At 46.7% G+C, this 70,408-nt stretch overlaps 2 protein-coding genes across 3 annotated transcripts; both read left to right on the plus strand.

The window, feature by feature from the left end:
- The first annotated feature begins 4,436 nt into the window (after positions 1–4,436).
- Positions 4,437–15,426, plus strand: CDK16 (cyclin dependent kinase 16). Of its 2 annotated transcripts, none has more exons than XM_084789625.1 (16): positions 4,437–4,800; positions 9,759–9,966; positions 10,473–10,606; positions 10,707–10,832; positions 10,926–10,982; positions 11,082–11,196; positions 11,981–12,075; positions 12,172–12,234; positions 12,477–12,600; positions 12,791–12,911; positions 12,991–13,088; positions 13,161–13,266; positions 13,348–13,390; positions 13,528–13,618; positions 14,986–15,063; positions 15,147–15,426. In XM_084789625.1, exons 1-16 carry the CDS (start codon positions 4,447–4,449, stop codon positions 15,182–15,184), a joined length of 1,851 nt encoding a protein of 616 aa, XP_084645751.1. In that variant the 5' UTR covers positions 4,437–4,446; the 3' UTR covers positions 15,185–15,426. The 2 variants fall into 2 exon arrangements, with proteins under 2 accessions (XP_084645751.1, XP_084645752.1); XM_084789626.1 differs by lacking the exon at positions 4,437–4,800 and adding an exon at positions 4,913–5,258.
- Positions 15,427–18,523: 3,097 nt separating this feature from the next.
- Positions 18,524–37,290, plus strand: USP11 (ubiquitin specific peptidase 11). Its single transcript, XM_084789624.1, has 22 exons — positions 18,524–18,619; positions 18,998–19,181; positions 26,191–26,300; positions 27,123–27,253; positions 27,417–27,534; positions 27,928–28,073; positions 28,216–28,277; positions 28,398–28,497; positions 28,896–29,069; positions 29,166–29,324; positions 29,644–29,868; positions 29,989–30,072; positions 30,175–30,269; positions 32,940–33,146; positions 34,618–34,667; positions 34,862–35,212; positions 35,297–35,367; positions 35,632–35,744; positions 36,041–36,190; positions 36,278–36,393; positions 36,576–36,664; positions 36,748–37,290. The coding sequence occupies exons 1-22, from the start codon at positions 18,592–18,594 to the stop codon at positions 36,880–36,882; spliced, it is 2,898 nt and encodes a 965-aa protein (XP_084645750.1). The 5' UTR covers positions 18,524–18,591; the 3' UTR covers positions 36,883–37,290.
- The last annotated feature ends 33,118 nt before the right edge of the window (positions 37,291–70,408 follow it).

The raw sequence follows: 70,408 nt of genomic DNA on the forward strand, positions 1-70,408 counted from the left end.
GTTTTCCTTTATTGATTTCTGTCTCCAACCTAACCAGAAACCAGTTTCTCTGTTGTATTCAGAAGCAGAACCCTTCTTCACTTAAGTAGAGTTCTTCGTCTTGTCCCCAAACTTGGCTTAATTCCCATCACAGCCTGTCTCCCCATCTACTTCCTGAGCCAGCCCCTGGCCCTAGGCACAGTGTATGCTATTGCTGCCTGTCTGTCTATACTTTTTTTTTTCTTGGCCTGATCTATTGGAGTGACCTAATTTCTTAGAGTTAGTTCCCTTTTAGTCCCCCATCATGCCACTGTGGCTAACAGAGGCACTTTGCCTCTGGTGTCTCATGGTGGTCTCATGTTTAGAGTGAGCAGAGAGGTTTTCCCACTATCAGCACTTTATTGCTGTTACTTCTCCAGAAGACCCCAGGTATCTACCCATTGTCGTACTTCATTACAGGCAAGCACTGTGTACACTCCTCTTTGTACTGGTTTTCTACTATCTGAGTTCTTTCATGAGTATCCTGCATACTTTGTTCTCCATCTCTTCATTATAGTTGATTATCAGTTCCTTCATCACCAGTACTCCTGGCTTCCCTTGGTACTTTACTTGTATGTGACACCCTTGTCCATCAAAACCAGCTTCTCAAGCTAGACATGGTCCATGACTGTAATGCCAGCACTCTGTAGGAGAATCAGAAGTTCAAGGCCAGCCTGGACTATATGAGACCGTTTTAAAACCAAGATTTAAAGCAGAAAAGTCAGTCATCCCATGGTTCTGGCCCTATCTTAAATCACTGCCATGCATACCATTAAACTGTTGTGTGTGTGCACCATTATAAAAACCGGACTGATAAGAAACGGCTCAGCAAGGCAGGATTGGGTCACCTTTGGGCCCCCTGTATTCAGCACACCCAAGAGATAGAACATGAATGTCTCTTGTCTTGGAACTATTTGCCATCCAATTATTCAACAGTTTGTTTAGTGCTGACTGCCAGGTGCTATTATAGGTATTTGGTACATACTAGTGGATAAAACCTCAATGTCCTAAGGAGTTAAAAGTTGAAGGGCTTGGCCTGGAGAGATGGCTCAGCGGTTAAGAGCGCCGTCTGCTCTTGCAGAGGTCCTGAGTTCAATTCCTAGCAACCACATGGTGGCTCATAACCATCTATCATGAGATCTGGTTCCCTCTTCTGGTGTGCAGGTGTACATGCAGGTAGAACACTGTATATGTAATAAATAAATCTTTTTTAAAAAAAAGTTTAAGGGCTAGAGAGATGCTCTTCCAGAGGACCTGAGTTTAGCTTCCAGCACCCAAATGCCCTCTCACAACTATAACACTGGTTCCAGGGGATCCAATGCTTGCTTCTGGTCTGGACACCAGGCACACACATGGCCCACAGACATACCTGCAGGCAAAACACCCATACACAAATATTTTTGGTTTTTCAAGACAGTTTTTCTGTAAACCAGGCTGGCCTGAAACTCACAAGAGATCCTCCTGCCTCTCTACCTCCCTGAGTGCTGGGATTACAGGCCTGCGCCACCACACCCAGATCCACAAATTTTTAAAAACTAATCTTACATGCTTGCCTAGCATGCACCAAGGTATGGCTTCAATCCCAGTTCTGCTAAAGCTGAGTGTGGTGGTACACACTTATCATCCGAGCACTAATCGGGTAGTTGGAAGAGAATCAGATGTTTGGGCCAGAGTGGCCTATGTAAAATCTTGTCTCAAACCAAGCTGGCCTGATAAAATGGCTCAGCAGGTAACTACCAAGCCTGACCCATGTGGTGGAAAGAAGAGCCAATTCCTGCAAGTTGTCCTCTGACCTTCGCTTGTGTGCCATGACAAGCACAAACACATAATTTTTAATGTATTATATTCATTTAATGGGGGGGGGCATCCCATCATGTGGATCCAAAGGTTGAAACTCAGGCAGCTCATTTGGAAGCCTTTACCTGCTGAGCCATTCTTAGCCTTATCATTTTCCTTTTTTTTTTTTTTTTTAGACAGGCTCTCTATCCCTGGCTGTCCTGTAATATGTAGGCCAGACTGGCCTCAAGGTCACAGAGCTCCTCCTGTCTCTGCCTCTGGAGAGTGCAAGTATCAAAGGAGTACACCACCATGCTTGGTCTCCTGTACAGTTTTAAAAGTTTTTAAAAAGTGTGTCTGTGTGTGTGTGTGTGAGAGAATATGCCTTGAAGAAGCTAGAAGAGGATATCCTCACCATGCAAAATTATGATGAGCTAAGGTCCTTAGTTTCATATTTTACTTATACTCTTGGTCACAGTGATAACTATAGAGAATAACACTGATGAGACAAGCAAGTAAAAAAAAAAAAAAGAGCCGGGCGTGGTGGTGCACACTTTTAATCCCAGCACTCAGGAGGCAGAGGCTGGTGGATCCCTGTGAGTTTGAGGCCAGCCTGGTCTACAAAATGAGTCCAGACAGCCAAGGCTACACAAAGAAACCCTGTCTTGAAAAAAACAAAAAATAAAAATAAAATGAAGCAGGAGTGGTGGCACTTGGGAAGGCAAAGGCAGGTGGATCTCTGTGAGTTTGAGGCCAGCCTGGTGTACAAAGTTGAGTCAAGGCTACAAGTGCTGGAGATGTAGCTTGGTTGGTAGAATGCAGATAAAACTAGGGGTGGTGGCATATGGCTGTTATCCTAGCACTTGGTTCATAGAGGCAGGAAAGGCTACAAAGAGAAACACTGTCTCAAAAAACCAGAGAGGGAGGGAGGGAGAGGGGGGAGAGAGAGAGAGTGCAGGATAGCCAGGAGTGTCACATAGAGAAACCCTATCTCAAAAAAGAAACATTTGTGTCCATTTGTGTTTATCCACTTCAATTAATGTAATTATGTTTCACAAGAATGACATCCCCTTGGGGCTGGAGAGGTGGGTCAGAGGTTAAGAGCACTGACCCAAAAAAAAAAAAAAAAGACATCCACTGGAGCTGGAGATACTGGCAGTTGTGAACCACTTGGTGTAGGTGCTGGGAACCATACTCTGGGGGTCCTCTAGAGGAGCAGCAAGTGCTTTCAACCACTGAGCCATTTCTCCAGCCACAGCCCCATTAATTTATTTTTTAAGTGTAGTATAAAGTTTAAAAAAAAAAAAGATCAATGAGCCTGGTGCGTTGCAAGTGGGCTGGAGATGTAGCTTGGTTGGTAGAATGCAGATAAAACTAGGGGTGGTGGCATATGGCTGTTATCCTAGCACTTGGTTCATAGAGGCAGGAAGGATCCAGACCGCAAGGTCGTTCTTGACTACATAGTGAATTCAAGACCAAATTGGGCTACAAAAGACCCTGTCTGAAAACAATAACAACAAAATGTTGACGAAGACCGGTTATTAGCTCAGCAGCGAAGCACACACAAGGTTGGGAACGGACTTTAACATTGCAAATAAACATCTAAAATTTAAGAAACACGCTTTCAAAAGACAAAAAGCCAAACGGGGATCTGGACTACGGAGACTGAAAGAAGAGTGTAGATGTGGGGCAAGTGCATTCCGGGCAAAGGGAACAGCAAGTGTGAGGTCTCAGAGGCTCAACTGTGCCTGCTATAGTCTCTTGTTGTGAGAGGAAGGGTAGGAGATTAAGTCAGTTCAGTGATAGACCACATGTCTACCCTTGCAACGAGGACTTTCATGGCTGAGGAAGACCTTGCCAACAATGAACCTTGCTTCAAAATCCTAACTGAGAAGCAAGGGAGGAGAGAAGGCAGGAAGGGCGACCAAAGGAAGCCCAGAAGAGACAAGGAAATTCCTGGGTCCAGTCTAAGGAAGTCTCAGGCCCGATATTTGGGATAGGTATGGGGTATCGTGTCATTTTCTAGAGAGGAATAATTTTAAGTATGTCTGGCAATCTTGGCCATGTAACAGAGCCTAAGAAGTAAAGAGGGGTGTCTGTAGTGGACAAGATGAGGTAACTGAAAGGTCTCAAGAAAGCCCAATAAGGGGCGCGCGCACACGAATGTTAGGGTGAGGCAGCAAGAAGGCTCCACCCAAGCCAAATTCCAAACATGCGCTGTAAGCGGAGCCTGCCCCCTCTTAAAGGTCCGCCTTTCTTCTCAGCCTAGGTTCCACCTCATCAGGAAGATGCAGGAGAATGTGGGAATAGTTAAGGGAGGGACTCGGGTGATTGAGCGCTCTTTGGACCAATTATCTTACGGGATATTCAGAGCTCTCCTGAGAGGCGCCCAGAACAAAAAGGCGATCCCGAAAACCAATAAAAAGCTGTGCAGAGGAAGAGGCAAGCCGAAGGGAAAGCTAGATCATGCCTCTTCGGCTTCGCCACGCCCTTCATTCTTGCTCGGCCTTGCCACAGGGAGCAAGGCCGATTGGCTGAGAGACAATTTTTAAAAGGGCGGGGCTACGTGCGTTTTACTGTGGGGACGAACTAGTGGTGGAGGGAGGGTGGCAGGGCGGGGCTAGGTTGTCCTATCTAAGGTGGGAAAGGCCAATGATAATCCAGGCCACCTCTCCTAGAAAGTCATCTCGAGCCTTTAAATTCTTGCTTCCCGAGGCGCCACAAAGGACTAGAAGTGCTTGGCTCACCTCTTCTTTTCCTCCTTGCAAAAGTCCCGTTTGCCACCATGGGGATGTAGCAAGTGAGACTGTAGGGAAAGCAGGTGGTGACTGGCTACCGACTGCTACTCACCTCGATGCTAGGAGAATTCTGGCAAGATTAAAAGTATTAGCCCACCTTTACATCCCCCTGGCGCCGCACCAGGGCCAACACCACATTTCCTGCTGGGCACGCAATGGCCGCATTCCCTCCCGCTGCAGACAGCTCTTTTGGTGGACGCAGTCCGAGGTGAGTCTCCTCCTTCCTGCTTCAACCCCCCCTTTTCCCCCCACTAAGCGCGTGCGTACGCATGCGTGGAGCGCGGCGCGCGCGGCTGTTGGGCCGCTGGCTGAGAGGCCCTGGGATCCGCTGGGTCTCCGCGAGCAGACCGCTCCGAGTCGCGAGGCGTCGTGAACACCCGGATTCCAGCGGGCGCTTGCGAGCACGGGGGCATCGCCCGCAGCTGCCGAGCTCATGGCCGGCTGAGCGGGACGCCGCCGCCGCCTCAGCCGCCGCCGCCGCCGCCGCCGCCTCTTCCTCCTCAGCCGGCGGCGGCCCGGGCCCAGCAGCCATGGCCGAAGACTACTGGGACGGGCGCCTGCGGCGAACTGGAGGAAAAGGAGGTCGCGCGGCCTCATCCCGGGCCGCCGCCCCAGGCGCCGCCGCGTCGGCCCCGCGGCTCTGAGGTTACTCGCGCGCCCCCTCCGGTGAGCGTGTCCTCGATACTTAGGGTGGGGGCTGCTCTTCCTCAGAGAACTAACCCGACCCTAGGCGGTGCTGGGACCAGAGTTAGGGGTTCTGGGCTGCTTTCCTGTCAGGTGCCCCCTCCCCCTCCTCCCACCTCAGGTTTCCCAGAATGCACCGGGGGGGGGGTCATTTGGGGCCTCCCTGACCTTGGCCCCGCCCTGGGCCCCTGTCCTAGGAGCCTAGGGTGGGAAGTGCAGTGGATGCTCACGGGGAGAAGGGTGACTAAAGGACTAGAGCGATGGGGATGGATGGGTGAAAGTCTCAAGGTTGTTAAAGGGGTATTTGGTTTTTTTTTTTTTTTTTTAAAGCCTTAGGACCCTGTAAAGATTCCAGGCCCAGTGTGTGCTTAAGGAAGGGTTTGCAGGGCCGTAAGGGACGTGGTGGTGTATAACAGGGGGTTGCCGTGTTATGATAATGGAGGTTAAGGTTCAGAGAGGCCCACTGGAGAAAGCGGGGGGGGGGGGGGGGGGAGGGTAGAAGTACCAGAAGGTGTGCCAATAGAATCAGGGTTCTGAGGCCCAGTGTGTGGTGAGAGGTTGAGGATGGTGTTAATACTGTGTTTGCCCACGAGGTTGGGGGTGGCCACTTCTGGGGGTAGTTAAAAGACTCAAGATGGAGTGTATAGTGGGTAAGGGAGGGTCAGAGTGGTGAGGGTATGTACTTTGTAATAAAGGGAGTGTGTGAGGGCAGTGCTGTTGAAGGACCTGAGGGTGTGTGTGTGTGTGTGTGTGTGTGTGTGTGTGTGTGTGTGTAAGGCCTGCCCTACTGGGTATCAGACACGTGCATTCATGTGTATGGGAAAGTGTCAGTAAAGGAAGCACAAAGAGTGTAGCACACTTAAGTGTCAAGGTGAGGCGTGAGTGAGTGCCCATAAAGACAGAATATGAGTTTCCAGAAGGTATGGGCAATGCTCTATATGAAGTTTTGGAGCAATAGGTTCTCAACTTGTGGAGTGAGGCGCCTTTGAGGTCAAATATTAGACATTGTGCATTTACATTACAGTTCATAACGGTGGCACAAATGTGGTTATGAAGTAGCAACGAAAATAATTTTATGGTTGCGGGGGAGGGGTGTCACTACAACATGAGGGACTGCATTAAAGGGTCCAGCATTAGGATGGTTGCCACTTTGCTAGACTACTGTGGGGTTAAGAGCATGAAGCAAAAATATGCTGATGAACATCAACCCACTGTGTTCTTTCTGTCCATGGCCCACTGAAGTGTGTTGATTTGGGGCTTGTTACAGGGGTAGAGTTGGGGGTGGGGTGGGGTGGGGGGGTGGGAATCTAGTGTGTAATGGAAGGATCCGAGCTATGAAGGAAATCAATTGTGATCCAAAAGGATAATAATGGGGGCGCGGTTTGAGGCAGAGAGAGGGTAGGAATAGGTAAAGGTGTGAGTGCGCCAAAGTGAATTGGAGCCGTGAAGAACTGAAGTGTGTGTTAATGGGGGTCAGGGGGAAATGGTGCTGTGTGCATTAATGAGGGCCAGTCTGATGTGTTTGTCCCTGCAGAATAAGGCTAAGCTAAGGGTTCAGGGTGTATTAATAGGGAGTCAGGACTGGGTGAGGCCCAGTGTGTGTTAGTCGGGGTCAAGACAGAGTGAAGATTCAGCCTGTGCTGAGGGACGGGACAATAGAATGGAAGTACAAGACAAGTGTATGCTAACCCGTGGTCACGATTGCCAAGGTAAGGGCTAGAGAGTTGGTTCATCTGTGAAGAGCATATGCTCCTCCTCCAGAGGACTTGAGTTTAGATCCCAGCACGCACATCAAAGAGGCTCACAACTGTGAAGGGGCCTAAATGTGAGCAAAACTGGTTAGGGACTGTACAAGGTTCACTGTGTACTGATGAGATTCAGAGCAATGGGAAGGTCCAGAAAATGCTAATTTGGGTCAGCTGTAGAGCACCCTAGTGAATGTCAATGAGGATCAGATCAGAATCCAGAGGAGACACTGTTTTGGGCGGGGGGCGGGGGGGGGGAGGGAGGGCAGTGCTACAGAGAAGGAACAAGCATCTAGGCTAGGCAGGGCCTTAGAATATGGCGGTGGCAGGAGTTGCTTAAAAGAGCAAATGTATGCCAACAGAGTTGAGGGCAGGGTTTTGAGTACTGAAGAAAGAGGTAAAAAGAGAAAGCGTGCATGTTAGTAGGAGTTAATAATGTAGTGAGGGTCTCTTTGAGAGTCCAGTGTATGCTTGTAGAGGCCAGGACAGAATGGAGTTTGTGGGAGTGCTAGAGTGTGGCAACTGTGTGCTCAGCAGTAGTTAAAGTTAGCGCTGAGTGTTCTTGGTGTGAGAGAAGCCGGACTTATGAGTGTGTCTTTGAGGGGCGCCAAGAAGGACAAACGGCATGTGGAGTTCTATCTCCTGAGTCTTGCTCTTTCAATTATTCTGAAGTCTGTAAGCTCAGAAAACTGAAATTTCAGCATTTAAGTTTTGCTGCTCACAAATGTTTAAGTGTATCTGTTTCTAGGGGTCTGCTCCCCTCAAAGTGTTGTATAATAAATACCCTATCTTTTTTTTTAAAAAAAATCTCCCATAAGATGAATTCTGGAAAATCTCCAGTCATTGAGGGCTCCAGCTAGGGGTAATAAATTAATTCATGGCTCCCTCTCGATCATTTTTCTAGCCTCTTCCCTTGTCCCTTGACACCACATACAAAACAGCTAGATATGACTGCCATGTGGGGACAAAAGGAAGTCTTTGGGAGCTGTCCACTTTCAAGGCCTTAGGTCCAGTGTTCAGTCCCCAAGGTCAGGATTTTATGGTATCGCCCTGGGTTCTCTGTGGGTGGATGCTACTCTTATCTATCTGAGATTTCTTCTGCTTGCCTGGCTCTGCCTCCTCCTCTTCTAGAGATGGCAGGCAGAAGTGGGAGTGGGAACTGCTGGGGTAAGCACTTTGTTTCAAGGTAAGAGATGACCCATTTCTCTTGACTCCGTTCCCTGGCCTTATCCTCAACCCCCTAGCTAGCTCTACCTCCCTTGGGCCCTGGGCCATCTCAATCCCTGCTGTGAGTACAGATGGTTCCTGGGCCAGGTCTTTTCCCTCGCCTTGCTGGCCCAGAGCCCAGGAGGAAGCAGGAAAATGCCGGCCTAAACCTTTTTTGGTGGCCCCATTCCCACTAGCAGCCCATCTAGGTCATCTTGCTGTCAATTCTAGCATCCCTGGATGTCTTCTTTGGGGTAGTCTGTAAGTGTCTGGGACTTAACCTCAATAAAGGTCCTAGGCTCTCAAGTCTTTAATGGCTGCCTCTGTATGTACTTTTTGAGCATCTACTCTTTATCAGTCACTATTCTGGGTCCTTCGGATATAGCTGTAGTCTAAACATAACAGAAATGTACCCTCGTGAAGTAGATCCTCTCTCTAGTTGTGGCAGTGAGGAAAAAGACAGTAACAAGAAAAGAAACCAATAAGTAGATGGTATTATTTCTGAGGTGGCGATAAGAACCGGGGGACATATTAGAAAGGTGAGGGAGCTCAAGATGGCAGAGTCTTTAACTAAGGTTACTTGTGGAAGCCTCATGAAAAGGGCTGGAGAAGATGGAGGGTAAGATGTTTTACAATCTGGGAAACAACCAGTGTACAGATCCTGAGGTAGAAACTTGGGTGTGGTGCAGAGCAGCAACTAGGAATGATCAAGGAGGTGAGTCCAGAGGTAATAGGGACAAATGACGTATATCAGGCATATGGGCCACAGTGAGCACTGCTGTGTTTACTTGGGATGATGAGGAAGATGTGGTATATTCTCTAGGAGAAAGAAATGTGATCTGGCTTTGTAAAAACCTGGGTTTGGACCCTATGGGTCCCAACCCTATGGAACCTATCTAGCCACTCTGAGGGTAGCTGCTGTGTACTAAGACACCACCCCCCTCAACTCCATCCAGTGGTTAGGCCTCAGCAGCCCCCCCATCTGGATACAGAAGTGGGGTGATCCATTAGTCACCATGACAGTGGTTGTTGGGGTAAGGCGTAAGAGAGTACCTGTGGGCCATAGGGAACATTCTGCCTGGCAGTTGGGGGCAATGTGGGGCTGGTGTCAGCGGAACATGCCATTCTATGGCCGTACCCAGGACTTTGTCACTAGTCCTTCAGTTCTGAATGAACCCCTTGTCCCCACTGTGGCTGTGGCTATCACTGCTACTGTACCTGAGGATAGCTGCTGTGGAGTCCTATGCTCACACAGAGAGACTATTGCCTTAGAGACCAACAACCTAATGAATGGACCTTTAACCTCAGCCAGCCACCCAAGTCTTACTACCCAGGTAGGTGACTTAGGGCTGGTCCAACAATGACAAAGGGCCCTATCTCTGCCAGATTTCCAAGGATCTGTAGTGGTTGAGTGGACACTGATATGTTCATGTTGGTACCCCTCTCTGAGTCGTTGGGGTCTTTCAGGGACCCCTGGGTGTTCAAGCAGATGCTGATGTGGTCCCCATTTCTATTAATGTCCGCTCTTCAGATCGCCATGGATCGGATGAAAAAGATCAAACGGCAGCTGTCAATGACACTCCGAGGGGGCCGAGGCATAGAAAAGACCAATGGTGCCCCTGAGCAGATAGGCTTGGATGAGAGTGGTGGTGGTGGTGGCAGTGACCTTGGAGAGGTCCCCACTCGTGTTGCCCCAGGGGAGCTTCGCTCTGGTCGGGGCCCACTAAGTTCTGCACCAGGTGGGTTCACTTTGGTCATTCTCTCTCTCCTGTCCTAGCCCCCAAAAGCTGCCTCCCAGTGCGTTCCTTAGACTCTTGTTTCTGGTTTCCTTCTACCCCCTTCCCTGTCATTTCCAACACACTTTGTCTGTACCTCCTTCCTAGACTATATTCAGGCCCCAGGGGGGCGGAAGGGTACCTTGCCTGTTTAGCTGCTCCAAGGCTCTCTTTGCCTTTTCCCTACACTCTGTGGTAGCCCTCTTAGTCTCATTGGGTCTGCCTTCTCGGGGCTCTGGGCAATGGCTGTCACCACTAGCCTTCTGACCCAGGGGCAGCTGCCATCTCAGTTCATCTCTGATGGAGTACTCTACTAGGTGACCACACCCACTCCATATCTGTCCTAGCCCACCTGGATTTCCCAGTCTGCTCTAGGGGCCACGTCCACACATTACACACATAGATATGATGAAGGAATATAATGTGTTCTTGACTCCGGTGGCCTGGCCTTTCCCTCTCCCCACCACCAGAGATTGTGCACGAGGACATGAAGATGGGGTCTGATGGGGAGAGTGACCAGGCTTCAGCCACATCCTCAGATGAGGTGCAGTCTCCAGTGAGAGTGCGCATGCGCAACCACCCCCCACGCAAGATCTCCACTGAGGTGCCTGATCCCTGTCCCAGTGATGGAAGAGTTGGAGACTGGGCTTGCGTTTGGGGAGGTGGAGCTTATAATCCTGCTTCTCCTTCATCTTGGCTGCTAGGACATCAACAAGCGCCTGTCGCTACCAGCTGACATCCGGTTGCCTGAGGGCTACCTTGAGAAGCTGACCCTCAATAGCCCAATCTTTGATAAGCCTCTTAGCCGGCGCCTCCGCCGTGTCAGCCTGGTAAGCGTCTCTTTGTCGCATCTCTACCACCCATCCCACTCTTCCAGCGCCCTTCTCCAACCCTGCTTCAACATGCCCCTCCTTACCCCACAGTCTGAGATTGGCTTTGGAAAACTGGAGACCTACATCAAGCTGGACAAGCTGGGTGAGGTAAGACAGTTAAAAGAACCATGGTAAAGATGGGGGTCAGTGTGAACTCCATGCACCCTCATAGTAGTACCTCTGCTATTGTACTTATTCACGTTCCAGGGTACCTATGCCACCGTCTACAAGGGCAAAAGCAAGCTCACAGACAACCTTGTGGCGCTCAAGGAGATCAGGCTGGAACACGAAGAAGGGGCACCCTGTACTGCTATCCGGGAAGGTACAGACCCCATCCTAGACTTTCTTGATTCCATGGCACACTTACAGTCTTCTCTAGTGAGTGAGGACAGAGACTGGGCTTTCTCAGACCTTCTTTCCTCACTTGTACAACATTGTAGCCTTCATGAGAAGGCCTACCATCTAAATACCCAGGTAATAGTCAAGGGAATTAAGAATCTAAATGTAGCCGGGTGGTGGTGGCACATGCTTTTAATCCCAGCACTCGGGAGGCAGAGGCAGGCGGATCGCTGTGAGTTGGAGGCCAGCCTGGTCTACAAAGCGGTCCAAGACAGCCAAGGCTACACAGAAACCCTGTCTCGAAAAACCAAAAAAAAAAAAAAAAAAAAAAAAAGAATCTGAATGTATCAGGGAAGGTGAATTAATTGCAAATTATGGTGTTTGCTTCCATTTTTCAAAGTGTTCATAAAAATCACGAGTAGATTCAAAGTACCCAGAAAATGAGTACAAATTCCAGCCTGTGGGCATAAATTTGGAACAAGGCAAAAACAGATTGTGATAATAGAGTGAGTGTCACAAGGGATTAGAACTACAGTCCCGTGCTCTTGCTTGATACACTTGCCTAAGCTTTATCTCCTACATGTGGACCATGGAGACACACTTAAGGTCTTAGCATAATGTAAATCAGAGCTAGATGCTTTGAAGCATTACCCTAAACTATACAGGGAAATAAGGAAGCCCCTAAGCTCGTGTCTGTCTGGTCTTTATTCTCATCTTTATTCTGAGAATGGGGCCCTCACTCTTGTTCTGTTCCATGCTTTCTACAGTGTCCCTGCTCAAGGACCTCAAGCATGCCAACATCGTGACACTACATGACATTATCCACACAGAGAAGTCCCTCACCCTTGTCTTTGAATATTTGGTAAGGTTGGATAGCAGTTGGAACCAGGGAGCTAGGGAAATGGCCAGGAGCCCTAATATGTGACTCTTATTCCTGTACTACCTCTTTTGTCCTCAGGACAAGGACCTGAAACAGTACCTGGATGACTGTGGGAATGTCATCAACATGTACAATGTGAAAGTGGGTGTGGGACAGAAAGCAGGGGTAGGAGGGGGCCCCCACTCACTGTGCAACTCTCCTAGACACAGCCTTTCCCTGTATACTGTTTTGGCTGGGAGCTGTTGGGGGGCATTGGGAGCCTGTCACCTTTTGTGTGATAAGACATTAGGCCCAGTGTCTGGGAGGGAGCATTGCTTGCCTGCTGCCAGGGAATGCGCTGGTGGATATATTTTGACTTCTGCCTGCCATTCCTTGGTCTCCAGTTGTTCCTGTTCCAGTTGCTCCGTGGCCTGGCCTACTGCCACAGGCAGAAGGTGCTACACCGAGACCTCAAGCCCCAGAACCTACTCATCAACGAGAGGGGAGAGCTCAAACTGGCAGACTTCGGTACCACCAGCCTCCCTTCTCCCCTCAGCTTTATTCTCCAAGTAACCCACCTCCCTATGACCACCCAGTCTCGTCCCTTTCAGCCTCTCTGGACTTTGACTGTGGCCGCCATTCTTAGTCCCAGTTGTACCCTATTCCAGGCTTTGCCAACAACCTCCTCATTCCAACTGCTCTCCTGTTTGTCTCCCAGGCCTGGCTCGTGCCAAGTCAATTCCTACTAAAACATACTCCAATGAAGTGGTAACACTGTGGTACCGGCCCCCTGACATCCTTCTCGGATCCACAGACTACTCTACCCAAATTGACATGTGGTAAGGAAAGGTAGAAGTGAAGAAGAGGGTGACTACCTAGCCAACTGCTGCTTATACTTACGGTGCCTTTCCTGCCTAGGGGTGTGGGCTGCATCTTCTATGAGATGGCCACAGGCCGGCCCCTCTTCCCGGGCTCCACAGTAGAGGAACAGCTGCACTTCATCTTCCGTATTTTGGGTGAGAAGGAAGTATGTGCCTAAGGAGCTGTGGGGATTTGAGATGTTTGGAGTAACTTGTCTTTCTTACTAGGAACCCCAACTGAGGAGACATGGCCAGGCATCCTGTCCAATGAGGAGTTTAGAACATACAACTACCCCAAGTACCGAGCCGAGGCCCTTCTGAGCCATGCACCCCGGTGAGGCTGGTTGGTAGGTGGGCGGTAGGGACCAGGATGTCTGAACTCAATATAAAGCACATCCCCTTATCTTTGTCTTAGACTGGATAGTGATGGAGCTGACCTCCTCACCAAGCTGCTGCAGGTGAGACCATCTTCAGAGGCCAAGTGTAACGGGTGGGGTTCCAGGTGTAGGAAAATGGGACCTCCCTCAAGGAAAGGCTCTGAGGAGGGCAGGTAAAAAGACCAGTATATCAATACACTCTCTTCTTCCCAACTCAGTTTGAGGGTCGCAATCGGATCTCTGCTGAGGATGCCATGAAACATCCATTCTTCCTCAGCCTGGGGGAACGGATCCACAAACTTCCTGACAGTGAGTGGAGCTGGGAATGGGCTCAAGTTGGGGCTATGTGGAGGAGAGCCATTGGAACGTAGAGTGTTGGTTTGTGCCATCTCTAAGGAGGGAACAGCCTCATGCGCATGTGGCAGCTTGTATCTATTAGGGAGAAATTTTGTTTTTATCTTAGATTCCTTTCAGTTTTTACAGAAATTTCATACAGTGCATATAGATGCAATAGCTGAAAAAAATGTACACTATAGTTTTTGCAAACTACCCATTTAACTTTCAGACAATTCAAAACCCAATGGTAGATAGAAGTTTCCCTATAGCTTCCTTATACTATCGTCAGCACTCCAGGCCCATTCCTGAAATAAAAACCAGGAGCTTTGGATTGGGGGGTTCTTTTGAGGCAAGGTAGCCCTGGCTTGTGGTGGTGTGACTTCTTGACACAAATATTCCTATGAATCAGGTCAACCTTAGGCTTGTTATGTAGCTTAGGATGACCTTGAACTGATCTTGCTACCACCTCCCAAGTGCTGGGATTAATAAATAAGTGCATCCCACCACATCTGGCTTTCTTTTTTTCTTTTTTTCACACCTGGCTTTCTAAAAAGATTTTTAAAACCTCATTTCAGTGGGTTATTTTTAGAGACAGTCTTGCCCATTCCTAGGCTAGCCTGGAACTTGTGACAATCCACTTGTCCTAAGAACTGAAATTACAGACCGGGTGTAGTGGTGCACGCCTTTAATCCCAGCACTCAGGAGGCAGAGGCAGGCAGATCACTGTGAGTTCGAGGCTAGCCTAGTCTACAAAGTGAGTCCAGGATAGCTAAGGCTACACAGAGAAACCCTGTCTGGAAAAACCAAAAAAAAAAAAAAAAAGGCCTGAAATTACAGGCATGAGCCACTATGTCTGGCTTTAAAATAGTTCATTCAATCCTTTCTTAAAAACCAAAAAAAAAAAAAAGTTTATCCTGGACATGGTGGCTCACGCCTTTAATCCCTGCACATGGAAGACAGAGGCAAGTGGATTTCTGTGGGGTCAAAGCCAGCCAGGTCTACATAGTTCCAAGAGAGCCAGGGTTATAAAGACCACATTTCAAAACAAAAACACAGTTCATTACAGCAAAATATTGAGTTCGTCTTTCACATCTACTCACTGAATTAATAATTAAATCCCAAATCACCTATCATATGGATTAGTCAGTAGTATTTATGTTAGCATTATTGTCTCCTGCAGAAGTCCATGTCCCATCTTCCTTTGTTGTAGGTGGTTTGACAGAAGAAAGTCAAACCTCTCAAAGAAGGGGCAGCTTTTTCTAATTCACACTGTGGGACCATGTGGGATTTGTTTTGGGTAGACCCAGGTCATGCCCCTTTACATGCCTCTTTATTCACAGCTACTTCCATATTTGCACTAAAGGAGGTACAGCTACAAAAGGAGGCTAACATCCGGTCTTCTTCTATGCCTGACTCAGGTGAGTGTGGCCCAACCTTCCTCTTGCTCCACCTACCTACCTGCTTGTCCACTAACAGCCATTCACTCTGCTTTCCCCCGCAGGCAGGCCAGCTTTTCGTGTGGTGGATACCGAGTTCTAAGCCAAGTTCTAAGCCACAGACCAAGGCCCCAGCAGGCAGCGGCTGGAGGGATGCCACACCCCTCACAGGGCAGCCCCCATCTGCAATCCTCCCTGCTTATTGCCTGTTTACCTGCCTGAGCCACCCTCTCTCTTACCAACTTGTCCCCTCCACCTGCCCAAACACCCAACCACTGGCCTGGCCTGTCATCCCAACCACTGGCCTGTCTGCTGGGTGCTAACAAAGCTCTCACTACTACCTTGCTTGATGTGTCTGTCTCTGTCTTGGTAGCTGCCGGCGGACAAATGGCCATGCCAGCTTTCCACACCAAGGCTAGGCCTTCCCCTCTTCATCACACTCCTCCCCCAGGACCACTACCCCATGGCCAGCCAAGGGGTTGGGGTTAGGCCAGGCCAGGGCTCTCGGTTGACTTAGAAAGTAGTGATGCCTTGGGTCTGAGGCATCCTCTGCCAGCTTCCCACCTGTCCCACCTGCCTCTGTTGTATGGGCCTTCTTTTAGTTTCTTTTCTTTTTTTTTATTGTTATTTTAAATGAGGATCTCACTTTTTAATGCAATATCTATATACAGACTGGTTGGGCCCTCCTCCCTGGGTGTGGCCCTTCTACAGTATTTTGTGCAATGAAGTCCCACTCCCAGCCTTTCAGAGGCAGGGACCCAGACCCTATTTCAGATTCTGACCCATCACTAGACCCTGGGATTGGCTATGGGAAAGCATGCCTCAGCCACTCACCTTCCTCCCCCACCTAGTGTCCCCAACTATAGGGGGACCTGAGAACTACCAGAGACTGGGAGATGGGCATGGTGGGGGCCTTTTTCCCTCCTTCAGTCCCATAGCTGGGGCTTCCTTCCTTCTCAGGGTCTTCCCCAGCCCAGCTCTGCCTAGCCCTCCTGCCCTGTCCCACTCGGTGCTGTTGAGTAGGGGCTCTGTCAGGAATTGACCAGCTTAGTGAGGAGCCATATATAATATGTATATGTGCACAAGCAGGGGGACACATGGGAGCTTGTGCCCAATTACATCCCAATCCCTGGGAGGGTAAGGCAGGGCAAGGACAGTCTTCTGGATGGATGGTTTGGTCCCCTTCCTCTACCCTAAGCCTTGGGACCCTTAAATGGGGTGGGAGGGCAGGGGAGGGTGCCCTCCTAGTGGGATTTGGGGGGGTTGGGTTCCTGAATGCACCATAATTGCTGTATGAAATATTAAAAACAAAAGTCTAAAGTAAAAAGTCTGGCTGTAAATCATCAAAAGAGGCAAGGGGGCTCAAGCTACAGTGATTAGTGGGACCTTGATGAATACATACCTAGTCCCATCAACTAAGACCATTGGGAAAGAGTTGGCCGGAAGTATGGTAGACCGTGCAAAAATCTAGAGGGATGTGTACATAGAATGGTAGGGCGAGTTGAAATAGGGCAGGCTTAATTGAACATAGATGAGTTAGATTTATCCAGCACTGTGAAAAAGCTTGAGAGGATGGAGGCAGAAAATGTATATAAAAGAATTTAAAGACAGTTGGAAGGCCCAGTACATCCGGAGTGGTATCTAGTGTGACTATCTGAAGAGACACTATGAAGAGGCCAGTTGCAGAGACAATGAAAGGAGACTAGCTTTTTGACCACTGGTTATATAAAGGAACTAACAAAAATTAAAAGAGGCCATAGAACCACAAGCTTATTGGTTTCCACAATTTCTGGAAGTTCTCTGCATGGTGAAGTTTGTAACAACCTAAGCTTGGAAGATGGTTCAGTTGGTAATATGCTTACTATGCAAGCTTGAAAACCTGAATTCAGGTCACCAGCACTTATGATTTAAAGGCTAGGTACAAGCCAGTGGTGGTGGTACACACCTTTAATCCTAGCACTCTGGAGGCAGAGGCAGGTGGATCTCTGTGAGTTTGAGGCCAGCCTGGTCTACAGAGTGAGTTCCAGGACAGCCAGGGCTACACAGAAATCCTGTCTTGAAAACCAAAAAGAAAAAACACATTCTCATTCCTGTCAGTTTTGTACTGGATAGAATGTCTACACAATCCTCATCAGACTTATGCCATACCATTCTTGGATTTGATATAGGCAGAGATTTGGTGTCTTTCTGGAAGGTGAAGAAACCTGCTCTAGGTGTGGGGAGGAGCAAACTGCAATGAAGGGAGTCAATTCAAATAGGTTTAAAGAGCACCATCCCTGCTAGGTGTCTGTAATCCCAGCACTGGGGAGACTGAGGCAGGTAATCTCTTGAGTTCAAGGCCAGCCTGGTCTACAAAGGAAGTCCAGGAGGCCAAGGCTACACAGAGAAAACCTTTCTCGAAAACAACAAAAAACAAAACAAATAGCTAACAACTTACACCAAATTGCGTTTCAACACTGTTCACTGGGGGGAACATACAACTAAATTGTGACTTCATCTGTGTCAGGTTGGCGTTAGAGGATAGAATCACAGTAACAGACACCTCAGCACTACCATCAAACTCCCTACAGATGCTAACTGAAAATAAGGAGTAAACCTGGCGGTGGTGGCGCACGCTTTTAATCCTAGCACTCGGGAGGCAGTGGCAGGCAGATCTATAAAGTGAGTCCAGAACAGCCAGGGGATACAGGGATACCCTGTCTCAAAAACAAACAAACAAATAAACAAAGAAATAATTCCTCTATATCTGCATGAAAATGAGAGTGAAGATACTGCAGAAATAGTTTAGGCTTTCTGAAACACCTGAGAGGATTTCCTGAGCTTAAAGCATGTGACCACAATTTGAGGCTCTGCCTGGTGTTTAAGGACACAGCTCTGGAAGACACAGATCTGCACTGTTAAGGCACATACTAGCTAAGGACAAATGATTTCACATTTCTGGCTCTCAGCTTCCCCCATTGTTAATCATGGGCCAAAAAAACACAGTTATGTGCCACCTGAGGCTACTATTTAAGTCCAACAAGTCACTTAAGCTGGGCAGACTCCAATAAACACATGGTTTAAAGACCGACTTCATCAGATTTGTCTAGTGAGTAACTCTAGCTCAAGAGTCAAATGTTGAAGTCTGTAATCCACCACTTTGGAGGTTGAGGCAGGTGGATCAAGGCACTTTAGATGCCAGCTTGGGCTTCATAGAGTTGGGAGAAATTTAGCAAAGCCCCTCTCTGAAACAACACACACACACACACACTTTAGTTCTGAGTGAGGCACTCAGAAGGTGGTAATAAACTCTTTGCTCTTTCTATGTGAGTAAAAAACAAACCGAAAAAACCTATTTGTGTGTTTGAATGTTTTCCCTGTATACATCTATGTGTGCCTTGTGCATTCCTGCTGATCCCCTGGAACTGATGTTATGGATGGTTGTGCTGGTAATTGAACTTCCATGGTCTGCAAGAGCAGCAACTGTTCTTAACTACCGACTCATCTCTCCAGCCCCTACTTTTGGATTTGATGGACGAGAAGGCTAGTGCAATGAAAGGTAATTCTAGTTAGGCTAACAAAAACGCAGCATTGACAGTATGAGACCTCAGTCCAAGGAGCAGAAAACACTTGCCCTAAGCGTTCTTTGTGAGGTCCTAAACACTTATCTTTGCTCATCTTGGAAGCCTTTGGCCTCCACCTTCCATAAGACCTTTTAACTTGATGTTAGGGAATTCCACAAGACATTAGTATCTTAGTTTCAACCTACAAGGTTAACCCCTGGTGTTGGTTGCAGAGATCACAACCCACCACCCAATTTCCGCCAAATTGTGACGTCTCCAAGATGGCAGTAGCCCCCTGATTGTTGGGGGGCTCTGCTTCCGTTTCCGGCACAGAATCCGGAAGTGCCTGTTGAGGGTCCTCTTCCTATCTTCAGTTGCGTTGGCAGTCAGAGGACGACAGACGGTGATGGCGGCGGTCGCAGCGGATCCAGCCGCAGCTGCCATCCCGGCCTCCGTTGAGGACACAGAGACACAGCACGAAGCAATGCCAGACCTGGACGAACAGTGGCGCCAAATCGGGAATGGGCGAGAGCGTCCACTGCGAGCTGGCGAAAGCTGGTGAGGCTGGGCTTCAATGAAGCCTTGGCCAAGGGGACCGTGGGGGTGTTAGTATCATGGGGGTACTTAGAAGCCAAATTCTTAGGAAGAAGAGGTGCGAGGCGGGGGAAGGGGCTTGGTGGGCTGGAGGGAGAGAGAGGGGGCGTGTAGGTGCTAGTGAATGAATTGCAACATTTGGGGAAAGAGGCGGGGCCGAGTGGGGACAAAATGAGGTTTGTTTGTGGTCGAGGCGTGAAGGGAATGACCATGGGGTCAGGAGACTGCATCAATTGGGAAGGGAGTGAAAGGGACTGCGTCTCAGAACCTGGAGCCTGGAAAAGAGGCTGGCTCTGTACTTAAGGCGGGGGCGTGGCGGGTGTTACGAAACGTTGCGTCGCTTGCAAGGAGCGCCCTACGAGTACTCGGAGCGCCTGTGAATCCGACGAGCTTGGTGGCATCTGCTGAACAGCACCTCCATAGTCTATAGCTGTGGGCCAAGGGGCGGAGGGAGTGGTGGTAGGGAGACAGTGCCTGGCTCCTGAGACCGAGGCTAAGGTCTGGGGTGGGGCCAGCCGTGGAGGAGGGGCGGTGCCTAGGACAGAAAATGGCGCCTGCGAAAGAGCAAAGATTGTGACGCGATAGGGTTTTTTTTTGTTTGTTTATTTTGTTTTCTTTGTTTTGTTTTGTTGTCAAGGTCTCCTTCCTAGGACAGGAGAAAGTGCAGATGATTTACAAAAGAAGGTTATTTGGGGAAACGTTTTTATTTGATTTTTGTAATCAGCAGGAATGGTTATTTTTAAAGATTCCAAAGCTTTTGACAAATTGCCTTATTTTACCGATTTTTCAAAAATGCTAATCAGTGTCTCTTAAATTTTACTGCTTCTGGGTTCTTATTTCTCTCCGAGTTGCATCTCGTTTTTTAAGTTCTAAATATCGTAAGACCTACAAAGATTATAGTATAAAACATTTTACTTAAATTGATGGACATCCTGCTGAAAGAAATGGTTTATACACTTCAAAACTGGCAAGGTTGTGCAAGGCAGATGCTGAAGAACTGTTCCATATTGAAGGAATTAATGCAGTTTAACAAGTCACAATTTAATGCAACATGTGATTCTCAGTTGGATTCTAGAACAGGAAAAATAAATAATGTTTTCAAATGAGGATTCTTTCTCATAATTTATTTCTCTTTCACTGTAAATTTTATTGGGAAAAATCATTGAAATTTGACCAAGACCTGTTATCCAAGGGGTGACAAAATACTGATAATCTCTTGTTTGTGATAATTGTAATGTGGTTATGAAGGAATACCCCTTGTTTGGTGAAAAATATATACTGAAAATTTAGGGATAAAGAACCATTGTGTAATCAGCTTACCATATGATTGAAAAACTAGCTTATGTAAAAATGCACATGGGAGGTAGGTTATTGAAATATTCGTCATAGGGTACGAAATTTAGTTAGACAAGAGGAACAAATTCAAGAGAGCCGTTGTACAAGATGATGATTATACGTAATAGCATTCTATTCTATACTTGAAAATTGCTTAATAGATTTTATATGTTTTTACCCAAAAAAACCTGTGACATAATTGATATGTTAAGGAGCTTGTTTTAGTGGTTTATAATGTATATATCAAAACATGCTGTATATCATAAATGCATACATTTTTGTCTATTTTAATATAAATAAAAATACCCCAAAAATAATTTGGGAAAAATAAGAATAGAACAAATGGATAAAGTGTGTTAGATTTGGAGAATCTAAGGGCATACAGAGAAGTCTTTGTATTATTTTTCCTCCTCTTTTTGGAGACAGGGTCTCTATTAAGTAGTCCTGGCTGTCAGGGAACCCACTATACCAGGCTGGACTTGCACTCAGAAATCTGGCTGACATTACAGGCATATTCTACCTTACCTGGCTTTTTAAAAACACATTTTCAATGGGTTACTTCAAAGGAAAAAAAATACTAAATTTTCTATGTGGTTTTATCAACCCACATGAAGATTCAGAACATTATCTTAAAAGAATCCTATGCTTCTCCCATATGGAAATTCCTTTCCCTGTTTCATGAGAAACTATTAACCCTAAATTTTGAATTTCAATTAAAGGGCTCATTCTCATAAGTGTTTTAAGAGAGAGTGGGGCGGTTTATGAAATAGACAGATGCATATTGTGAGCCCGTATATTTACATGGTATATAGTATCTGTATAATGTAATTTGAGACATTAACCTTGATTTCCTGGTTATAGCTCTGTCTGCCAGGTTTCTCAAATATTAAGATGCTGTTCTTAAGCAGTAATTTTAAAAATACACACACACATATAATATGTAATCATGTAATCATATCCATCTGTCTCATGCAGTAGAAATAGTAAAATCCTGAGTGACCTGCAGGGCTTTTGGAAGCTGGTACCCTTTTTCCATCCTAACTTTTTCCCTCTAATCTCTGATTATCAGCCATCAGTCCCTCCCTCTCTCCATCACGACCATCCACATTCGACTGTTGCTGTTCTTTACATCTTAGGTCCTTTCCCAGGTTTTCTTACTTTACAGAGTTCCTAAATAACACTGCCAGTGAAATGTGTGTACATTACTGGGGAGATAAATTAAAGTTCCAAACTTGGAGGATATAGTAATTTTTTTCTGCCATTATATCATAATTCTCCAGCAAAGACTAACCTCAATCAATCCTGAAGATAAACAGTAACCAAACTGTTTTTTGTAGCTCATTTGGAAATGTCCAGAAGGCCCTCAAAAGTGTTCATGCCCCTTTCCTACCTTGACAGATGTGTCATGGTTGTGCCATTGGGAGATAAGACATGAGATGCCATCAGTCATTCCTCTTCTTTTTTTTTCTTTTTCCTTTTTTTTTTTTTCTTTTTTTAAAGACAGGATTTCTCTGTGTAACAGCTGTGACTGTCCTGGATTTGCTTTGTAGACCAGGCTGGCTGCCTGCCTCTGCCTTCCAAGTGCTGGGATTAAAGGTGTGTGCCACCACCGCCCGGCCTGAGATCCTAAATTACCCTGCCAGCAGTGCATCTTCTTTGGTGTAAGGAAAATGTTTTAGAACTAAGTAGAGATGGTGGGTACAGAACGTTGTGAATGTACTAAATGTTAATGAATTGTTCACTTTCAAATGGGTTCATTTTATGTTAACTTCACCTCATTAAAAACATTACCACACCAGTGTTGGTTGAATATTAAAGCCACTTCGTTTCTCCTGTTGGATTTGTTACAAAGCATTTTTGCCATGCTCCACTTTTTGATGCTTAAATTAGGTAAGAGCAAAGTATCTCAAAGTTCTCTATGGGTTTGCTGCCATAGTTGGTAAATACCTGTTTATAAAGCATTTGAACTCAAGGACTAGCTCCAAATCATACATCTGTGTCAGTATTACTTGCACCTCCCACCCTTGGTTTAATCTTTACGGATTAATTTTCTTAGATGCATTTATTTGGAGGGGGGACACCGTGTGATTCCTTGTGCTGGAGGCGGCCAGAGAACTACTTGCAGAAGTCAGTTTGCTCCTTCAATCCTATATTTCCTGGGGGATCAAATTTGGGTCAGCAGGCTTGGTGGCAAGCACCTTTACCTACCTACCCACCCTCCACCTTAGTGTTTTTGTCTTTGTTTCTTTGCTTTTCGAGACAGGGTTTCTCTGTGTAGCCTTGGGTGTCCTCAACTCACTTTGTAGACCAGGCTAGCCTACAACTCACATCAATCCATCTGCCTCTGCCTCCCGAGTGCTGGGATTAAAGGTGGGTGCCACCACGCCCAGCTCTTGCTCAGCTTTTTATGTAGCTATTGAAGATCCAAACACAACAAGCCCTTGACTCAGCCCCTAAAGGGCTTATGTTTTGAGACCACATTCAAATCTCTAAAAAGATAGCTTCCTTAGAAAGAGTTGTTCTTCTGACAATGAATTGTCTCCATGCAGGGCACAGACAGCTTCCTAACAAAGTTAAACAATTATAGAGGTCTTAGGTAAAGAAAGAAGGGTAGCTAGGTTCAGAGTTGCACTAACAAACAGTACAGTTTCATAGGACATTAAGAAATGTTGGTGAGTCCAGGCCTTTAATCCCAGCACTTGGGGGTGGGGGCAGAGGCAGGCGGATCTCTGTGAGTTCGAGGCCAGCCTGGTCTACAAAGCGAGTCCAGGACAGCCAGGGCTGTTACACAGAGAAACCCTGTCTCAAAAAAAGAAAAAGAAATGTTGGTGAAAGATATTTATAGTAGTATATCTAATCCTACATGATTAGTTGAGGAAGATAAACGTATTTTGTTCTTTGAGGTCTCACACTGTAACCTAGGCTGGCCACAAATTTGTGACAGTGCCCCCTACCCTAGCCTCCAAAGTGCATTATTTGATACGTCATTTTCAAAAATATTAAATAGGAAGAACTGGGAATGGTGACCTGAAGGGCCCCTAATCCCAGCACTAGGGAGGTTGAAACAGGGGATCAGAAAGTCAAGGCCAATGTAGGCTATTTGAGAACTTGTTTCAGAAAAATTGGAAAACTGCCTGCCTCTGTCTCCCATTTGCTGGGATTAAAGGCATGTGCCATCTATGGGAGAAAAGCAACTGTGTTGTCTCTCTCTCTCAGAGACAATTTAGGCATTTTTGTAGTGCATTGTCTTAAGTTTGGAAAGACAGATCAACAGAACTTTTTTTTTTTTTGAGACAGGCTTTCTCTGTGTAGCATTGACTGTCCTGGACTCACTGTGTAGACCAGGCTGGCCTGGAACTCACAGTGATCCACCTGCCTCTGCCTCCCCAGTGCTGGGATTAAAGACGTGTACCACCGCACCCAGCCAGATCAACAGAACTTAGAAAGAGATGTGGGCATGGTGGCTCCTTTGTGTGCTGTCAGCATTCAGGAGACTGATTTGGGCAGATTGGCACAAATTTGAGACCAGCCTGGCAAGAATATTTAGAGAACAAGATGAGCATGGTAATACACATCTGAAATCCTAGCACTTGGCAAGCTAAAGCAGGGGGCTCAGGAGTTTGGAGCCATACTGCCAAGTGAAACCCTGTCTCAAAAATGTTACAAGCAAGGCAAGAAGGACAGTTAGTTTTATAAGAACATAGTGGTAAAGATTATTAGGTATTTATGGTCATCCTAATATATAGCTCAAGGCCAGCCTAGGCTACATAAGACCTTGTCTCAACCACAAAAAAAAAAAAAAAGATGGATTGAGTATGTAGGCAGGCATTGATGGCACACTTCTTTAATTCCAGCACTCTGGAGGCAGAAGCGAGGTCTATATAGTTCCAGGACAGCCATTGCAACATAGTAAGGCCCTGTCTTGAACAAAAAAATAATATGTAAAAAGGAACATTGGAGTCAGGGATTGGAGGAGCACGCCTTTAATTCCAGCACCCGGGAGGCAGAGGCGAGCATATCACTGTGAGTTTGAGGCCAGCCTAGTCTACAGAACGAGTGCCAGGACAGCCAGCACTGTTACATAGAAAATGTCAGTCTCAAAAAACCAAATAAAGAAGGTGGGGGGATACTGGAGAAATGGCTCAGCAGTTAAGAGTGCATACTGCTTCCAGAGGCCCTGAGTTCGGTTCCCACATTAGGTGGTCTGCAGCTACCAAGTTACTCCAGCCTCAGGGAATCTAGTGATTTCTGGCCTCCAAGAGCCTCTACAGTGACGTGCACATACTTGTAAACAGGCACACACACATACATAATTAAAAGTATGCAAAAGAAAGCACAGAATTGGCAATGATTTGGTGACCCAAAAAAAAAAAGTGACTATAGTAATTTTATACAAAAGACCCAAATCCTAATTATCTTTGGGTGTATTAGCTACAGGATACTGGGCAGTAAAGAATCCAATAGTGTGCTTTTATGTATATATGAACTTATTCAAATAAATTTGATAGAGCAATGTTATATTTATTGCCTGTAACTTTTACATTTTTGTGCAGGATGGTTGTGATAGGCTGCTGATACTAGTAATGAATTCACCAAGACAGAAAGAGGCACAAGTAGATAGAAAGTTTATTACATAAGAGGTGGCCTTTATTGAGGCAGGGGTGTTCTGTGAAGACAGTGAAGCATTGTCTCCATGACCCAGTGGCCTGGAACATTTGCACTTGGGGGTTATGGTGAGTAGAGTTAACTTTTTCTGACCAGATGACAGTTATCAATGGCCTTGCTTTGAGCCCATGCTGCCCTGAGTCAGTAACCATGTTGTTTTGAGGTTGTCTGTCCCAGAGATAAACATAATTAAGTAAAATCTCTGCTGGCTATGGAGCTCTAGCTGTCCTGGAACTCGCTCTGTAGGCCAGGCTGGCCTCAAACTAAGAGCTCTGCCTGCCTCTGCAGAAGGTTGGGATTAAAGGCGTGTGCCTCTACCGCCTGGCTAAAAATATTTTTTGAACTTGAGCCGTGCCTCCTTTTGCATTGAAAAATACTATTAGCTAGCTAGGCAATGGTGGTGCACGCCTTTAATCCCAGCACTCGGGAGACAGAGACAGCCAGATCTCTTGAGTTTGAGGACAACCAGGGCTGCTGAAATACAAAGCCAGGTGTGATTCATGTCTATGATCCTAGCTTGGAGGTTGAAGCAACAAGTTTACTGCCAGCCAGGACTATGTAGTGAGACCCTGTCTCAAAAGAGACCACCCCCCCAAACTAAACTCCCAGCATAGCTGAGCATGGGGGGGGGTATATACACACCTTTTAATGCCAGCATTCGGGAGACTGAAGCAGAAGGAACCAGAGAGCTTGAGGCCCACTTGGGTGGCATATGTAGTATGTTTCAAGCCTAACAGAGTGGTACAAGACGTCATTTCAAAAAAAAAACAAAACAAAACAAAACAGAGGAACAAATGAAAAATGTTGGGTCGTCTAATAGGCAAATGCGCATTTGACTGAATAAATTTTTGCTTCTTAGTTTTCCATGCTGCTGACAATTTTCTGCTGGAATTACAGTGGATTAATAGGTAACACCTCAAATGGTGACGGTTGTACAATCATATGACACCCTTGTTGTCTGTCTGGGTTCCAGGTTCCTTGTGGAGCAACAGTGGTATAAACAGTGGGAGGTGTATGTGAAGGGAAGGGACCAAGATGCTAACACCTTTCCTGGCTGTATCAACAACGCTGGGCTCTTCGAAGGTACCAAGCTTCAGCCTCTCCCCATCTGCCTTGCCCTGGAGTTCTGATCCCCTCTGTTCCCACAAGGGTCCATAATCTAATTTTTTTTTCTTTTTCCTTTGTTTTTTTTTCGAGACAGGGTTTCTCTGTGTAGCCTTGGCTATCCTGGACTCCCTTTGTAGACCAGGCTCACCTCGAACTCACATCAATCTGCTTGCCTCTGCCTCCTGACTGCTGGGATTAAAGGCGTGGCCACCACCCCCAGCCATCCTCCCATTCTTTATGCTTAGTCATTGGTGGGGTGGCCAGCATTAGCAGTTCCTTTCTTGCCGGTCGTTTGCTTATAGTCCCAGCACTTGGGAGGCAGAGGCAGGCAGATCGCTGTGAGTTTGAGGCCAGCCTGGTCTACAAAGTAAGTCTAGGTCTGCCTAGGCTACACAGAAAAACCCTGTCTCGAAAAAACCAAACAAACCAAACCAAAAAACAGCCGGGCGGTGGTGGCGCACGCCTTTAATGCCAGCACTCGAGAGGCAGAGGCTGAGGAATCGTGAGTTCGAGGCCTGCCTGGTCTACAAAGCGAGTCCAGGACAGTCAAGGCTACACAGAGAGACCCTGTCTCGATCAAAACAACAACAACAACAAAAAAAAAGTTCCTTTTTTTCTTTTCTTTTTTTAAAAAATTTTTATTAATTTATTCTTGTTACATCTCAATGGTTATCCCATCCCTTGTATCCTCCCATTCTTCCCTCCCTCCCATTTTCCCCTTATTCCCCTCCCCTATGACTGTTAACAGTTCCTTTCTTAATTCATGCTTTGCCGTGTCCACACCCCTACCCCCTGCAGATCAGAAGAGCTGGCACCTCAGGGAGGGACTGCTCGAAGGAACTGATTATGTGCTGCTCCCGGGGCCTGCTTGGAACTATCTGGTCAGCTGCTATGGCTTAGAGGATGGTCAGCCACCTATTGAGCGAAAGGTAAGTGGGTGGAGCAGATGCTAAGTGTGTATGTTAGGATGCTCTGGGAAGCTGGGGAGGAGGAAGGGCCGTATAGGCTCGGGCTGGGTACAGTGCTGTGTGGACCTGTGTTCCTCTGTCAGTTCGGTGGGCTTTGAGTGTGGGTGCTCCTTTCCCTTCACAGGTCATTGAGCTTCCTGGCATCCAGAAGGTAGAAGTGTACCCAATAGAGTTGCTGCTTGTCCAGCACAGTGATATGGAGACAGCTCTCACCATTCAGTTCAGCCACACTGATTCTCTGGGTGAGTCTCAGGGCCTCTGGGATAAGTTGCTGCCCTTAGCCATGGCTTACATCTGTGGTACCTGAGGCGGTGCGCGGTTACAGCTTCCTTGAGAAGGCACTAGTGACACTGGACGAAGGTGGTGGTGGTTGAGTTAAGCACACTGGAGTCCAGAAAGAATGAACTGTATTCCAGTCGCTTGGGTGGGGGTGGATAAAAGAGTGTCTCTTTACTGGGAGGGTCTCAAATTCTGAGGTTCTAAAGGTGAGTCACTCATGTGGAGGTTGATTTGAGGACAAAGTGTATTGGTAAAAATAATCAAAGTCTGAAAGTAAGCTAAAGCTCTCAAAGGAGTCGGTAAGGGTATCAGATAAGGTCCCAGAAGATATGGTCACGCTCCATTGCCCTCCACAGATCTAGTCTTGCAAACAGCTCGGAAACGGTTTCTGATAGAGCCCAAGGAAGACACGCGCCTCTGGATCAAGAACGCAGAGGGCTCTTTGGATCGATTGTGCAACATGCAGATCACACTACTTGACGCCTGCCTTGAGGCTGGGCAGGTAACAACGAGGAGGATTCTCTCTGTGCAAGTAGCCTGGTGGATGGATTCCTCCTGGCAGTAGTCAGACCAGGGAAGGGCATGGTACCCATCAGGCCTTTCTACTAATGTGTTCCTTTTTCCTTTCTCTGCTTTATCCCCAGTTGATCATCATGGAGACTCGAAACAAAGATGGCACTTGGCCCAGCACACAGATTTGTGGCATGTGAGCCCTTGGGGTGTCATGCAGAGTGGGGGCACCCCACAGTAGACAGACAGAACCTACGAGTACAGAGCACCCACCTGTAGTAGGCCTTAGCTCATAGGGTTTCTCATCCAACCCCAGGAACAACATGCCGGAAGAGGATGAGGAGTTCCAGGGTCAGCCGGGCATCTGTGGCCTTACCAATCTGGGCAACACGTGCTTCATGAACTCGGCCCTACAGGTTGGGCCATTAGATCTATGTGTGGCACAGCTACAGGGCTTAGGTATTGGGGAACAGAGCTAGGGGGCCAGGGGGTGGGAGAGTTGACGTTACAGTACAAGGGGTCAGGTTGAAAGCCAAGGCTCCACAAATCTGATCTGGTGTGTGTGCCCACATTTGCTCCCGAAGTATCAACACCGTCTCCCTTTACTTGCTGCCTGTCCTCCCTGCCTTTTCCTTCGGCACTACCATTTTCCTCCTCCAGAGATACTGACCTCTTCTCTGATGCTTTTACTACATTCACGCTGCCAACCTTTCCCCTTCTCTCTCCATTTCCCTCTTGCCTCCTCCTTCTTCTTGTTCTCACTTGCATCACCTCACGTCTCCTCTACCTCTTTCACCGGGCCCTACCTCCACAGTGCCTCAGTAACGTGCCACAGCTCACAGAGTACTTTCTCAACAACCGCTACCTGGAGGAGCTCAACTTCTGGAACCCTCTGGGCATGAAGGGTGAGCTTGCTGAAGCCTATGCCGATCTGGTAAAGCAGACCTGGTCTGGCTACCACCGCTCCGTTGTACCAAATGTGTTCAAGGTGTGTCTCAACCCCCCCCCCCATGGACTCCCGCCGTCATTTCTCTTGCTTCGCCTACATCCTTCTCACACTCTTACCACACAACTGTCTCCTCAGAACAAAGTTGGCCATTTCGCATCCCAGTTTCTGGGCTACCAGCAGCATGACTCGCAGGAACTACTGTCGTTTCTCCTGGATGGGCTGCATGAGGACCTCAATCGAGTTAAAACGAAAGAATATGTTGAGCTATGCAATGGTGCGGGCCGACCAGATCTGGTAAGCTACCCACTAACGCTACAGAGTTACTTACTGCCTTAGGAAGTCTCTTGTGTCACCAGTCTACCTAACACCGTTTTGTCAGTTCCCTACTTTGATCTTCACCCCAACCTCAGTCACAGCACCGTATCTGTCCCCTTAGCTGCCTCAGAGCTAACCCCAATCAGGCCCTTCATAAATGACAGGGAACATGAGTTCCAGATAGACCTAGCTGTAACCCTGCCACTAGGCTTCAACACGGCCCTTTACCTCAAACCCCTACGAATCTATCCCCAAACCTTTCCCTCTGCCCCTAACCCACCTTCATGCTTGTCAACAGGAAGTGGCTCAGGAAGCCTGGCAGAACCACAAACGACGAAATGATTCTGTGATTGTGGACACTTTTCATGGCCTTTTCAAGTCCACACTGGTGTGCCCTGATTGTGGCAATGTATCTGTGACCTTTGACCCCTTCTGCTACCTCAGTGTCCCACTGCCTGTCTGCTCCAGGAGGGTCTTAGAGGTCTTCTTTGTCCCCATGGATCCCCGCCGCAAGCCAGAACAGGTAGGGGTATGGGAACACGAGGGACGTGCAGTCAGAATTTTAATAGTTTCCTCAAGGTTTTTTTTGCATTAACCTACCATAAGCTCTTTTGATCTCCTGTGGATGTTATTTCTCCCTCAGCACCAGGTTGTGGTCCCCAAGAAGGGCAATATTTCAGATCTGTGTGTGGCTCTATCTACACATACAAGTGTTGCACCAGACAAGGTGAGACTTGGAAGAGGGAGGGTGGGTAGGTAGGATTTAAAGGAAGAAAGGCCTCGCACACTGACTGTCCCTATGTCCCTATGTCCCTGTCCCTATTCCCAGATGATAGTAGCTGATGTCTTCAGCCACCGATTCTATAAGCTTTACCAGCTGGAAGATCCTCTAAGCGGCATCTTGGATCGTGATGATATCTTTGTGTGAGTGAGGAAAGCAAGGGGAAAGAATAGAGGAAGCGCCCCGCAACTTTCGTTTTTGTTTTTTGGGTTTTTTGTTGTTGTTGGTGGTGGTGGTGGTGTTTTTGTTTTAGTTTTGGTTTTTCAAGACCTGGTTTCTCTGTGTAACCTTGGCTGTCCTGGACTCACTTTGTACACCAGGCTGACCTCTTAACTCACAGCGATCCACCAGCCTATGCCTCCCCAGTGCTGGGATTACAGGTGTGTACCACCTGGCTTTCCCCACAATTTTTATTTTGCCCTGCTGGGGATGGAACCCAGAACTCAAGAGCGTGTAAGACAAGTACTCTTAAACACTTGAGCTATACTCGTAAACACTTGAGCTACACTTATAGTCCAATTCATATACTTGTAAGTGTATATTATATATACATATGTGGAGACAGAGACAGAGAGACAGAGAGATGGTCTCTCTGTGTAGCCTTGGTTGTCCTAGAACACAGTATGTAGACCAGACTGTCTTCAAACTTAGATACCTACCTGCTTCTGCCTCCCATATGCTAGGACTAAAGGCATGCACCACTATGTCTAGCAATATGCTTCTTTTCTTTTCTTTTCTTTTTAAACCATTTTATTTAATTTTGCTTTATTTGCATTGGTTGAGGCCATAAGATCCCCTGGAACTGGAAATACAGACAGTTGTGAGCAGCCATGGGAATTGAACCTGGGTCCTTTGGAAGAACAGACAGTGCTCTTAACCACTGAGCCATCTCTCCAGCCCCCAATATGCTTCTCTGTGTAGCCTTGGCTGTTCTAGACTCACTTTGTAGACCAGACTGGCCTCAGACTCACAGAGATCCACCTGCCTCTGCCTCCTGAGTGCTGGGATAAAAGGCATGTGCCACCACCGCCCAACAATATGCCTCTTTTAAAATCTATTCATTATATATTTTGGAAGTGCTGCAGTTAGAATCCAAGCAAGTGCCTTTCTACTGAACTATGCCCTGCTTCCCACAACAATTTTATCTATCTGTCTGTCTTTTGTTTTGTTTTGTTTTTTTCAAGACAAATTTCTCTGTGTAGCCCTTGCTGTCCTGGAACTTACTCTGTAGACTAGGCTGGCCTTGAACTCAGAGATCTGTGTGCCTCTGCCTCCTGAGTGCTAAGATTAAAGGCCTGTGCCACCACTACCCGACTCCCACAACAATTTTAAAAGTTCGGGCAGGCCGGGTGTGATGGTGTATGCCTTTAATCCCAGCACTCGGGAGGCAGAGGCAGACAGATTTCTGTAAGTTCGAGGCCAGCTTGGTCTACCACGCGAGTCCAGGATAGGCAAGGCTACACAGAGAAACCATGTCTTGAAAAACCAAAAAAACCCAAAACTTTGGGCAACTAAAAACTGAACAAAGCTTTGTGAATAGAAATTTTCTTTGTAAACAAGTTTTCCACAGGAAAAATATTTTGGTTTGGTTTTTTTTTTTTTTTTTTTTTTTTTTTTTTTGGTCTTTTGAGACAGGGTTTCTCTGTGCACCCTTGGCTGTCCTGAACTCACTTTGTAGACCAGGCTGGCCTGAACTCACAGTGATCCGACTGCCTCTGCCTCTGGAGTGCTAGGATTAAAGGAGTGCGCCACCATGCCTGGCCAGTAAAAATGTTTTAACCATTGTTTTTTTTTATTAACGCCCTCAGCCTTCCCATGTTACCAAAGTTCTTCCTCAAATAGCATATAGACAAAGTGCAATGGAAGTCATCTAGTAGTTTATAAAGTACCAGAGCTTTCATATATTCTTAGACCCGTTAAAATTTTGGGGGTAAAGGTTAGACAGATAACTTCATGGTTAAGGGACTGGCTAGCTACTTTTCCAGAGGACCCAGCTTCAGTTTCAAGTACCCACATGGAGGCTCACAACCTTCTGTAACTGGAGTCCCAGGGGATTCAGACACCCTCTTTTGGCCTTTGCAGTCACCAGGCACACATGGGATACACAGACACCCATACAGACAAAACACCCATACACATAAAATAATAATGATAAAAATAGTTTGGGGGAAGCAGACAAGATGGCTCAGTGGGTAAAAACACTCGCACAAGCCTGACAACCTGAACCATAATGGAAGGAGGGAACCGACTCCTAAAAGATGTATTCTAGCCGGGCGTGGTGGCGCACACCTTTAATCCCAGCACTTGGGAGGCAGAGGCAGGCGGATCACTGTGAGTTTGAGGCCAGCCTGGTCTACAAAGTGAGTCTAGGACAGCCATGGCAACACAGAGAAACCCTGTCTTAAAACAGCCCCCCCCAAAAGATGTATTCTAACCTCCACATGTGTGTCATGGCATATGTATACCCATAATCAAACACACACATTAAGGATAAATAAAAATGAAAACTCAAAATTTTTTAGACTGAGGGGAATGGATGGAGCAACTGAGGGACAATTTTTGTTGGGATGCCTTGGTCAAGAATAAACTAATTTGGGGCTGGAGAGATGCCTCAGGTTAAGAGCACCGATTGCTCTTCCAAAGGTCATGAGTTCAAAATTCCCAGCAACCACATGGTAGCTCACAACCATCTATAATGAGGTCTGGTGTCCTCTTCTGGCTTGCAGGCAGGATATTGTATACATAATAAATAAAGAAATCTTAAAAAAAAGAATAAACTAATTCTCTCCCCCCACCCCCGCTCCCACATACAGATATGAAGTGACTGGTCGTATTGAGCCTGTTGAGGGTTCAAGAGATGACATTGTGGTTCCCGTTTACCTGAGGGAGCGTACCTTATCACGAGACTACAACAACTCATACTATGGTCTGATTCTTTTTGGGCACCCCCTCCTGGTGTCAGTGCCTCGGGACCGGTACTCCTGGGAGGGCCTATATAACATCCTGATGTACCGGCTTTCGTAAGTACCATTTTCCTAGGGTCACGGGCAAGTGGATTGAGGGCGGAACCAAGGACAATACTCAGACTTGAGTTTTTGAGTTGCTGTTTGGCACATCCAAGGGGCAGTTCAAAAGCTGAGCATGGTGGCGCATGCCCTTAATCCCAGCACTCGGGAGGCAGAGGCAGGCTGATCTCTCTGAGTTCAAGGCCAGCATGGTCTACAAAGCAGGTCCTAGGACAGCCAAGGAGGCTACAGAGGGAAACCTTATGTCAAAAAACAAAACAACAACCACCAAAAAAGAGAGAAAAAGAAACAAAAACAAAGGACAGTTCATACTAAACATGGTAAGATAACTTTTGGGGCTTTTTCTTTTTCTAGACCTCTGGCTTCTCTAATGCTTCTCTTTGGTCCTAGAAATACAGAGGTGAACCCCCCCCCCAAAAAAAGTAGAGACAACTTCAATTTGTGTGTAATTGTCTTCTACAGAGAGACTTGGATGTATTTTTACCAGTAGTTTTATCCTTGTACCTAAAATCCAGAGTCTTCAGCATGGAAGGCAAGCAAAGTACATTATCTGAATTAATCTCTCCTTCATTCTAACTCAAAAGTCCATCCTTGGAAGGTTTCTCTGACATTAATTCATAACTGATTGTATATTTGCTTTAGACTTTAATTCCACACTCTCAACTAGTACACGAATATCTATGCCCAGGCTACTACTGGTATTTTTGTTGTTGTTGTTGTTGTTGTTGTTGTTGTTGTTGTTGTTGTTGTTGTGTTGGTTTTTCGAGGCAGGGCTTCTCTGTGTAGCTTTGGCTGTCCTGGACTCCCTTTGTAGACTAGGCTGGCCTCGAACTCACAGCGATCCGCCTGCCTCTGCCTCCAAGTGCTGGGATTAAAGGGGTGCTACTGGTGTTCCTAATCTCTTCATGCATTTATGTTACTACTTCACCACTTTCCAGGTCCATGATTTAAGAAATGTCAGATGTGAAGTTGGGCGTGGTGGCTCATGCCTTTAATCCCAGCACTCAGGAGGCAGAGGCAGGTGGATCACTGTGAGTTCGAGGCCAGCCTGGTCTACAAAGAGAGTTCAGGACAGCCAAGGCTACACAGAGAAACCCAGTCTTGGAAAAAAAAAAAGAAAGAAATGTCATGTGGTGGTACATGCCTACAATCCCAGTTTCTTGGGCAACTGTGGTGGGAGAATCATCTGGCCAGCTTGAGTAACTTACTAAAACTGTCTCCAAATTTTTTTTTCCAGAAAAAGGTTGGGATAATAGCTCAGTGAGGAAGCATTAAAGTAGCATTCTCAAAGACCAGAGAGAGAGAGAGAGAGAGAGAGAGAGAGAGAGAGAGAGAGAGAGAGAGAGAGAGACCAAGACCTATTTATCAGTTCACCACTGAGTTCTCCACCATACCCAAGTAAAATCTTAGGATGCCCCACCCTCCTTGTGCCTCTGACTTGGGAGTCTTCTCTGCTCTATTACAGACGATACGTGACCAAACCCACCTCAGATGAGGATGATGGCGATGAGAAAGGTGAGGTCCCAGGAAGGTAAGAAGGGAGAGAGGCCCAATAAGGATGAGTGTATCTTACTTAATAGGGGTGAAGGGCTGAGGAACAATGGGTTTGGGGGATATGTATGACCCATGCAGGGTTCCTTTGGATATGTGTTGAAGCCCAGTTCCCTGGAATGCCCACATTTCCATTCTTGACATCTTCCTTGTCCTAGGTGATGACGATGATGAGGAGGAGGAGGAGGAAGAGGAGGAGGACGACGACGACGAAGAGGAGGAGGACGAAGAGGAGGATGACCAGGATGAAGATGATGACATAGGCAGCAGCAGTGATGAAGAAACAGAGGAGATACGTGGGCCTTCCACTGGCAGTAATGTCCAAGAGGCAGAGCAGGAGCAGGCTGGGCCCAGCTCTGGGGTCACCACTCGATGCCCATTCCTCTTAAACAACAGCCTTCACACATCTCAGTGGCCCCCAAGGCGCCGGAGGAAACAACTGTTTACACTGCAGACTGTGAATTCCAATGGAACCAGTGACCGGACCATCTCTCCTGAAGAAATCCAAAGTATGTTCTCTAGCTGGGCTTTCAGATAGCAGGAGGAAGGATCTCCTAGCAACAGGAGCATAACCATCTCTTCTGCATCCCTAGACCAGCCGTACATTGCCATGGATTGGGAGCCAGAGATGAAGAGGCGTTACTACGATGAAGTGGAGGCTGAGGTAAATGGAAATAGGACCCTAGGGATGGGAGAACCTTGCAGTTCACACTTCAACCCTTTATACATCCTCCCCCCCCCTCAACTCCAGCTAGGAACAGAGCCAAGAGATCCAGGCCCAGGACCGGCCTGGTCTTGGCACCTGCACACCTCTGGGAGCACCATGGTCTCAGGTTCTGACTCCTTGCTCTGTGATTCCGCACTGCCCCATTTTTTCTCCACCTTCCTCATGTATGATCCTCTGGACACTTAACTCCCCCCTCCCCAGGGCTATGTGAAGCATGATTGTGTGGGATACATGCTGAAGAAAAATCCAGTGCAGCTGAAGGAGTGCATCAAACTCTTCACCACTGTGGAAACACTTGAAAAGGAGAACCCCTGGTGAGGGCCTCGAAATTATCAAGAGTGATTTCGTGAGGGGTACTAATAGCTAGAGCCTTGGTTTAACAGAAGTACTCAACAAACAGGAACAAGTGAGATTCCCAGGCCTTACTGAAAGTCAGAGCAGCCTTTCCAAAAAATGCAAACAAGCAGCACATGCCGGCAGTCTTTCGGTGAAGCTGTCTGAGAGGGAGGGGGAATGAGTGAGAAGGAGTCTTGGCGGACCCGTAAAGAACGCAGGAGGCACGAGGCAGGTTGCTCAGAGTGTCCTTTCCTGACCTGGCTTCTCTCTATAGGTACTGCTCCTCTTGTAAGCAGCACCAACTGGCCACCAAGAAGCTGGACCTCTGGATGCTACCCGAAGTCCTCATTATCCACCTGAAGCGTTTTTCATTTTCTAAGTTATCTCGGGAGAAGCTGGACACCCTGGTGCAGTTTCCTATCCGGTCAGTAGGAGCCTTACAGAGAAAGGCTGTGGGAGACGGGAAGGTACAAGTGGAGTCCACCGGTATTTACTGTCTTCTATCCCACAGGGATCTGGATTTCTCTGAGTTTGTCATCAAACCAAAGAATGAGTCTGCTCCAGACCTGTACAAATACGATCTCATCGCAGTTTCCAACCATTATGGTGGCATGCGTGATGGACACTGTATGTGCCAGGCTGTGGTCCAGGGGACATGCCCTGGGCGGAGTGGGGGTGGGGGTGGGGGGGTCTAGACTGGTGGTATATGGGCCAGAGACAAAATTATCAAGGCAGGAAGAGCATAAAAGTAAACTTGGATAGTTCAGAGAGTCAAGAGGGTGGTGAGGATGGTGTTCTGTTTATTTCAGACACAACATTTGCCTGCAACAAGGACAGTGGCCAGTGGCACTACTTCGATGACAGTAGCGTCTCGCCTGTCAATGAGAATCAGATTGAGGTATAGCTTTCTGTGTCCTCCCTTGCCCCCTTTCCTCCTCTCCCTTTCTGACTTCCAAACTGAACTATGCCCTTTCCCTGCAGTCCAAGGCAGCCTATGTCTTGTTCTACCAACGCCAAGATGTGGGTAGACGTCAGTCCCAGACGGCTTCACCTGATACCGCCTCCTCTCCTGCCTCTGCTTCGACAGCCAACCAGGAGATCATGGACGTGAACTAAAGAGCCCTGGAATCTACCACAGAGAAGGATGTCCCTTTCACCACTCCCTCATGTCTACCCCTTCTCATACCTGTGTTCATTCTCCCCCCAGGCATTGCAGGCTTTAGTCTATGGCTACTGTTCTCTTGTACCGCTGTATTATTCTCTAAGGAAGAAGAGCCCCTGTGCCACTGTCAGTGTGCCGCCCCGCCCCCTGCCGCCGCGTGCCCCCCGCTCCCCCCCCCCCCCGCCCGCTCCCGCGCGCTCCCTCCCCCCCCCCCCCCCCGTGTGTGATCGTACAGCAGTGACTTCCCATCCCGGTCTTATTTATGCTGCCCCTTCCCTCTTTTCCTCGCCCCAAAGTGTTCTTAGTGCCTGATAATGGGGGGGGGGGTCGCGTGAATACAGAGTGTATTTTCTTAATAAGACCATCCCTTCTGCTGTGTATAAAATATACCTACAAAGTTCCATTCTCCCATACTCAGCAGTATGTTTCTTTTTCTTTTCTTCTTTTTTTCCTTCCCTACGTACTTACTACACACCAATAACGGGGCTTTGTTCTGTGTGATTATTGAAGGTTAGGTGTGGTATGTGGTTGATGCTGTTCTGAGTGGGTTTGGGTTTTGTTTGTTTGTTTTTGAGATAGAGTTTCTGTGTGTAACAGCTCTGGCTGTCCTGGAACTTACTCTGTAGATCAGCCTGGCCTCAAACTCACATGAATCCACCTGCCTCTGCCTCCCAAGTGCTGGGATTAAAGGTGTGCGCCACCACCACAAGCACAAGGCTGGGTTTGTTGTTTTTGAGACAGGGTCTGTCTGTATTGATCTGGCTGTTCTGGAACTCACTGTGTGGACCACGTTGGCTTTCAACTCAAAGATTGGGCTCTGCCTCCTGAGTGTTGGAATTAAAGGCGTGGCTACCATACCTGGAAGGTTTAAGTGTTTGTTAATCACCTTTACAACAGGTGCTGCCCCTCAAACGTTTTTAAAAAATACTTGCTATCAGATGGACTTAGTGGCACACACTTTTAACCCCAGCACTTGGGAGGCAGAGGCAGACAGATTTCTGTGAGTTCAAGGCCAGCCTGGTCTACAAAGCAAGTACAGGGCAGCCAAGGCTACTAGAGAAACTATGTCTCAAAAAAACCAAAAACAACAACAACAACAACAATAAAAAAAACTTTGGCTGGAGAGATGGTTCAGAGGTTAAGAGCACTGAGGTCCTGAGTTCAATTCCCAGCAACCACATGGTGGCTCACAACCATCTATAATGTGATCTGGTGCCCGCTTCTGGTGGGCAGGTGTGCATGCAGGTAGAGCACTGTATACATAATAAATAAATAAATAAATCTTTAAAAAAAAACTTGCCCAGCCAGGAATGATAGCCCAGCACCTGGGAGGCACAGGCAGGGGTTTGCTCTGAGTTTGAGGTCAACCTGGTCTACAAAGCCAGTCCAGGACGCCAAAGCTACACAGAGAAATCCTGTCTCGAAAAACCAAAAACGAAAACCAAACCAACCAAACAAAACCCTTGCTCTAAGGACTATGTGACTGAAACTTCCTATATGGACCAGGCTGGCCTTAAACTTGCAGCAGTCTTCCTGTATGTCTCCTGAACACTGGGATCACAAGCATGCCCTACCGCCTGGCTCCAAATTGTTTTTACAAATATCGACTCTGCCCTCATAATAGACTCTTGCTGGAGTTGTCATAGAAAGATGTGTTAGATGGGGAAATGGGCACAGAAGTGGCTTCCAATTCTGTCAGCTGACTGGTGGTATATTGGTGTTGGTGTGGATTCTTTAGCTGAAGATCTGAGGAAATCTGAGATGCACTACAGATAATAAATGGAGGGCGCACATGAAAGAGACACGCATAGCTGTGGGCAAACACTGTTTGGGGACATAAAGATACTCACCACACCTCAGAGAAGACTGTCCTTAGAACTATATAGCTAGTATACCTGGGCCAGATTGGCCAGTTGTTTCTGTTGTCTCTGGGCTTGGTCCTCTGTCCCACGAGGACCGAAACTCCCACCAGGAGCTTGCCCTTCTATCTCCTCGTGAGAGAAAAAAAAAAGGTGAAGAGTATTTCAGAACATGACTGAAGAGACAAAAGATACCATGTGAATACTGAACATCTCTCTAGGATGCTGCCCAAAGAAGCAAACCATCACAGCTGGGAGCGGCTGTGGGTGAAATAGACCCGATAACTGTGTAGCATCTGGATATAACTAAGCTACTTGGCCCTTGGGAGGGAGGGGGTACTGATTAGTGATACCCAAAGGGCTGTTCCCACTAAGTTTGCAGTGACCTGGCAAAAAAAAGTAAAAGGAAACCACTCAGGAATAGCTAAGCGGAAGACAGGTAAGGGTGAGATGTGGGGATGGGCACCTGCCAGCACCTTTAGGTATATACTCACTAACCAGAAGCTTTCTAAGGGCTCACAGAAATTCCATTCCATAGGTAGGTACCCTGTAATCCCAGCACTCTAGGAAGCAGAGGCGGGTGTATCACTGTGAGTTTGAGGCCAGCCTGGTTTACAAAGCGAGTCTAGGACAGCCAAGGCTACACAGAGAAACCCTGACTTGAAAACCCAAAAACCCATAAGTAAGTAGGTAAGAGTACTGAAATCACTGGCTATTGGTGATTGACTTAATCTCCAACCCCTCTCCCCTACCTTGGGAGGTGGAGGCTGAAAGTCTTGGTTGCTTTTTTTAGGGGTGAGTGAGGGCATGTTGAGACAATGTCATGTACCCCAGGCTAACTTCAAACTCATTATGTAGTCAAGGATGACTTTGAACTCCTGACCTTCCTGCTGGGATTACGGTCATTCACCACCATGCTAGTCCTAAAGTTCCAGTTTTCTAACCACTACGATATTTCCTACAGCAATTAGCCCCTATTCTATCCTGAATCTATCTAGGGGCCCACCAAGGGTTACCTCATTACTATAAACTCAAGTAGGTTGAAAGGGTTTTTTTGTTTGTTTGTTTGTTTGTTTGTTTGTTTTTGCCGGGCATAGTGGCACATGCCTTTAATCCCAGCACTCGGGAGGCAGAGGAAAAAGAAAGGAATAAAATTCATACATTAGGTATGGTAGCATATGCCTGGAATCCCAGAGCTTTAGCTTTATGCTAGATATAAGGATCAAGAATAGTGTATCACAGCCAAGTGTGGTGGTGCACGCCTTTAATCCTGGCACTCAGGAGGCAGAGGCAGGCAGATCGCTGTGAGTTCGAGGCCAGCCTGGTCTACAAAGCGAGTCCAGGAGAGCCAAGGCTAACACAGAGAGACCCTGTCTAGGGGAAAAAAAGAAAAAGATTATATCACATCATCGTAGGCTCAATTTTCTTAACAATTACACTTTATTATGAACTCACTAACAGAGCATACCTCCCTTACAACCTGACTAACCCAAACAATAGGAAAAGGAGATTAAAGAACACAGTAATGAAACCTTAAGGATATCCGTTCCGAGGAACGATTCTCCTGGAGTAGTCAGCAGGACCTCAGCAAACTGGCAATTCAACCAAGGTTGTTGCTGGAACCTGGAACAGCAGCTGAGGCCCAGAAAGCTCAGCCAGAGCCCAAAGCCTTGAAGCCTTCCCTGGGACAGTTCTCTCTAGGATCACCCAGAGCCTCAGCCAGAGCCCAAAGCCTTGAAGCGTCTCTCCCTAGAAGTGTTGATGAATAGCCAAAACAATCCCAAATCTTCTCTAAAGCCTCTTGTTTTGTGTGTGTGTGTGTGTGTGTGTGTGTGTGTGTGTGTGTGTGTGTGTGTGTGTGTATGCACATACCTTTAATCCCAGCACACAGAAGGCAGAGGCAGGTGGATCTCTGTGAGTTTTGAGTCCAGCCTGGTCTACAAAGCGAGTCCAGGACAACCAAGGCTACACAGAGAAACCCTGTCTCCAAAAAACCAAACCAAACCAAAAGTATTTAGTTTGGTACTGACATAAGAGCTTTCCGAGTTCTTTCTGCAGTGACTGTAATTACGAGTGTGTCCTGTTTGACTAGTGAGATCGACACTGGTGCCCACTGTGCAAGCACCCAGCTGCTTCCTAAAATCCTTCTATATGAGCAAGGGATAGTGCTTCACACTTGTAGTTCCAGCACTAAGAAGGCTGAGGCAGGAGCATTGTCTCAAGTTCAAGACCATTTTGGGTGAGAAAGTGAGTTCTAGGCCAGCCAGGGCTATAGAGAGAGACCCTGTCTCAGGGCTGGGGAGACCGTCCATTAGCATCTTCCAGGAGATCAGCGTTCAATTCATTGCACCCATGTCAGACAGCTCACAATCATCAGTGATTCCAGGTTCAGGGAAATCTGAATGCTCTGACATGCACACACACACACACACACACACACACACACACACACACACACACAGACATACACCCACACACACAGTAAAATAAAGAAGAAAACCGGGCATGGTGGCGCACACCTTTAATCCCAGCACTCAGGGAGGCAGAGGCAGGCGAATTGCTGTGAGTTCGAGGCCAGCCTGGCCTACAAAGCGAGTTCCAGATCTGATTTGATATATGTCAGACCATCATTTTTGTTTTGTTTTGGTTTGGTTTTTTGTTCCTTTTCCTTTTTGAGGCAGGGTTTCTCTGTGTAGGCCTGGCTGTCCTGGAACTAACTATGTAGACCAAGCTGGCCTCGAACTCAGAGATCCACTTGCTTTTGCCTCCCTGGTGCTGAGATTAAAGGTATGTGCCACCATGCCTGGCTCAGCTCACTACTTTTTTTTTCTAAAGATTTATTTATTTAATACATATACAGTGTTCTGCCTGCATGTACAACTGAAGAAGAAACCAGATCTCATGATAGATGGTTGTGAACCATCATGTGGTTGCTGGGAACTGAACTCAGGACCTCTGGAAAAGCACTGTCTGCTCTTAACCATAAAGCCATCTCTCCAGCCCCAGTTCACTACTTTTTTCCCCCAGAGACAGGAATTCTCTGTGTAGCCTTGGCTGTCCTGGACTTGCTTTGTAGACCAGGCTGGCCTCGAACTCACAAAGATCCACTTGCCTCTGCCTCTGCCTCCAGAGTGCTGGGATTAAAGGTGTGCGCCACCATGCCCAGCCAATTCTATATTCTTGAATTGTTTTGGTGAGGTTAATCCACAAACAGACAGACAGACCTGGCTTTGCTCTGGAGGACTCAATCTCGCATGGCCACATCTTCACAGAGCCGAGTCCAGGGAAGTCCTGGATCCCTCGGAAGACACACCTGGTATCTCTCAGCAGCAGATGGGTAACAGGGCACTTGGCGGAGAAGGGGTGGGGAGAAACAGTCCCCCTATGGCCAGGGAAGACCCGGGCTGCCCTTGGGCAAAATGGCTGAAGAAAAGGTTCATCACCCATAGCTGGACAAGATAACACCACATTTCTGAGTGTTATCATGAGGAAAGCATGTGAAGCCTTCTGTAATGTCTAACCTCCTGTGTACATTTTAATAGTATTACTGCAATTTAAAAATAATTATTAAAAAAATGTTGGTTGCAGGATAGTTGTGAAACAGATTTGCTTTTCAAATACCTATTTTAGCTGGGTGTGGTAGCATACTCCTGTAATCCTAGCACTCATTAACAAGCAGAGGGAAGAGGATTTCCCATTCTAGGCCTGCCTGGGCTCTGCAGGGGACTTTGTCTCAAAACTAAACAAGAAGGATGAAAGTAAGCTGGAGCTATAATATAGCTTAGTGATAGACTACATGCCTAGCAAGCACAAAGTACTAGGTATTATCCCTGATACTGCAAACTACCCTTCTCAAACAGTTTGCAGCCAACACTCGGGAAGGTGAGGCTTTGAGGCTGGCGTGGCCTATACGGTGAGACCTTGACTCAAAAACACAAAATAAAAAAAACGAAGATTTATCAGGTCACAAAAAGCTATAAGTATTTCACAAGTACATTACCTTTTTTGGGCTTAAATGAAATTTTTTGTTTTTGGTTTTGTCTTTTGAGGCAGGGTTTCTGTGTGCAGCCTGGGCTGTCCTAGACTCACTTTGTAGACCAGGCTGGCCTCGAACTCACAACGATCCACCTGCCTCTGCCTCCCAAGTGCTGGAATTAAAGGCGTGTACCACCATGCCTGGCTTTAAATGAAATTTAAATCTGGCATAGTAATTGACAACTATATTCCCAGCCTCAGGAGACCAACTCAGGAGGACTGCCAGGAGACTAAAGCCAGTACGGACTCCATAATGAGTATCAAGTCAGCCAGAGATACATAGAAAGCCTCTGTCTCAAAATCCTAAAAAAGATAGAAATTTTAAAAGTCTGACAGTGTTAAAAAGCAGTGAACTGGGCCAGGCGGTGGTGGCGCACGCCTTTAGTCCCAGCACTCTGGAGAGAGAGGCAGGTGGATTGCTGTGAGTTTGAGGCCAGCCTGCTCTACAATGTGAGCCCAGGATAGACAAGGCTACATAGAGAAACCCTGTCTCGAAAAACCAAGAAAAAGAAAAAAGGAAATATAAGAAGCCACAGGGTACCATGCAGACATGGGGTTGACCCCAAGTTCCCGAGGAACATGTGCTTTGCCAAGAAGCACGACCAGAAAGGCCTGAAGAAGATGCAGGCAAACAATGCAAAGTCAATGAGTTCATGTACAGAGGCCATTAAAGCCCTTGGGAAGCCTAAGGCTGTTAAGCCCAAGATGCCAAAGGGCCCCAGCCGCAAACTCAGCCGGCTTGCTTTTGTCCCTCATGCCAAGCTGGAAAGCAGATTTGAAGCCTCATGGCCAAGGGTCATAGGCTCTACCAACCAAAGCCCAAGGTTCAAACCAAGGCAGAGGCCACAGCTCCAGCAGCTCCAGCCAAGGCCCAGGCTTCAGGCCCAGCTCAGGCTCCCAAAGGTGCCCAGGCCCCTGTGAAGGCCCCACAGAAAAGGCTTCTGCCTATGTGAAGACAGATGGACTGGTGTGACACACCCACCTATACACTATTTATAGATGACCAGTGTCCTATGCTGTTTTTTACAAATAAACCGAGGCAAGTTCTGTTTTAAAGAGAAAGAAAAAGGAAACGGATTCCTGTTATTTGAAGGGTGAGCCATATGGTAGGTAGGACGACTTTCTAGGAGTTAGTTAATTATTTTAGGTTAGCTCATTCATTAGCTTTGCTGCTTTCCAAGCTGCTGTGTGTGATTGATGCCACCCTGGTTTGTCCTCTCTATTGGGATGGCAAGGCGGTGAGTGTAGCAGTGTCATAGAGATGGCGCTTTATTAGTTAGCACTACTAGCATTAAGTTGGAAAGTAGACATTTGGACAAAGCTGACTTTCTCTAGCACTGCTCCCCCAAATTTCAGCTATTCCTTGTAAGTTTGTCTTAACACACAATAGAGACAATGAAGGTTATTTTTGGTTGGTTGGTTGGTTGGTTAGTTGGTTTGGTTTGTTTCTTTTGTTTTTTTAAGACAGGGTTTCTCTGTGTAGCCTTGGCTGTCCTGGACTAGATTTGTAGACCAAGCTGGCCTCGAACTCACAGAGGTCCGTCTGCCTCTGCCTCCCGAGTGCTGGGATTACAGGCGTGTGCCACCACACCCTGCACAATGCACAATGGAGGTGATTATGCTGTTGCTGATGAAGAGACTGGGCTTCACCTGTTCATGGTCTACTACCATGTAAATCCAGTCGCATCTTCTGGAGACTCCCACAAAGAAACCAAAGCCCTATCCTTCCCTCCCCTTTTCAACACCAACCTTTTGTGTTGGAGTGAAACCTATGGCCTCCTGCATGCTAGGCATAAGCTAGATCCCAGTCCCTGACTTTTTTTTTTTTTAAAGACAGGGTCTTTCTGTGTAACTCTGACCTTCCTAGATCTCGCTCTGTAGACCAGGCTGGCCTAAAACTCAGTGATCCACCTGCCTCTGCCTCCTGAGTGCTGGGATTAAAAGGCATGCGCCACCACCCGCCTGGCAACAGTTTCTTTCTTAAAATCAGGTCATAATTAGTTACATTGTAAGTTTGACACTGTTTGATACCCTGTCTCAAACAAAACAAAACAAAATATCCAAATGGCAACCAAAACAGTCCCTGCTACTATCAGGTACTGTGGCAATGCCGCCTGTAGTCTCTGAAACTGTAAGGCCTAAGAAAGGGGATCTCATCTTTGAGACCAGCCTGGGTTATATAACAACACCATGCTCTTGTTTGTTTGTTTTGTTTTGTTTTTTGTTTTTTGTTTTTTGTTTTTTGTTTTTTGGTTTTTTGAGACAGGGTTTCTCTATATAGCCTTGGCTGTCCTGGACTCCCTTTGTAGACCAGGCTGGCCTCGAACTCACAGCAATCCGCCTGCCTCTGCCTCCCGAGTGCTGGGATTAAAGGTGTGCGCCACCACCGCCCAGCTTGTTTTGTTGTTTTTATTTTTGGTTTTTTTTTTTTAAGACAGGGTTTCTCGGGCCGGGCGTGGTGGCGCACGCCTTTAATCCCAGCACTCGGGAGGCTGTGAGTTCAAGGCCAGCCTGGTCTACAAAGTGAGTCCAGGACAGTCAAGGCTACACGGAGAAACCTTGTCTCAAAAAAAAAAAGACAGGGTTTCTCTGTGTGACAGCCGTAGCTGTCCTGGATTGACTCTGTAGACCAGGTTGGCCTCGAATTCAGAGATCCCCCTGCCTCTGCCTCTGCTGGGATTAAAGGCGTCTGTCACCTCCGCCTAGCTGCATATACAATTTTATTTTCTCTCACCCTTGTGATCCTCCCTCCTCCTCCTTTCCTCTGTTGCAAGACGCTGCTGTTTGAGGTTTGCAGCCCATCAAGGACAGACAGCTCTCCTGAGCTCTGTGCAGAAGAGATGACTCCCTTTCTCAGCATGGGGCTTCTTTCTCTCTGTCAGAATGTGTCTTGAGAGTGTCTCTAAGCACTACCCACGGGGAGGTCTCATAGCCCCTGGCCAAAATGCAGTTTCCTGATAAGCATCCAATTGACTAGCATCTGGAATTCCTGGGATGTCAAGCATTCTTGACACCTTAAGGCCCAGCCAATAGTACACACCTACCCTAGGAACCCCTCACCTACCTACCCCCTAAGAACTATATCTTCTTTCACTCTGTTTTTGTTTTATTTTGTTTTGTTTTTGGATTTTTGGAGACAAAGTTTCTCTGTATAGCCTGGGTGTTGGGTGTTCTGGACTCGTTTTGTAGACCAGGCTGGCCTCGAACTCACAGCAATCCACCTACCTCTGCCTCCCAAGTGCTGGGATTAGTGGCGTGAGCTACCATTGCCCGGCTCTTTGTTCACTCTGAATAAAGTTGAGCTGTCTCACGGAAGCGCCTTCAGAAAGTCAGTCATTTATGAACACAGACACAGACACAGACACAGACACACACACACACACAGACACACACACAGACACACACACACACACACACACACACACACACACACACACACACTGGAGGCTCCAGGAAGCAATATCAATATTGAACCAAGGTACCAATATCAAATCACTGATCACTGTGTATCTGGGACACAAGGGAAAGCTACTTGGCCCCCTTGTGAAGTCCAGCTTGTCCCAAGGACAGCTAGCTTATGTTTAAAGATAATAAAAAGTACAACTTGACTCAGGGTCCAGGGTCCAAGGACAGCCAGCTGTGTCTAAAAATATTCCACTGCCCCTGAAACGTACTAACCCCTCCCTGCTAGCCTGCTAAATTCTGCTTTTGCAAAAAGATATATATATATATATATATATATATATATATATATATATATATATATATATATATATAAAGCACTTGCTCCTGCTTTTGGAGGTCTACAGCTTGAAAGAGCTGGACAAACCCCGACATGTCACCTCAATAAAATTCCTGAGTATATTGCATCAACATCGTGCTCCATTTCTCGCTGGGGACTCCGGGTATAGACTAAAGATCTCTTTGAAGGTCTCAATCTTACAACACACACACACACACACACACACACACACACTGCCCTCAAGGACCAATATCTGTCTACTCTCCCAGGCTTCCTTCCTCTTTACCTTCACTCCTTCCTTTCCTTCTTTCACTTGTTTACAGGGACTCTTGAATCCCTGATTGGCTTAATCTTGAACTTCGGATCCTTTTGCCTCTACTTTGTACCCAGTTTATGTTACGCTGTGATCTCAGGTGTGCTGGCTAGTTTTATGTCAGCTTGGCACAAGCTAGAGTCAGTTGGAAAGAAAGAACCTTAAGAAAATACTCACGTTGGGTGTGGTGGCACACGCTTTTAATCCCAGCACTAGGGAGGCAGGTGGATCCCTGTGAGTTCAAGGCCAGCCTGGTCTACAAAGTGAGTCCAGGATAGTCAAGGCTACACAGAGAAACCAGGTCTAGAAAAACAACAACAACAAAAAACAAAACAAAACAAAACACAAAAAGAAAGAAAGAAAAGAAAAAAGAAAAAGAAAGAAAATACTCCCTAGTGAGGCATGGTGGTGCACACCTGTAATCCCAGCCCTCAGGAGGCAGAGGCAAGCAGATCAATGTGAGTTCGAGGCCAGCCTGGTCTACAAAGCGAGTCCAGGACAGCCAAGGCTACACAGAGAAACCCTGTCTCGAAAAAACAGAAACAACAACAACAAAAGAAGAATAAGAAAAGAAAATCCTCCCACCAGATTGGCCTGGAAAAAACGCCCAACGTATTGTGGGTGGTGTCACACCTAGGCAGGTGGTCCTGCATGCTATAAAAAAAAGTAGGTTGAGCAATCTTCGAAGAACAAGCTAGTTAGCAGCATCCCTCCATGACCACTGCTTGAGTTCCTGCCTAGATTTCCCTCAGTATGGACTACAAGCTGTAAGCAGAAATAAGCCGTTTCCTCCCAAGTTATGGTCGTGGTGTTTATCACAGCAACAGAAAACCTAACCAAGACCCCAGGGCTTCATGCACTCTAGGAACACTCTACCAATTGACTCATATCCCTAGTCACATTCCTTAATTTTTCCCTTTTCACGCCTCCCTTCTAACAGTCCTCAAAATCTACTTCAAAGAAGATCCATTTTTGCGGGGGTAGGGGTTTTGTTTTGTTTGTTTTTAGCAGTCTTTAGATAACCCAGCCGGGCCTTTCCACTGGCATGGTAACAAGCACATTTACAGGCTGAGCCATCTCACTGTTTTTGTTTTGTTTTTAAAGATTTATTTATTTATTTTATATAGATGAGTGCTTTATCTGCATGTACACCTGCACACCAGAAGAGGACATCAGATCACATTCTAGATAGTTGTAAGCCACCATGTGGTTGCTGGGAATTGAACTCAGGACCTCTGAAAGAGGAGACAGTGCTCTTAACCTCTGAGCCATCTCTCCAGCCCTTGCTTTTTTATTTTATTTTATTTTATTTTTAAAGACAAGGTCTGTCTCACTCTATAGACCAGGCTGGCCGTGGAACTCACTATGTAGTTAGTTCAGGCTAGCCTTCAGAGTTTTGGAATTACAGGTGTGTACCACCACACTGGTTGTTGTTGTTGTTGTTGTTAGAATTTTGTAAAATATCTTCAAAAAATCAGTTCTATATCTGTTTTTATTTTTTATTTTTTGGTTTTTCAAGACAGGGTTTCTCTGTGTAGCCTTGGCTGTCTGGACTCACTTTGTAGATCAGGCTGGCCTCGAACTCACAGAGATCTGCCTGTCTCTGTTCCTGAGTGCTGGGATTAAAGGTGTGCATCTCCACCACCTGGCGGTGAATTTTAAGTGTTTTGTTGTTGTTGTTGTTGTTGTTTTAATTGCTGGGAACTTAACACAGGGCTTTGCACATGCTAGAGAAGCGCTCTACCATTATGCTACATTCCCAGTGTAAATACGATAAGAGATGAGTGGCTGCATTGAGCTGTTGTAACCTCAGAACAAGGCTGCTTTTTCTGACCAGCTGGGCTCAGAGCAAGGTCACTGTTGCCTCCAAACAGGACAGGACCATTATCTCACCAGTTGCAAAATGCGGATACCAGTTTAGTGTGGGTGGTTGTCTTAAGCCCTTTTTTTGATTCTTTGGACTCAGGACAGGCCCACCCTTCCTCAAGGCGAGGCTGTTGCTAGCCACAGTAAGACACAATTGCAGTTATTCCAGGGCTCCATAACATTAAAACATTGCCTAATTGCCTTTATAAGATGGCCCCCGCCACCACCAAAACAACAGCTCCTTAGAATGTGTCTACATAAACAATTTATCTCTGTCTTGCTCACTGTAGCTGTACCACAGTGTGTAATGCATGCTACTTTTGTCTCTTTCTGTATTGAGTTCTTTATTTTTTATTTATTATTTATTTTTCTTCCTGAGACAGGGTTTCTCTGTGTAATAGCCCTGGGTATCCGGGACTCAGTTTGTAGACCAGGCTCTATATTGAGTTCTTTTCTAGCCTGTACATCATTGGCTTGTCAGTACTGTCCCTGGCACATCAGTCAGCAGACTCCTCGGGCTTTTTTGACTTTCTGTGAGTGGTTGGCCTTGACCTCAGGATCTTCATGCCTCAGCCTCAAAAGTGTGAAGTTTACAGGTGTATGCTCCCATGCCCAGTTAGAGGTATAATATTGTAAGATCTATCTATATCTGTCTGTCTGTCTGTCTGTCTATCTATCTATCTATCTTTCTATATATAAATGAAACAATCTCAGGTAGCCTAGACCGGTCTCAAATTTACCACACAGTTTAGGATGATGAATTTCTCATCCTCCTGTTTCCACCTTCCAAGTGCTAGAATTAGAGGCATGGGCTGCTATATCATTTTATACTAGGCAAGCCCTCTATCAAATTAGCTACATGCCAGGCTCAATTTTTCTTTCTTTTTTTCTTTTTGGTTTTCGAGACAGGGTTTCTCTGTGTTATCTTGGCCATCCTGAATTTGCTTTGTAGACCAGGCTGGCCTTGAACTCGCAGCAAACTGCCTGCTTCTGCTTCCTGAGTGCTGAGATTAAAGGCATGTGCCACAACCGCCCAGCTACCAGCCCCAATTTTAATTTTTTGAAAATAATCAGTTGTCACCCTGTGACCTTGAGCACAGGATGTTTACCACTGAACTATTTCCAAGCTCCTTTTCCTTTTTGAGGTAGGCCCTAATTCTGGCTGGCCTGGAATTTGTATCACTCTGTGTACCTCAGCCTCTCATATGCTGGGCTTACAGGTTTAAGCCGTCATGATTGGTATTCCAAGCCATTTTATTTTTGTTTTAGATTTGAGATGAGTCTTGCTAAGTTCTCAAGACTAGCTTTGAACTGTTCTGTACCCCTCAGTAGCCTTCAACTTTCAATATTCTTTTTTTTTTTTTCCGAGACAAGGTTTCTCTGTGTAGCCCTGGCTGTCCTGGACTCGCTTTGTAGACCAGGCTGGCCTTGAGCTCACAATGATCCACATGCCTCTTCCTCCTAAGTGCTGGGATTAAAGACCTGTGTCACCACTGCCCAGCTGAACTTTCTTTCTTTCTTTCTTCTTCTTCTTCTTCTTCTTCTTCTTCTTCTTCTTCTTCTTCTTCTTCTTCTTTTTTGTTTTTGTTTTTGTTTTCTGAGACAGGGTCTCTCTGTATTAGCCTTGGCTGTCCTGGACTTGTTTTGTAGACCAGGCTGGCCTTGAATTTACAGTGATCCGCCTGCCTCTGCCTCCTGAGTGCTGAGATTAAAGGCGTGTGCCACCACACCCTGCCCAGCTGAACTTTCAATATTCTTGCCTTCCTTACAATTTTGTTTTGTGAGACAAGGTCTCGCTGTGTAGTCCCAATTAGCATAGAACTCAGTATGTATACTATGTAGTGCTGGAATGCCCAGAGATCTACCTGTATCTGACTCCAGAGTGCTGGGATTAAATATGTGTGCTAACATGCTAGGCTACTTACTTCTTTTTTTCCGAGACAGGGTTTCTCTGTGTAGCCTTGCCTGTCCTGGAACTCTCCATGTAGACCAGGCTGGCCTCGAACTCACATCAATCCCACCTGCCTAGCCTAGGATTCTCTATACAACTGAGGATGACCTTGAACTACTGATCCTCCTGCCTCTACCTCCACAAAGTTAGAATTAAAGGCTTACACCACTCCTGGCTTGTTTATTTTTTGTTTTATTTGATTTTTACTGCTAAGGATCACATATGCCAGGCAAGTACTCTCTACCAGTGAGCTATACCCTCAGCCCTGAGTACAGCTTTAAGCAGTCAATAGTTATAGATTCATCCCATCAAAACATAGCCTCCCAAAGTGATTTGCACTTTTAAAGCATTGCTGGATGAGCCAGCATTAGAGATAAAGAAACGATCCAATTTCCAGAGCTCAGTGATATCCTCAAAATAGTGCTTAAAGATATGTCTGAAAGGCCGTGGAATGTGAGTCTGGAGAAGAAAAGAGGCAGCCAAGGATAATTGATCCATTTGAGGACACTTTGACATCTACATGCTGTGAAATTGAATGACCTCAAGGGAACTGATGTGAGAAAGAGGGGACAAAAAGCAAGCCTTGGTTTACGGCAATGTCATATGCTGGTCAGATGAGCAGTTTCTGTCACACAAGCCTGAGAGTGGACCATTGAAATGGGAGGAAAATGAGAAACTGTGGTGCCCTGAAGGCTCAGTGGAGAACCACACTGAAAGGGAATGGATGATCAGCCGTGCAAAATGCTAGCAGTATGCTAGGAAGCATTGATTTATATGCTGGATTTATATGGGAAAACATCTTGGTTTGGTTAGGAGGGAGTCCATGGCAAAAATAAAATTGTCATCCTGTCCTCGTGCAATATATATTGCACGACTTTAATCCCAGCACTTGGGAGGCTGAGGCAGGTGGATCTCCATGAGTTCGAAGCCAGCCTGGACTAGAGAGCGACGAGTTCCAGGACAGCCAGAGCGGTTACACAGAGAAACTCTGTCTCAAAAAAAAACCAATAATAATAATAATAACAACAACAATAATAATAGTGCTTAATATATGATAGACTTCATTCTCAAATGTCTCAAAGTCTGCCTCCTTCACCTGCAGTTAGCATTTCCAGCACTGTCTTCCACACCATCTTGCTTAAAGAGACAGCGTCTCCTCAGATGTGGCCTGCTTCCTGTTCTTGAGTTTCCTTTCTGGCCTTGGCCTCTTTCTCTGCACCTATAGAAGAAACATGACAATAGTGATGCTCTTAACCCAAATATCTTGTTGCTCTGAGTTTTCATGATTCCAAGAGCACAAATGAATCTGCAGTGTGAGCTAAATTTCATTTTAAAATGCATTGTCAGATTGCTTAGTATTGTGTGTGTTTTAGTAATCTAGGAACAATATAATAACAGTGGTCTCTGTTGGACTCTCTGTTGATTATGCATATGCCTTTACTCTTTGTGGTAAATCTTATTTTCGAATATAAATGATTTCGTGCTCAGGAGCATGCGTTTGGATCATCAGTTATTTGTGTCCATGGTGACTCTGCTATTTCTGCTCCGCAATCTTCTCAAAGCTGTGGGGGAGGTGGCTGGAGACATGGGAGATGGATGACGCACTTTAATCTTTTCTGGAACAACCAAGATGATTACTTCAGAAAAAAACCAAAAAGAACTGCACCATCTGCTTATTCCCACCACCTGAAAGCTTTTCTTAGTGATGTGTACTACCTGTCTGTGCTGACCTTGCCCTTTGACCACTGCAGTCAGGAGGGGCCCTGCCTTTGCCGTCTAGAGGGAGATGTTAGGGTACGCTACATTGAAGCGAGTCAAGACTAATCTCTCAATGGAGTGAGCCTCAATTGTTTCCAGTTTGCTGAGGACCTCCTTGGCTCAAGCTCAGAGTTTAGAATTTGCTACTGAGCTCCTTCCTAAACTCTAATGTAGCGAATTGGAGATGGATTGAGGTTACAACTGATACAGAAAGTGAGAGAGTCAGGCCACCACATCTGCAGAACACAAGCAGTCAATCTTTCTGTTTTTCATCATGCCGTTAAAATATAGATCGAGAGCTGGGTACTTATCTCAGGTGACCAAGTGCTTGTCTTGCAAACACAAGGACCTAAATTCAGTCTCCAGAGCCCATGCAGGCACGATGGTGCATCCTTGTAATCCCAGTGGCCGGGGATCTGGAGACAGGCATATCCCTGAGGCCAGATGCTCAACCAGCCTAGCCTACTTGGCAAATTCCAGGCCAGTGAGAGACCCTGCCTTTTTTTTTTTTTTTTCTCCAAAACAGGGTTTCTCTGTGTGTAACCCTGGCTGTCCTGGAATTCATTCTGTAGACCTGGCAATCTGCCTCCCTCTGCCTCCCAAGTGCTGGGATTAAAGGCTTGCGCCACCACCCCGGCTCTGTTACATTATTTTTATTTTATTTGTTTTTATTTTTTGAGACAATGTTTCTCTGTGAAGCCTTGGCTGTCCTAGACTCACTTTGTAGACCAGGCTGGCCTCAAACTCTCAGAGATCTACTTGCCTCTGCCTCCCGAGTGCTGGGATTAAAGGCATGTGCTACCACACCCAGCTTATTGACTTTTTAAATATTTACTTATTTATTTTTAGTGTATCAATGGTTTGCCTTCAGGTGTCTCTATTTGTCACGTGTGCCTGGTCTCTGTGGAGTCAAAAGATTACATTAGATTTTTTGGTTGGTTGGTTGGTTTTGGTTTTTTGAAACAGGGTTTCTTTTTTTTTTTTGTTTTCAAGACAGGGTTTTTCTGTGTTACCCTGGCTGTCCAGGACTCCCTCACAGAGCTCCACCTGCTTCTGCCTCCCAAGTGCAGTTGCTGTTCAGCCTTGGAAGAAACGTTTTCTGTCTTATAGTCTGGTCAGTCACAAGCCTGGCTCAACAAGCGTGGTACAGTGGTCACGTGTTCTGGGGCACTGCCTTTGGTTAAAAACAAGCCTCAGCTCCCATGCCTGGAGTTAACAGGCGACAAGGTACTTTTCCCTTGAAATTATAGCTAGAGAAAGTAAGAAAAGTTTTGTCTGTCTATCTTAAATGTATTAATGTATGTGGCCACTACATGTTGGATTTGACTTGTTTTATTTAAATGTATGAATTTATTGTGTTCTATACACCTTCGTTATAAATTACTGGTTACTAGAGGTGATTAAAATCTTTAACAAAAAATTAACTTAAAATTGTAATTTTGAGTTGGAGCCATTCTAAACAGCAAGTGGCATAATCTAACAAGTCTCCAAAAGTGCTTTTAAATTAAGGTTTTTATGTAATTCTTATCTTTTATTTAAAACTAGAATTATAAAAGATAGGATTTAAAACAACGTTTCTTTAATAAGGTATTAAAACTGCACCTTCAGCCTTTATATTTTAAAATACTGTGAACTCTTTTTCCCCTGAGACAGGGTTTCTCTGGGTAGTCTTGTCTGTCCTGAACTCACTCTGTAGACCAGGCTGGCCTTGAACTCACAGAGATCCCTCTGCCTCTGCCTCCCAAGTGCTAGGTTAAAGGCATGCACCACCATGCCCAGTTTATACTGTGAACTCTTATCTAAATATTTATAGTTTGCTTATGGGATATTATGTTAAAAATTTAAGTTCAAACTCTTCTTTATAAAATATATGTGTATATGTGTTTGTAACACAGATTTTTTTTTCTTGTCCTCGCCCACAAAAAGCACATTTTAATTGGTTTCCAAAAGTTCCAACCCCACAGCAGCACAGTTTTGACATCTGGACAAGTGTTAACAACAGACACGGAGGCCTGATCCATAAAACATGAGCAGCCCAAAGCCCCAGCCTGGAGGGTCTCATGGGAGAAAGGTAGAGAGGACCTAGGAGCAAGGAGTCATTCTCTCTGCGCCCAGCCCCACCTCCCATCACTACTGGGACATGGAGTGGGAGGGTCTGAAGAGGGGCAGGGAGCCACTGAAGAAAACACAGACACGCATCACCACCACCACCACCACCACCACCACCACCACCACCACCACCACTACCACCACCATCACCACCACCACCACCACCATCACCACCACCACCACCACGCTGTATCCATCTCCACACACAGCCCTAGACAGAAAGAGACAAGACTAAAACACACAGGCCCCCTGCTCTAACGGAACAGGCGCAAGGTTGTGGCGTAGGTGCCCTGATTGTCTAAGGTGCACAGACAAGCGAGCGGCTTAGTGCCCATCCCTGTCGCTGTCACTTGTAGCAGGCCCTCCAAGCGCTGGAGGGTAACGGACAAGAAGAGCCAGCCAAGACAACAAACAACTGACCAACCTCACAGGGTGATTAAGTCTGTGCTGTCACCAGTGTTGTCCTAGATACCACAGCGCACCCCAGAATCCATACCTCACTCCTGCTCCATCTTGACAGCTAACATCCTTGTTCCAATTCTCTAGGGGACCCCAAATCTACAAATGTGAAAATGGGCATGTAGGAAAGACCCAGGGCTCTAGTGGGAGTTCAAAGGGCCCCCTTCCAGCAGCCCGAGCAGAGGCAGGATGGGATGGGGAGCAGAGGGTGACCATGACAGCAGGCTGTGCCCTATTCAGGCGAGAGCGGTCAATGGAGGGCTCTACACCGGGCCTCACCAACCCTCCAGGGAGGGAGTGAAGGGTTACTTGGGGGAACCAGGGGAGATCTGCAGCAGTGTGGGTGAGGTCTCCATGATCCGCACCAGCAGCCGGTCAATGTAGCTCCAGCTCCTGCACGTGCTCGTCCCTCTGGCTCAGCTCACGCTCACGCTGCAGGAGCAGGCCAATGAGCTCATCGTGAGTCAGGTGATAGTACTTGGCCGACTGGTCCAGCATAGCAGAGTCCTTCAGCCTCTTGGTGTCCACAGTTGGGCCAGGCTGGGATGCTGGAACCACAGAATGGATGCTGCCAGACATGACGGTTTTGAGTCTCTCCAGTCCACTGCTCAGGGCTGTGCTTAGGCTGGTGCGGGGCTGTTTCCTGTCCGGGCTGGCCTCCACGGGGGCAGCACTGAGGGGTTTCACAAGATGAGGACTGCCGCTGGGCTGGGGCTCCTCAGCTGGTCGTGTCTCCAAGGGCAGAAACACAAGCGGGGTGGCTGGGGTGGCTACAGCGTGGTCTTCCCCATACGGTGTGGGGGAGCCCCCACTGGGGGAGAGCTCAAGGAGACCAAGGGATGAGGCCAACTCCTCGGGAGGTGAGGAAGAAGAGGTCAGGGGCCAGGCTATAGGCAGGGGAGGGCATGGAGGGCCTGGCACCCCGTGGCGGTGGCTGGCCCAGGGTGGGAAAGGGGGAGGTAGGAAGGCAGGTTCTGGGGGTGTGGACAACTGTTCTGGACCAGAGTGGATAGAGGATTCCCTTGACCCTGGTGGTGATACAGATGGGAGACTGCGGGGATCTTGCCTCTCCTCACATAAGAAGGGATTCGAAGCCGCCGCCGCCTCCTCCTCCTCCTCCTCCTCCTCCTCCTCCTCCTCCTCCTCCTCCTCCTCCTCCTCCTCCTCCTCCTCGGAGGCCCACAGATCAGCCTGCTGGGGGATCACTAAGAGAGGCCCAGCGTCATCTTTGGCTAGCTCCGGGCTCTGGGTTTCAGTGTTCTCATCTGTCTCCCAGACCTCCTGGCTCAGCAGAGTTGAGCTAGTTGAATTATGGGATGTGGGTCTGGGCCCCTCAAGGCAGCTGGTGGGCCTAGGTGGACAGGCCCCGGACACAGGAGCGCCCGTTCCTTCGAGTTCTGGCTCACTTATCAGGGTCTCAGAGGGCAACACAGATATCTTTAAATAAGCAACCATGTAGGCCATATAGTCTGCAGTCTGCCATGTGACTCTACCATTTTGAGATAGCCACATGGTATAAGGCAACAATTTTAGACCCTCTTGGTTCTAATGAGCTCTCTGCTTGTTTTAAAGGTTGATTCAGATGAACAGACTGGGTTTCTCTGTGTAGCCTTGGCTGTCCTAGACTCACTCTGTAGACCAGGCTGGCCTGGAACTCACAATGATCCACCTGCCTCTGCCTCCCTGAGTGCTGGGATTAAAGACATGAGCCACCACAACTGGCAAGAACATCAGATTGTTTGGCTCAGCAATTATAGTGGCTGTGAACTACTGCGCGAGTACTGGGAATCAAACCAAGGTATTCTGCAAGAGCGGCCAAATGCTCTTAACCACTGAGCCATCTCTTCAGAAGCTGACTACTTTTTTTTCCTCACCCCCCCCCCATCCCCACCTGTAGTGTTGGTTCTATCCTAGGTCTCTGGGCTATCAAGCATCAGAGAAGCTTCATCCAGAACCTGCTGGAAACAGATGTAGAGCCCAAAAGGCAAACATTAGGCAGAGCTCAGGGAAACCTGGGGAAGCTGGGAGGGAGAGGAAGGAGCCAGAGAGGTCAAGGACACCGCAAGAAAACCCACCGAATCAACCAACCTCAGCTCATAAGGGCTCACAGAGATTGAACTAATAACCAGGGAGCGTGCACAGGGCTGAAACTTTGGCATATATGTTAGGGTTCTGTAGCTTGGTCTTCCTGTGGGACTCCTAACAATGGGAGTGGGGACTCTCTGACTCTGTTGTCTGCTTTTGGGACCCTTTTCCTCCTATTGGCTTGCCTCTTCCAGCTTTAATATGTGGGGAGGTGCCTAGTCTTTTTGTTTGTTTGTTTGTTTTTGTTTTTCGAGACAGGGTTTCTCCGTGTAGCCTTGCTTGTCCTGGACTCACTTTGTAGACCAGGCTGTCCTCGAACTCACAGCGAGCCGCCTGCCTTTGCCTCCCGAGTGCTGGGATTAAAGGCGTGCGCCACCACTGCCTGACGAGGGGCCTAGTCTTACTGCAACTTGATATGACACGTTTGGTTGATATCCATGGGAGGCCTGCCCCTTTCTAAAGAGAAAACGTGAAGGAGTGGATGTGGGGGCGGATGAGGGGGGGCGTGTTTGGGGGGAGGGAGGGAAGTGGCTGGGAGGAGAGGAGGGTCAAGAAACTACTGTTGGGATGTAATCTATGAGAGAATTTTTTAAAAGTTAAATTAAAATATTGAATATAATTAAAAGTGTATTAAAATAATTCAAATTATATTTAAGAATATAATCCAAGCATGTTTTTAGTAGTACCATTGTATTTTTGTTTACTTAAACATGTATTTGTTGTACTTAACTTTTTTTATTTATCGAGAGAATGCAAGAATGTGTATGTGTATGTGTGTGTGTGTGTGTGTGTGTGTATGTGTATGTGTATGTGTATGCCATTGCACATGTGTGGGGGTCAGGTGACAACTTGCGGGAGTCAATTCTTTCCTTCTGCTGTGTGGGTCTCAATGATCCAATTCAGGTGGTCAGCTTTGTTGGCAGGCACTTGATGTTACAGATTTGTTTATTTGAGATAGGGCCTTGTTATATAGCCCTGGCTGGCCCAGTACTCACTGTGTAATCCAGGCTGGCCTCAAACTTGTGTGTCAATCTTCCTACTTTATCTTTCTAGGTGATGGAATTATAGGCATGCAGTCATCTTCCCTCCCCAAACACATACACACAGTTACTTATGCTGTTTTTAAATCCAGAAGCATCTAGAATCCTGTTGTTGTTGTTATGCCAGACAGACATGGTTTCTCTGTGTAGCCTTGGCTGTCCTGGACTCGCTTTATAGACCAGGCTGGCCTCGAACTCACAGCGAGCCACTTGCCTCTGCCTTCCCAGTGCTGGGATTAAAGGCATGTGCCACCATGTCCAGCTCAATTAGAATCATTATGACTCAAAGTATCAAGGAGAGACATCAAGAGTGTGGAATTAGCAGGGTTTGGTGGTGCGTGCCTTTAATTTCCACACTGGGAGGCAGAGGCAGGAATCTAATCGTGAGTTCAAGGCCCTCCAGGTCTACAAAGCAAGTCTAGGACAGCAAAGGCTACACAGAGGACCCTTGTCTTGCCAAAACCTTAAAAAAGAGTGGAATTGGGCTGGAGAGATGGCTCAGTGGTTAAGAGCACCAACTGCTCTTTCAGAGGTCCTGAGTTCAATTCCCAGCAACTGATGTGCACTGTATACATAATAAATAAATCTTTAAAAAAAAAAAGAGTGAAAGTAGCCTAGACATTTCTGCGCTACACACTAACTTCAGAGAACTGGCTTTCCCGCTTCTCTGCTCGCTGCTCTACTTTAAGCAGCATGTGATTAGTAAGCTGGGACCCAAGACAGTTTTCCTGCCTCTGGTACTTGCATGGCTTCTACTCTGATATGCACGAAATTCCAGGAACAACTTTAAGCGATGAGACCAACATATGGTGATGGGAAACAGAAATGGATTCGTTCCCCAGTGTTTACACAATATAAAATGTCAAAAGGAAGACTCAGTCTGAACATGTTTTCCTTGATCTAGAGCTATACAACTGGAGCTTACTGTTTACACTAACCAAAAGGAATATCCAATGTGAAAATGTCACCCTATGCTGTCAAAAGTGGGGTGGGAAGGCATATTGATTTTCATAGGACTTTTAAAAATAGACTTGGCTGGCGGTATATATCTCAGTGCCATAGCACTTGCCTAGCATGTACAAGGCCCTAAGTGCCACCATTAGTGCTGAAAGGAAATGAAATCAAACAGGGTGCCAGGTGGTGGTGGCGCACACCTGTAATCGCAGCACTTGGGAGGCAGAGGTAGGTGGCTCTCTGAGTTCGAGGCCAGCCTGGTCTACAGAGTGAACTCCAGGGCAACCAGGGCTACACAGAGAAACAAACGAAACAAAGCAGGGCAGGTGAGATGACTCAGAAGGTAAGGGTGCTTGCTCATAAGCCTGAGGACCCAAGTCAGATCTCTGGGACCCAGATGCCAAGCATACACACAGTGCAGAGACCTATGTTTAGGCAAACACTCACACATATCAAATAATAAAATAAAATTAAGGCTGGGTGTGGTGGCGCACGCCTTTAATCTCAGCACTGGGGGGGGGGGGGGACAGAGGTAGGTGGATTGCTCTGAGTTGGAGGCCAGCCTGGTCTACAAAGTGAGTCTAAGATAGCCAAGGCTACACAGAGAAATCCTGTCTCGAAAAACCAAAAAAAAAAAAAAAAAAACCTTAAAATTAAAATTTTAGATGTGCAAAAGTTGCATTTGTGTTGAACATGTACATGCTTTTCTCTTGTCATTGTCCCCTAAACAATATAGTAGAGTAACTGTTTATCACATCTGCACTGTAGTAGGTATTATAAATCATCTAGAGAGATTCTATGCAAACCCTGTACCATGTAATAGAAGGTACTTGAGCATCTGGGAATTTGGGTATCCCTCCCCCAGCAATGTTAACTACCAGTTATATCATCAGGGAGGGCCAGTGTGCATTGTGAACCCCTCCCATCTAGCTACTGCCAACCTATCTGGTAGGACCTTGCGTTACCCTCTCTCTCCATTCTCCATTCTACCATGGAAACTTTTGTTTTGTTTTGTTGTTTCCTAGACAGGATTTCTCTGTGTAGCCTTGGCTGTCCTGGACTTACTTTGTAGACCAGGCTGGCCTCGAACTCACAATGATCTGCCTGCCTCTGCCTCCTGAGTGCTCCACCATGGAAACGTAATGGACAAGTCTCAAACAGGTAATCACAGTTGCTGGCAGTTCAAGAAGACACTGATCATGTGCTACCAGAAGGCCAGCGTTCTGCAACAGTAGGAAGAAAAGCAAGCCCTTAAGAAACGTGTCATGATCATAAAAATACTCATCTTTTGGAGCATAACTTGTTCAATAAAGTTAATTTTATTGACAAAGTCCTGAGGGACGTGTCAGAAGTTATCACACTGCTTCTACTTGAATTGAAACAATTCACGTTCATCAGAGTCATGTGTCTCTCCTTCCCTTCTGCAAACAGCTCTACTGAGACTCAGGAGATTCACATGGATGCTATGCTGGAAGCGGGAAGGCGGATGTTCGGCTGGGCAGGGAGCTCCCTTGGGAAGGTGGCTGCCTAGTAAACGTGAAACCTCTGGGTGGATCCCAGGTACTGCATAAACCAGGTACAGTTGTATGCTTGCAAAACCCAAGATTTCCAGCGGCAGAGCCAGAAGCAGCAGGATCAGAAGTTCAGTGCCACCCACAGCTACATACTGCACCTAAGGCCAGCCCAGACAAAATCATACCCTGACTAACAAAAAAAAGGGAGGCAGAGGAACAGCAGGTAGATGTCGACAAGCATAAGGCCAGCCTGGGCTGCATAGGGTCCTGTACCAAAAACAATCTTACAAACACCCCTTCATGGTAAAGAAAGTGATTCTTTCTAGTGCTTTGCTTTTCGGTTTGCTATCGCGTTGCCCATGTCTGTTATGTGGCTAACTGTAAGTTGCTGAGTAAGTCGGGTGCGATTTTAAGTTTCACTAATTACAATTGGAAACAACAAATAAAATAAGCTTTTGGTCCTGTTACTAATGACCTTCCACAAGCCCCAATAGGATTTGAGCATGAAGCTGACAGGAGTGGGGTGACAGCCTCAGAACACAGCAGGGACTGAAAACTAGGGTCTGGCAAGGCACAAAGAGTCCATGACAAATCCCAGCACTGGAGAGGCAGAGGCAGGAGATTTGCTGTCAGTTTGGGGCCAGCCTAGTCTATGAAGAGAGTCCAGGACAGCCAAGATAACAATATAGAGAAACCCTGTCTTCAAAAACCAAAAACCAAAAACAAGAAAAAAAAAAGAAAAAAAGAAAAAAGAATCCATGACAAATATCAACACCAAGGCATGCAGGAAAACAAGTTCCCCTCGCATGTGTGTGTATACGGAGAGAAATGTTTCAGGCTATTTGATCATATTGTGAACCCTGAGATTGTGAACTGGAAAAACCTGTTCCTTGTTGTGTGTTTCAGCCATAGCACACACTTGTAATCCTAGAGCTTTCTGTAAATAAGAGGCAAATTACGTCAACCATCAAGACAGGGAGTGAACATAAGAAAATACAGGAATGCTGGGCGGTGGTGGCGCTCACCTTTAATCCCAGCACTTGGGAGGAAGAGGCAGGTGGATCTCTGTGAGTTCGAGGCCAGGCTGGTCTACAAAGCGAGTCCAAGACAGCCAATACTACACAGCTCTTGCCGGCTTTTCCAGCATCCATCACGTCACTGCACTGGACACCTGGGAATCTGGATTCCGGGATCTGAACCCCAACAGTCTTGGCATTTTCTTTGTGAAGGGCATGGTGTCAGATGACTCCACTGGGCCATGGAGAAATCTCACTATAGTCAATTGTTAATATTTCCATGTAGGCCAGAAGTGGGCCTCGGATCCCCTGGAGCTGGAGTTACAGGCAGTTGTGAGTTGCCCGATGCATGTGTTGAGAACTGAAGGCAGGACCATGGGAAGAACAGTACATGCTCTTAACTGCTGAGCCGTCTCTCCAGCACTTTTTTTTTTTCTGAGACATGGTCTCACTATGTTGCCCAGGCAGCACTTGAACTCTTGGTTCTCTTGCCTTGGTTCAGTGCTCTTAACTGTCGAGCCACCTCTCCAGCCCCTCCCAAGTATTTCTTTCTTTTTTAAAAAACTATTTTATTTATTTTTAATTTATGTGCATTGGTGTGAGGGTGTCAGATCTTGGAGTTACCGACAGTTGTGAGCTGCCATGTGGTTGCTGGGAATTGAACCTGGGTCCTTTGGAAGAGCAGGCAGTGCTCTTAACCACTAAGCCATCTCTCCAGCCCTCCCAAGTATTTCTTTCTTTTTTTTTTTTCTGAGACAGGGTCTCTCTGTGTAGCCCAAGTATTTCTTAATGAAAAATTTCTAGGAAATTTACAGCTATGGATTCGCATCCTCCTTTTACAATCTTTTCCATCACACTCCACATGTGAGCTCACAGTGGGTTGTTGCCTCAGAGTTCCAACCCTTGAGGGTGTTGATGTATCAAGGCAATTCAACATAGGAGGCCACTGGCGGGGAGAACTGTAAGAAAAGGTGACAGTGGAAAGATGATTTGTCAAATGCCAGAGCATGTAGAAGCACATCCTCCTTCACATTTACGCACATTGATGTCAAATGGTCAAGCGGTTCCTAAGCAACCATGCAGAGGCGGTTGCTAGGCCAGCTCATCACATGCCGAGGGATTCAACAAGACAGACATCATAAGCCTCGGCATACAGACTGCTTACCACTTAAAGACACACTATAGATGAAGGTCAGCTCCCACGCTCTGTACCACAGGGTAATACTGAACTGAAGAGGCCAGGTGACAGACAGCGCAGGTGGGTGGGCAGCTTTGTCATTGAGGGGCCAATTGTGAATCACAGTCATGCAGTTTTATAATAGCCTTACATGGAAGCCAGCTGTTGCGCTCTCTCTCTCTCTCTCCTTTTTTTTTTTTTTTTTTTTGTTCTTTTGAGACAGGGTTTCTCTTTGTAGCCTTGGCTGTCCTGGACTCGTTTTGTAGACCAGGCTGGCCTTGAACTCACAGCAATCCACCTGCCTCTGCCTCCCAAGTGCTGGGATTAAAGGCGTGTGCCACCATGCCCAGCAATACGTTCAACTCTTAAGTATGGTTAAAAATGCAAGCCTCGAGTCTCATCAGAGCCAGCAAGGCTAATGGGATACTGACTCATGATGGCTTCTCATCAGACTGCTCATCAAGGCATGTTCAAGGGAAAACTGTTACACTGTTCTAGCAAGATTCCTATAGGATGCCTGGCAAGCCTTTCCCTGTGTGGACTGTACAGAGATGAAATACAGCCTCAGAGCAGCGTAGCCTGTTACTGAGAGCAGTATTCTCCAGCCATCTTTCCAGCAAGAATTCTTTTTTGTTTGTTTTGTTTTTCGTGACAGGGTTTCTCTGTGTAGCCTTAGCTGTCCTGGACTCACTTTGGGGTTTTTGTTTTGTTTTGGTTTTGGTTTTTTGGTTTTTCGAGACAGGGTCTTTCTGTGTTAACCTTGGCTGTCCTGGACTCACTTTGTACACCAGACTGGCCTTGAACTCACAGTGATCTGCCTGCCTCTGCCTCCTGAGTGCTGGGGTTAAAGGTGTGCGTCACCATCACCCGGCCCTGGACTCACTTTGTAGACCAGGCTGGCTTCAAACTCACATCCATCCACCTGCCTCTGTAAGGGCTTGGCTGTCTTGGAGTCACTTTGTAAGACCAGGCTGGCCTCGAACTCACAGTGATCCACCTGTCTCTGCCTCCCAAGTGCTGGGATTAAAGGTGTGAGCCACCACACCTGGCATAATTAATGCCATATTTTATATGTAATGTATATTCTACAATTAATACCATGGTTTGTGAGAGGTTGTCCTCCAGGTGACTTCACTGCTTCCTGTGTTTTGGGAAAGACCATGCACTGCCATAAGCTAGACTTACCAGCAGTCTCTAGAAACTCCACAGGAGTGATTTGATATAATTAACTCCCAATGTTCCTCTGAGATAAAAAACAAAAAACAAAAAAAAAAACAAAAAACCTTCCCCTCCAGATCGAGCCTCCACCCAACCTGCCTAAGGACGTACATTCCTGTGACCCTCCCCAACCACTAATTACAGTCTTTTCTTATAAACCTATTATTCTTAAAGCTCCGGGATCACTCTCCTACTCTGCTCCATCAGGAAGGACTGTGATCCGAAGCTCTGAGCCCGTAATATAGGACCCTGTGTGTGGTGCATTGGTATCAGGTCCTGGTGGCTTTTTTTTGGGGGGGGGGGCGGGGTATCGCGATCTGGGTAATCTGAGCATAACACCTCTACCTCCTGAGTTCTGGGATTAAAGGCATGCACCACCACGCCTGGCCCCAAGTATTTTTTTTAGAAATTGGGTATGGTGTAATCCCAACCCTTAGAAACCAGAGATAAACCGGGCGGTGGTGGTGCGCGCCTTTAATCCCAGCACTCGGGAGGCAGAGGCAGGCGGATCGCTGTAAATTCAAGGCCAGCCTGGTCTACAAAGTTAGTCCAGGACAGCCAAGGCTACACAGAGAAATCTTGTCTCAAAAAAAAAAAAGAAAGAAAGAAAGAAAGAAAGAAAGAAAGAAAGAAAGAAAGAAAGAAAGCAGAGATAAAAGGATTCACATAAACTTGAATCCAACCTAGACTACATAGTGAATTTTAGGCCAGCTTGAGAACAGAGTGAAACCCTGTCCGAGCGGGGCGGGGCGGGGCGGGGGAGAGGGAGAAAGGCTGATGCTCTTGGGAAAGTATGCATGTCTTTAGGGATGTTTGCAACAGTGCTGTCCATACTGTTACTTTTTAATTCACCGTCTTTATCTTCCTAAGATTAGTGGGATCTGCTTTTGCCTTGTTTTTTTTAGCCTTGAAGGATGTTGGCTGGGTATAAGAAACACATTCCTGAGCCGGGCGTGGTGGCGCACGCCTTTAACCCCTGCACTCGGGAGGCAGAGGCAGGGGGATCGCTGTGAGTTTGAGGCCAGCCTGGTCTACAAAGTGAGTCCAGGACAGCCAAGGCTACACAGAGAAACCCTGTCTCAAAAACAAAACAGCAAAACAAAACAAAAAGAAAAACATCAAGCATTTGAAGAGAGATAGCTGGGGAGGGTGAATAAAGCTGCTCCCAGAAACCATGGCTTATTAAATGAAAGTCCCAGTGCCAGGGACAGTCAGGCCTATTACACAGAGAAACCTTGTCTTGATAAAACAGTAAATAAGCCGGGCGGTGGTGGCGCACGCCTTTAATCCCAGCACTCGGGAGGCAGAGGCAGGCGGATCGCTGTGAGTTCGAGGCCAGCCTGGTCTACAAAGTGAGTCCAGGATGGCCAAGGCTACACAGAGAAACCCTGTCTCGAAAAACAAAACAAAAAAAACCAAACAAACAAAAAACAAAACAAAAAAAAAAAACCACAGTAAATAGCCTGGTGTGGTGGCGCATGCCTTTAATCTCAGTTACTTGGGAGGCAGAGGCAGGCAGATCGCTGTGAGTTCGAGGACAGCCTGGTCTACAAAGACAGTCTAGGACAGGGCTATTACACAGAGAATCCCTGTCTCAAAAAAAAAAAAAAAAGGTAAGTAAATAAAAGAATAAAACAGCTGGGAATGGTGGCGCACGCCTTTACTCCCAGCCCTTGGATCCAGAGGCAGGCGGTTCTCTGAGTTTGAGGTCAGCCTGGTCTACAGGAAGAGCTCCAGGATGGCTGTGACTACACCGTGAAACCTTGTCTTGGAAAACAAAACAAACAAAAAGAATAAAGCATAAAGGAAAGATGGTCTCAGACATCATAATGCCCACCTGTAATGCCAACAACACTCACAAGACTTAAGGTTCAGGCAAGTCTGGACCACATAGTAAGATCCTGTCTTTTTTTTTTTTTAAGGAGGAAAATGGCTTGGGAAAATGTGAGGTATTGCAGATAACACTCCCCCTTCTAGTCCTTTCTCACCCACATTCCTTTTTTTTTTTTTTGGTCAGGCTTTGCTGGCAGCCATCATTTTTTTTCTAGCTCCACACACAATTGGTCCCTTCCTCTCATGCATGCTGTTGCCATGTCAACCAAGGGTCTCTTTATGTTGTTATTCATTGCCTTACTCTCTGAAGCTCACCAGAAGCATTTAGGAAAGAATCCTTCACTCTATGGCCAAGTCTCCTGTCAAGTAGTTCCAGGAAATACTTGTATTTTCAGAAGTTCAGGATATAGATTAGCATGATAAAGGCTTTGCCTTTGTTTAGTAAACATTTCCCTGACTTCTTTTTCCGTGGTGTAGGTCCTTTTCTCTAGCTTCACTTTCAACATCCACTAATGGCCCAGAGTCAGGCAGGAGAGGAATGTAGGAAATGCTGAAAGAGTAGAGCCAGTGAAGTTCCTCACCCTGGAATATTTTGTCAGCTGTGGAAAAAAGAAGTCCAGCACAGTTAACTGCTTCAGGCACAAAACTGCAATTTTCTAGGAATCTCAACAAAAGCCACATTTGCAGTAAAAGGACATGTACAGCCTAGTAATTTGTTGTTGTTTGTTTTTCGAGACAGGTTTTCTCTGTGTAGCCTTGGCTGTCCTGGACTCACTTTGTAGACCAGGCTGGCCTCGAACTCACGGTGATCCGCTTGCCTCTGCCTCCTGAGTGCTGAGATTAACAGTGGGTGCCACCACCCACCAGGCTATAACCTAGTAATTTTTACTATATCACACTATAATTCCAGCAGGGGGGCTGGAGAGATGGCTCAGAGGTTAAGAGCACTGACTGCTCTTCCAGAGGTCCTGAGTTCAATTCCCAGCAACCACATGGTGGCTCATACCATCTATAATGTGATCTTCTGGCCTGCAGGGGTACATGCAGGCAGTGCACAATACACACCATAAATATATCTTTAAAAAAAAATAATTCCAGCAGGGGCATCTCTGGAGCAACACACACACACACACACACACACACACACACACACACACACACACCTCTTATCAGAGGATGTGAAGTGCTAGGAAATGACTCAGTGGAGATAAGTGTTAGTTGTGCAAGCCTAATGACCCTGTTTCAATGGCTGGAATAGCAGAAATTAATGTAAGAAGCCAGACACGGAAGAGTGCATCTACGGTCTCAGCACAGGAAAGTGGGAGCAGGAAAACGGAAGGTGGAAAAAGGCGCATGGCCGGGAAGCTCCTGGGCTATCTGGCTTGGAGTGTGCAGGTAGTAACAACAGCAGAAACAAAGAGAGATCTTTAAAAACATCTTTAAAATAGATCTCTCAGGAGGGAGACTAGCTATTAAAGGCTTTTCATAAGCCAAGCATGGTGGTGAATGTCTTTAATTCCGCACTAGGGAGGCAGGGGCAGGCAGATCTTTGTGAGTTCGAGGCCAGCTTGGTCTACAAAGAGAGTTCCAGGATAGCCAGGGTTATTATACAGAGAAACACTGTCTCAAAACCCCTCCCCCCCGCAAAAATTCATATATTTAGCCAAAATGCACAAGTCATACTGCTGCCTGACTGGCTGGTCTCAAGGTACACAGTCATTATGCTATGGTATGGTTTTGTACCTTGGTGTTCTTATGGGACTCCTAACAGTGGCAGTGAGGGCGTCTGTGATGCTCTGGGCTGCTTTGGGGACCTTTCCCCCTTAACTGGGTTGTCTTGTCCAGCCTTGATATGAGAGGATGTACCTAGTCTTGTTTTACCTTGTTATGCCATGTTCAGTTGATATCCCTGAGAGGCCTTCTCTTTTCTGAAAGGAAACAGAGAAGCAGTGGATCTGGGGAAGAGGGGAATTGTGTGTGTAGGGGAACTTGGAGGAGGGCAGGGAGGGGAAACTGAAGTCAGGCTGAATGGTATGAGAGAGAGAGAGACAGAGACAGACAGAGAGAGAGAGAGACAGAGAGAATCTGTCTTCCCCAAAGCTGAGAGGAGTGGAACACATCTTTAATTCCAACACTCCAGAGGCAGAGGCAGTTTGGTCTCTGTGAATTTGAGTCTGACTCTGTATAGGTAGCGAGTTCTAGGTCAGCCAGGACTACATAGAGAGATCCTGTTTCACAAAAAGAAGAGGAGGAGGAAGAGGAGGAGGAGGAGGAGGAAGGAGGAGGACTCTCTTCCTAGGTAATTCTAAATCCCAAATTCTCACCAGCATTTGTTGAAGAGGCTGTCTTTTCTCCAGTTCATGTTTTTTGACATCTTGCCTGATAACAGGTGGCTGCAGTTATACAGGTTTGTCTATTTTTGTACCAGTACCTACTGCTTTTGTTGCTATGGTTCTGTATCTAGTGCTGTGATATTTCCAGCATTATCGTTTATGCTCAGGATTGTTTATATCTAGGGTCTATTATGCTTTCACATGAACATACCTTTTCTAATTCTTTGAAGAATGTCATTGGAATATTTTAAAATATGTTATTTGACATATGTTGTATGTGTCTGCTTGCATGAGGGTTTTTTAATGTTTGTTTTTGTGTTTTGAGACAGGGTTTTTTTGGTTGTTTGTTTTTTGAGACAGGGTTTCTCTATGTAACCTTGACTGTCCTGGACTCACTTTGTAGACCAGGCTGGCCTCGAACTCACAGCAATCTGCCTGCCTCTGCCTCCTGAGTGCTGGGATTAAAGGCGTGCACCACCACCACCCGGCGTTTGCATGAATTTTTATGTGCACCACGTGCACGCAAGAGGCCCTAGAAGCCAGATCCCCTGATTGAAGTTGTAGGCTGTGAAAGCCTGGTTTGTTTTTGTTTTTGTTTTTTTTTTGTTTGTTTTGTTTTGTTTTTTCTGGTTTTTTCGAGACAGGGTTTCTCTGTGTAGCCTTGGCTGTCCTGGACTCCCTTTGTAGACGAGGCTGGCTTCGAACTCACAGCGATCCGCCTGCCTCTGCCTCCCGAGTGCTGGGATTAAAGGTGTGCGCCACCACGCCCGGTTTGTTAAGGTTGAAGTCTGGTGTTTTCAGATAGCCAACTGAACTTGGTCTATTTTAATGGATTCCCTTCCCCAGTGGGGTTCTCCTTCACCTTATCTGGAGACCCCAGATCCCCCAAAGAGCTTCACGTAGTCCTCAGGGAAGAATACAAGCCCAACCCTATCCTAATAGAACCTATTCAGCAAGCACCTGGGGATTCCTGGCAATAACCTACCCTGTGCTAAGAAGACCCTAGTCTTGAGCAAATTACCTTTTTTTTTTCCAGCAAATTACCTTTAATCATGCCTGGAAGCCCTTCCCCCACCCATAGGATAATAATACACTGTGCTCAGCTTCTGGTGAGTGTCCTCTGTCCCATGTCCTGCAGGACTGCCTCCAGATAGAGGTCAGATAGGTCTTGAGATCAAAGGTCCTCAAGGGCCTGTTTTTCTCTCAGGAGCAGCTAGGGAACTTTAGAGTGAGGCCCAAGGCCCAGGGCACTGGGCCAGGTGCCCAGTTTCACCAGGTGTCAGCTGGGAGCTTGCGGCGGTTGAGCAGCTATCAAGGCAGCTCTGCCACAGCTTCCTTGACTGCCTTACTTGGCAATCAAACCTCCAGGCCTTCAGGGGCAGTCACCTTCTCCCCAGATAAATGGAGTCTCACGTGGTCATGGTGGAGGAACCGCAAGTAAGAACTTGAGCACAAGTTCCCCCTCCCCCCCTGCAAGGTATCCAGCCTTTATTTATAACCCTTGGGCAGTGGGGAAGGGTTTTGTGGGTGAATGTGCCTGATTTGCTAGGGTTAAGGGTGCCAGGATACTTAATCTACAGACAGTGGTACAGTGCCTTGCTTCCATGCAGTAACACGGGATCCTATCACAAGGAGAAAAGCATACTTAATTATTCTTTGTGAAGGGTTGACATCTAGGTACAACTAAAAGTGATTTGTTGGAGGCTAGGATCTGCTCAGCATAGGGTGGAGTACTCTTGGGAATTCCCTGTGTCTTCTGGTCAAGTTCCTTATCAGGAAAGGGTTTGGCTTTTAATCTTCCTTTGGGGCTATATGATACTCCTTACAAAATCTGGGGTTACTAGATCAGGTAGATGAGAACCCCAGGAGTAGTGAGGATCACAGTATAGGATCCATTCCACTGATGTTCTAGAGACCTGGGAGATAACTGTTGTTTGAGGAGTACTTGGTCCCCTGGGGAAAGTGGGGTGGACTCAGGAATAGTTGGGTCATCTGGTGTGGGGGCAGGCACATAGCTGTCAGCATGGACCAGAGGAGGGATAGATAGGGTAGGTACCCAGCCAGCAGAGGAGTCTGAGCCAGGAAGTGATTACTGAGGAGGAATGGCAGGGTTTAGGGCAAAACTGGAGGTTGGAGTAATTTGGGGGTTTTCTAGAAATAGGAGGTGAAAAGCTTGGACCCGTGAGGGCCAGACAAGGGAGAGGTAAGATTGACTCAG

This window comes from Acomys minous (assembly GCF_964271855.1).
Source record: "Acomys minous genome assembly, chromosome: 7".
NCBI lineage: Eukaryota > Metazoa > Chordata > Mammalia > Rodentia > Muridae > Acomys > Acomys minous.

What these genes read in the sequence shown, in the direction of transcription:
- CDK16 (XM_084789625.1), top strand. Translation starts at nt 4,447, where the DNA reads ATGATAATCCAGGCCACCTCTCCTAGAAAGTCATCTCGAGCCTTTAAA. An exon ending in TTTGGTGGACGCAGTCCGAG is followed by an intron (nt 4,801 to 9,758) that starts GTGAGTCTCCTC and finishes TCCGCTCTTCAG; the next exon opens with ATCGCCATGGATCGGATGAA. An exon ending in GCCTCCGCCGTGTCAGCCTG is followed by an intron (nt 10,833 to 10,925) that starts GTAAGCGTCTCT and finishes CTTACCCCACAG; the next exon opens with TCTGAGATTGGCTTTGGAAA.
- USP11 (XM_084789624.1), top strand. Translation starts at nt 18,592, where the DNA reads ATGGACGAGAAGGCTAGTGCAATGAAAG. An exon ending in CAGCCACACTGATTCTCTGG is followed by an intron (nt 27,535 to 27,927) that starts GTGAGTCTCAGG and finishes TGCCCTCCACAG; the next exon opens with ATCTAGTCTTGCAAACAGCT. An exon ending in CCCGCCGCAAGCCAGAACAG is followed by an intron (nt 29,869 to 29,988) that starts GTAGGGGTATGG and finishes TTTCTCCCTCAG; the next exon opens with CACCAGGTTGTGGTCCCCAA.